The 72,089-nt window shown below is 36.4% G+C and overlaps 1 protein-coding gene across 1 annotated transcript; it reads left to right on the top strand.

Moving 5' to 3' along the window:
• The first annotated feature begins 30,039 nt into the window (after nt 1-30,039).
• LOC131066390 (eukaryotic translation initiation factor 5B-like) lies at nt 30,040-64,387 on the top strand. Its single transcript, XM_059217808.1, has 9 exons — nt 30,040-30,279; nt 42,337-42,447; nt 42,553-42,618; nt 61,495-61,554; nt 61,650-62,210; nt 62,305-62,424; nt 62,520-62,639; nt 63,140-63,207; nt 64,183-64,387. Exons 1-9 carry the CDS (start codon nt 30,040-30,042, stop codon nt 64,385-64,387), a joined length of 1,551 nt encoding a protein of 516 aa, XP_059073791.1.
• Nucleotides 64,388-72,089: the final 7,702 nt, after the last annotated feature.

The raw sequence follows: 72,089 nt of genomic DNA, 5'->3' as shown, positions 1-72,089 counted from the left end.
AAGATAAACAAGTTCAGCATTCCTATGTGTTCAATGTACTTATCATCTTTATACATTAGAACGCCATTGTTTAGTGTCCTCATGACGCTTTCTGTCTAGAAATGATTGGATAGAATATGGTTAACATAAAGTGACAATTCTTTGTCCCAATCCAACTCTGCTACTACTCGATTCTTCTCATCACTGAACTTTTGTTTCCAATGTTCCAACGATACTAACTCACCATTACTGTAAAAAGAGGGTACCCTAGGGGTATTCCCATCATCAAGCCTTTGAAGCTCTTTCCTTAATTGATTTGCCAATTCATCATGGGACTTCAAGTAAGCCTCGACTTCAATTTTCTCACCCAGATTCATCAGACTGTTGGCATTCATCATGCCTTCCAACCAAGATCTGAGCCTTTCATGCTCTTTCAAAGATTTGACTATTCCAGTGTATGTCTTCCAATAGATTTCTGCAACCTACACCATACTTTTGAATCTATGCTCAATGACCTCGAGAACTAACTTATCCATCTTTTGATGTTCCTTTTTTACTTGCCGAGATGTCTTTTCAACTTTGTTCCTCCAATACATAGCATCTGTCAAAGAATCCATGGCATCTCTATCAACACCGTATGTTATCCCTGTTTGATTGGTACTTGTATCAATCTGAAGCAATCTTGCTTGCAGCCTCTGTTTTTCTTCATTGGTTTTCTCATATAAGCTTTTGTATGTAGAATTTTCTCGGACCATAAACTCTATTTGATCTTGGTTCAATTTAGCGACATCCAAATTTAGTTTGGCAGTTGTTCTAGGGTCAGCCTTTCCAACCTGCTGCACCATCAAATGTCCAAAAGCTTCTTCTGTATCAACCCTTATAGGTCTTTTATCTTTGGGATAGATAGCCCACTGTAGAAGAGCCTTCTGATCTGGATCATATCTTGATCCTCTAAAGAGTTTATCAATCTCTTTTGGCATCATTTTCTCACTTAGGTCCTGTTTCTTGAGGAATCCATCAAACAACAAGGCAGAGTTCATGTCCCATCTAGAGTATAATAGCACACCAGCTTCCTTAAGCAACTGTATTCCCTTCTCAAGTGTCATTTCTCTCATCACAAGATCCATCTCCTCTTGTAACTTTTGAAGCCCCTTCTCTTCTTTACTATTTCTCATGTTATTCCTAATTTAAGATCCTTTATGTTGATAGAGGAATGCGGTGAACTCCTTGGAAGCAATGAAGTCACTATCAACAATGAAATCCTCATGCTCTAGGAATCTGATGTTAGCCACTTCTCGGACATTCAGTTGTCCTATTGCCAAGTCTATCGGTGTATCCTCTACATAACCAGGGGGTAATCCTCTTGAGGAGTGAATGGAACAATGCCAGATGTGGAAGCAGGAGACATATGAGCCAAAGGCTCTGTATTCCTAATAGTATCAATGTAATCCCTAAAAACATGAGATGGGACTCCCTCAAGTATTTCCAATTCATGCTCCATAAGTTTGTTGGCCAAATCCAAGGGGTCTTCAATCTTGTGTAGCATGTTCTCATCCATTTTCCTTCTAAAAATCTTCCATTTATAAGCTTCCATTTCTTTCTCAAACTTTATTCGCTTCACTCTGGCCTCTTCTCTGCCAATGTTCTTAATGAGGTCATTCGGTAGGTAAGATTTATGCTCTCCCACCTCCAGCTTTTGTGATGACCGGGCTATCCTTATGTATCCTTCAGGATCAAAATTGGGCCTTGGATCCCCCATAGCCATGCCATAATAATCCAATTTTTTCTACAGCAAGCCATAACTCTTTGAACTTTTCACAATAAAATTTGAAAATACTAACCCAGGTACAATTGATTGTTTCCCATGGCTTGTCCGATGTTCTGTACTCACTGTTAATAGTTGCCTCACAATTTCCAGACAAGCCACTCTATTAGGGACTGTAAGTGGTAGTAAGTATGGTCTCCCTTCGAACCTATATACCTTGACTTGTGTGCAGTCTGAAAAACAATACCAATCTCCCCAATTGTGTTCAATTGAGGGATCTTCAGTGAAATCTTTTGGTCTTAGGAATCTTTGAACCTCTGGTGCAAGAGCATGATTGCATGGGCATCCCAATAGTCTATATAATGGCTTGAAAAAGATTTCCTCAAAATGCCAATATTGATTATTCACATACCTCTGGTCCCATGAAGAAACCCATAGTTGCACTGGTTTTCTCATCCTAGCATTGTCATATGTCCTGACACATAACTCTTCTGGCCATAACCCTTCATCTTGGCCCACATACAATAGCATATGCATAAGTAAGGAATAATGCTTGAAATGAACATTGATGACATCCCCCTTTAACTTTTCTAACCCATGATTCAAAACCTCAACCAAATAAGCAGAAAAATCAAAGAAGTGGGGGTCCTTAGACTGCAAATCCGTACAAATGACCATGGCTGCAATATCCATCAAAGGATGGGCTTTTATCCCTAGCACTTGGGCAACACAGTAATAGGTATACTTGAAATATGGATGGAAAGAGTTGACATCACAGGGAGCTTTGTCATCCTGACCTAGTGGCACTAAGGACCCTGCATTCCTAGGTCTATGTATAGGGAGTCTCCACGTTTTGTAAATGTGCTCTAGGTTAAAATACTCACTTGTTAACTTCTTGAGGTCAATCAATTTTTCAAATCCCCAATCCAACTTGAACACAGTGTCAATAACCTCCTTTATGATTGCAATAATTTGCTCACCCATGTAGTTATATATGGTCCTGGTTTTAGGGTCATAATTGTTTTCCAATGCCTTCATGAGCTCCACATTCATGGATACATTAGCCACAACTAACCTTCCTAAGTTCAATCACCATAAATTGTTGATAGGTTGAGGGGAAACTCTTTTGTTGTACCCATATATGAATAATTCATACCCTCTCAATTCTATCCATATGTCTCCAAGGTCCTCAAACCGGTCCTTCAGGCCTTCCTCATCAGCTCTAATCTTCTTGGACCTCAAAATGGATGATGGCCACTGGTCAATTAGGTCCTAGGCCAAAGAACGCCCTTCCCTTTTTTGTCTTTTAGGTTTTTCTTCTGTAGCGATAGGTTCTTTTCCCTTTCTGGTCTTATTAGTTTTAGATGATGATTCCATTTGAATTTTAAAAAAGAGGCCTGTGTGCAAACAACTTACTTGGAATTACTAAGATTTATCTATGAATTTGACCAATTCCTACTTTCAGTTTGTTGCCTGTGAATTCCTTAATGTTGTGTCCTTTGATGTTGATCCACTACTTATGGTGTATTTAATTAGTTAGTAATGGTGGTTTGGACAATGGTCACTTGGGCACATGTTTGAATTTAACGACGATGTGACCTTCCCTAGGATTTGTTTCTGATTTTCATGGCAATCAATAATAATTTCAATGAGGATATGTCTTTCGATCATTTGTTTCTTTAGTCCATCGATCTCTTTATTTCTATCGACAATACTTTTGTTTCGAATATTACTTCGATCAAGTATTTTTTTGCTTCATCGAAATACTATATTCGGTTAGTATGGTTGTCTCCTCATCGAAACATATATGATATCCATCAGGTCTTATGTCAAAGAAACCTTGGGCTTTGGTGTCCTCCTTTATTTTTCCATCAAAATACTTCTTTCATCGATATCACTATGCCCCATCAATAAATGAGTCTATAATCTCATCAAAGCTTTTCTTTATTTTCCCTTATCGTTCTTTACTGATAAAGTTACATCGGCAAAACCACGCATATTGAGAACATTCCTTTTAACCTCCTCAAAACCTATATCCTCATTGATATCTTTTATCGATGTAGCTTCCTTTTATCTGATCGATATTATTCTTTTGATGAAAACGCTCCTTTCGGTGGGTCCTTTTTATGTTACACGGATAGTATTATTTCCTCAAGAAATTTTCTAGTCGATGAAGACCCTCTCTGCTTTCGATGGATAATAATAATTTTTTTTTGATAAAAATTATCATCATCGGAATTACGACAAATACCAAGCTTTCGACCGACAATGTAATCAGCAGACATACAACGTTCTTGTCGGTGAAATGTTCTAGAGTCGTCGCACTTCCAACTCAAATGACACAAACATTCAACAAGGATGCTGTATGTGCAACGACACTTCGTAGTCGGATGGTCATCGATGTCTCTGAATGGACCGATGACACAAGCGTCGGATAAAAAAACATCACCATCGGTGCGAAGTTCCAAATCATCATCGGCTTTGCGATGAAATCTACTGATTCCGACGACTTCTTTGACTGTCGACAAAGTCCATTGGATTGTCATATTTTTGATGGGTATGGCATCGTCAACCAATCCAATGCCAAGTTTTCGACGGTTGATTTTGTCGGCACTCTGATGAAAATTCATCGCAAATCCGACAAACGGCCGTCGAAAATCAGCTCTGAATGTACTAGTGATAGGACTCAAAGAATTGTTGAAAGAATCAATGTTAGAGTTGATGAAACCTCTGAGAAATCTAAGGAAACTGATAGTGAGAAAGTAGGAGTTGAACTAGTAGTAACTATCTTGGAACCGGTTGCAAAATAACCAAGCACCAATAACAATGCTCCTACACCGGTGGATATTGATGCTGATGAAGAAGAAAAGCAAGAGGAAACAACTAAGATCATTCTTAGGTATGTAAAGTTGAATCATGATCCAAAGCAGATCATAGGAGACAAGGATGTAGGAATTCTTACAAGAAGAAAGATCAGAGAAAACTCTTGCATGATCTCTGAATTTGAGCCTAAAACATTTAGAGAGGCACATAAAGATGAAGACTAGATCAAGGAAATGGAAGAGGAACTTGACTAGATAGAAAAGAATGGTACATGGTCTTTGGTACCCAAACTGAAGCATAAAAATGTCATTGGCATCAAATGGGTTTTCAAAAACAAGTTGAATGAAGATGGCTCAGTGGTTAGAAACAAAGCCAGATTGGTGTGTAAAGGATATGCCCAAGAAGATGGAGAAGACTATGGAGAAACCTTTACTCCAGTAGCTAGATTGGAAGGAGTTCGTATGCTTCTTGCATATGCAACATTCAAGGGATTCAAAGTATATAAAATGGATGTAAAGTCTGCATTCCTGAATGGGATACTAGAAGAGGAGGTGTATACAGAGCAACCAGATGGGTTTGCCCTATCAGAAGATAGTGACATGATGTGTAGGCTACATAAGGCCTTGTATGGACTAAAGCAAGCACCTAGAGCATGGTATGAATGCTTGCACTCCCATCTTGTGAAGATTGGATTTGAGAGAACAAGTGAGGATAGTAATATCTACTTGAAGTCAAAAGAAGATCGGATTCTGATCTGTGAGGTATTTGTTGATGACATAATATTTGGAGGAGATGACAAGATGAGTCATGATTTTGCAGATGAGATGAAAAAGGAGTTTGAGATGTCACATATAGGGGAGATCAAGTTCTTCATTGGACTACAGATTCAACAAATGAAAGATAGAATCTTTACACTAGTACATTTGGGTCAAAATTTCCACGGCAAATTGTTGGAATTTCGACACACTTTCGTCGCACTAATGACAAAAAAAGCTGTCGAAAACTTTGTGTCGGAAGTTCCGACTATCCTTGTGGTCATCGCAATTCCGACATCACCTCCAACCTTTCCGATGGCTGCCATGGATGTTCATACACCAAAATAATACCATCGCGATCTCGACCTATCGTCGGAATTCCGACAGAGGAGTGCCGTTGGATGCACAACATCCTCGTCGGAACTCTCCTGGAGGCCATCATTTATGATGGCCTCCAGGAGAGTTCCGACGAGGATGTTGTGCATCTGATAGCACTACTCTGTCAAAATTTTATCCTTTGGAGTCGGAATTCTGACGATAGGCCGATTTTTCAGAAATTTTATTTTATAGAAAAAGATTGACATTGGTATCTCTCTTCTATCTCTCTTCTCTATCCCTCTCTACTATCTCTCTTCTCTCTCCCCTCTCTAGGTCTCTTTCTCCATCCCTCTCTTCTTCTCTCTCTCTCTACTTCTCTTTCTCTACCCTCTTCAGGTCATTATCTCTTCCTCTCACCCTCTCTCTCTCTCACACCTCTATAGGTCTCACCTTCCATTCCTCCATCATTACCCTTGTTGTCAAGTTGCAAGATATTTCCCAAAGTACTTGGTTGCTAGGGTTGATTTTCTTAAGTGTTGGAGTCGGAGTTAGATGAGACCTTCATGATTAAGCTATATTAAGTGATCAAGTCACCAAGATCTGAATTTTAAACATGACTAGGTTATAGGGTTTTAGGGTATAGCATAGGTCAAGATTGAGGTATGGTGGTCAAGAATTACCTTCCAATGACAAAAGACATCCAAATGATGAAGAATGAAGGCGATGACCTCATAGAAGTTTGGAGGAGATAATTTGACTAAGTTAAAATTTTGTTTAAGTCATGGTCATTGTTAGTTAATAGATTGGATTTCCCAAAATTTATTAACAAATACTCATCTTCGCCTAGTAGAAAACCAATGAAAACCAACAGTTGGGTAAATAATGTTGATTTACCCTCTGCATAAGGGTACATCTCCCCATATGATATGCAATGAATTTTGACCAGATTTTATCATATAATTCACTTCTAACTGGAAAGCAAAGAAGGGTTTTGACATTCACTTGTCAACACAAAATGAACGTCTCACAACGATTATCAGAATGCACAACAAAACATTAAACTTCAAATAACGATCAACCTATATAAAGTGATCGAAATATTTGAACTCTAATTGATACTCGCTCATGCCTCACAGGACAAGGGGAATCAAAATATTCAAATGCTTTCAGTTAATTTCATTCATCAGATTGATTCACAGACTTGATATTAGATGAAAATTAGAGAAAGGAATCCAATACATGAACATATAAATATCCCAATAGAAATCTTTTATATATTCAAATGCACAGGTTTCAAAAGCTGTATCAGACATTCCATTCCATTCAAAGATGGAATATTTCACTGAAATTAACAAATAAAACAGTCTACGATCTCAATTTTTACAAAATTTTTATGGATCCATGCCAAAACATCCATTACTAATATTTATAGCCACCAGGATAACCTAATAGCTAAACACAAAGCTTCAAGAAACAACCATTCGTAACTCAAATTAACTAAAATGACCAAGAGCTGTAATTAGAGCTATAATTGCAGAACAGGAAATGGTTCTTGATTTGTCTTATTGGTGTGTTGTGCCATGTATATTTTGCCACTCCATATGAGTCGTTGAAAAGTTGTGAACAACCTAATAATGTGGGAGCTCAATGTGCAAGATGCATTGCTTCCAAACCTCTTTGTCCATACTCACTTCCATAACTTTAATTTTGTGCATTTCCAAGTGATCAGAACAGACAACCAACATAGATTCAATTCTGACAACTCTGGAGAAGTCATCTTTGGTTAAAGATTTTGATTCTTTAACTAGGTTCATCTTTCCTTTGAAATCCTCCACCATATCCACTGTTTGCTCGATGGTTTGTCTGTCTTCCTTGAGAAGCTATACATCAATGCACTTCAAATCTTTCTGCATTACAACAATGAGTTCTTTCAATTCTTTCAACAACTTAATGGATTCTTCATGGCCTTGCTTAGTGATTGAATTTCTCCATTCAATGTTTTCTTTTGCCACATACAATATCTTGTCATCTAAATCTTTTACCACCTTTTTAGTGAGAAAATTCATGACACCATATTTTTGCACATCTTTCATTTGAATCAACACTGCTACCCATTTTTTCCTTTCTTTTTCCCATGTTGTCACCTCTATTTCAAGCTCCTAAGTTATAGTTATAGCATCCTCATATACCCTGATCAGATTAGTAATATACCTTGCTCCCTATTGAATTATGGATTCAAGCCACTCATCGAAGGTTTCCGCCATCATATGATTCCTCTGAACCTTATCCAACAAATTTTGGTTCATTGGCGATTTAGGATCAAAACACAGAGAAATTTGCAATAGGGGTTGCAGACTGGGATGATGTATGGCATTGATGTATTCTGGCATCTATCTAACAACTTGTTTTAGTTCCCACTTGTCCTTCTCATCCTTCCATGTTATAGATAACATCCTTTTAGTGGAAGACTCTAAATGTTTTGCGTCAGTAGCCCTAGAAGCAGTTCCTAAATCAATCTTTTCAATGGAAAAGTCCTTCTCAGTAGCATTTTCTGGATCTTTGTCCGAAGTTGGCTTAGCCATTTCAGCTACCCAATGCCCTGTATTCTCATCCACCTCCAGCATGGCCTCTGCTTTTAGCCTCTTAGGCTTAGACATTTTTCCGAGGCACCTACTCACCATATCTTCTATTGGAATGCTGATAGGAACCACATTTCATTTCTTGCTGATTGAGGCTCCCAACCATCTGGAAACATTTGGAGATTCCTTTGCTGGCGGCATTTGATATTCTGATGAATCCATGATAGCTAAAGTGGTCACCTGATTGGGATTATCCTTAGGTTGTTCTTTTTGTTTATCTGCATCTTGAGTTGCCGGGATATCTGCTACTGGTTCACCCATAATTACTTGTGCTTCTTCAGTATCAAGTATTATGATATCTTCTTCTCTTGTAGGTTCTTTACTTTTCTTCTTACTTCTGGAATGGGTGACTTGAATTGATGAGGAGCCAAATAGTGATTCCTTGAACCTCATAGTTTGAACCTTCTCACTCTTCATATCAGTAGCACCTGCAATATCAACAACTATGTCAGAGGAAGAAATGAGTGTTTGTGCAACAGTATGGGGTTGCTCAACTAATTTCTCAACTGGGGTAGTGGTCAGTCTCATTCTAGATTTATGGTTTCTTAACCACTTTTCTATTCTCCTTATAACATTAAAGGTTCTAGACTGGATATTTTCTTCTTCTCTCCTGTCCCAGTCAACTTCAGGAATAGGTTGCTTATGAATTCTTTTATTGAACTTCAGGTCCAATACATCTTCACCTTCCTCTTCATGTAATCCTGCTATGTTCATTGATAATTTCATAGTAATGATTTGCCGTAAGGTGAACCTTGACCATAATCTTCTTCGGACTTCAAATTCATCACAACAATCTTCCCATTAGTCTTCCAACTGGGGTATATGTGAAAAGTTCACATCAACATTCAGATGTTTTATTGCATATCCTTTATTGTCAAACCCTGCCGAGCAACTTAAGGCTGCGGATTCATTTTCTTGAGTTCCACTTCTAAATTCAATGCATCAGAGGTAGTTTTGCAGCTGTAATATCCAAGTTCAATTGGGAAAATTGCTCCAAACTCACTTTTCATCCCTAATTTCTTATCAACATGAGCTAACTGTCGGGAGACTTCCAGGAGTACATAACTATCAAGAGTATATCTGGGCAATTTGAAAGGTTCATCTTCAAAGCCTCCAATTCTAATATAAGTGAACCTAGGAAATTGAATAAAACAACTCGCATAAGTACTAATAAATTTTAATGCTTTAGATGACATCCTCTTATTCATATTTCCCTGCAGTTCAAAAGTTAATCTTCCTACAAAGACATCATTCCATCTCAAGAAGTTTTCTGTATACCTCTGTCTCTGCAAGTGTGGATAGAAATCATAGACTTTCATTCCATCAACCCAAGGTTCTTGATATAATCCTGGCCATTCTTTGATGCAGGCTAAAATATAAAATAGGTAGGAAGACATATGAAAACTGGTTATTCCAACAAAATTACTCAAACCTTCATGCAATCTCTCTGCAATTACTTGCACCCAATCAAGGTATTTCTCGCTAGATAATAACAACTGAATGTAAAAATACATCCAGTCTTCCCAATAGAAAGCATGTGAATTCCCCTTAAGCCTATTCAAAAGAATTACAATATCCCTCACTTCTATAATAAAATGCTCCCTTGTCAAGGGTTTAGGTAACCTAGAACCTCCCTTCTGCATTTTAGGGAGCTAATTTCTAGCAATGACACTTCGATAAACACTTTTCTTCTTAGAGAAAAATGCATATGAGGTTCCTATGGACCAATCTTCATATGACTCTTTGTGAGGGATCCCAATCGCAGCCATTACTGTTTCTTTGTCAATCCGCACTAACATATCTCCATTATTGGCCCTAATACACCCGTTACTAGCATCATATTTGCTCATGCATGCATACACTAATTCTGGGCAAGGAGCAGTGATTGGGAAAGCAGCGGCTTCAACAAGACCGCTGTGAACTATCTTTTCTGTCATGGAATTGGCCTCTGGATTCTTAGCCCTTTCTAGAAAATTCTCTAACTCATCTTGAACTAAAGCTGTATCATCTAATTTTGGAAGGGTACTAATTAAGCATGATGTTCGATCCAAATTCAGAAGAGTTGGTCTCATGTTTACTTAAAATTGCATCAATCAGACAACATTCAACCCCCAGGCAAGGAATTACACTAACCAATTTCAGAGCTAAAACAGAGTAGGGGAGGTAAGTGATTAAACTCACCTGTCTTCACCAACAAACTATGTAACCCTCGGAAAAATTGAGCTAAATTACCTTTCGTGTCCTTACTCTTCGCCAGCAACAACAATAATTTTCTTACCTGAGAAGCATCATATTTAAGGATGAAAAACACTGAAAAATACCAAAGCATGCTTCACCCCAACTCATTTATCCGTGTAAAACTTCCCATGATTTGATATAGTTCTGACATGCTCATTAATTAAAAATCAATTCCGCACAGTCAACATGCTTTCTCATGATTGCTTTCCATAATTATAGTTTGAAGACACTGAAAACGAGGAATATTCTACTCCCATCGTGTCGCCTTTACCTCCTAAACACCATCGGACTGATTTGAAACAACGTTTTGAACCTTGAACTATTTCAAAAGAAGTTCATTGATTCAAAGTTAAAAGACAAAAGATCAACACTTGCGGCAAGGAAGAACGAAACAAAAGAAAATTTCAATGATGCAAAAATGAACCTTGAACCTTGAACCATTCCAAGAGTGGTTCAGTGGTTCAAGTTCAAGATGACCACAAGGACTGGCATTAAAGGGACAACTACAATACATAAGACAAAAGACCGATTGAACCTTGAACCTTGAACCGGAAAGGTTCAGAGTTCAAGTTCAATGACTATGCTAATGAAGACTTAGAACTTAATAGACCATATTTCCTTTGAACCATAATTTTGAACTTTATAAAGGGTTCAACAGATGAGTATGAAACTCAAATTAATGAAGACTAAAGCTTTGCAATACTTAATAAAATGATGACCCCTACTTGATAAGCTATAAGCAGACAAATAAGGGGGTAACAGTCATGATACTAGCTTTCTCATCAAGAGCAATTTGTGCGAATGAACCCTAGAAATGTGCCCATGCTAGAGAAGCAAGGATTCCAATAAAACCTAAGGCAATGCTAGTAAGGGGTCAAAATTAAAGAATTAGGGTACAAAAAACAAAATTTGGCTAAGTCAAGATGTTGCTCAAGGATGACCTAAATCATGGAGTGTAAATCAATCATGAAACATGAGAATGGATAGGTCTTGAACCAAGCAACGTAAGTCCTCATTGTGATTCCAACAGATATCACTTCACAATCATTGAGTCTATTTGCAATATAAAGTCAAGACCTGACTATTGGAATCTTGGAGTCATCCCATTTGATCACGTAGTTTAGCACTTGGGAGGATTTTGTTCAAGAGAGGATAGAATACTTAGTATTTTATTTTGTGTTGCATAGTGCATAAAAAATACATCAACATAAACATTGAAAGGTTTGGTTAAAGCCTTCGAATCACAATCTCTATGAGAAGCTATCAAGAGTGCCTAGAATTTGGAAACTTTAGTATCCAAGAACATAATTCATAAGGCACCACTTTTAGAGCAACCAAAGAAGCCTATCAATGTAATATTTTATTTACCTTGGATATGTTTTATCCTAAGTGTGATATTCCACTATTAAAAAGCTTAATTAGGTAATATTTTTACTTAAGTAGAATAAGATAATGAGTTGCACATTCTCCTTCTTTGATTGAGATTCTACTTTTTCCTTGTCACAAATTTGGAAACTTGGATAAGCAATTTCTTTTTTTGGTTTTCTACACAATTTCTTTTTTTGGTTTTCTTCCTCTTCATGATCCTCATGGATTTAAAATCTTGGAAGCTATATATTGTAGTTTTTTCCTCAATTAACATATCAAATGAAACTATTGTGAGCTTTCATATCTTAACATACCAAGGGCTTAAGTTTGGGGACGTCAGGGGGATGACGAAGGGGGCGGGGTGGGATGCAATTATATATACAACTTAAAAAATTAATTATAAAAGGATGTGTATAGAATAAGTATAACAACTGCAAATAAAACTTTGCCACACTATGTAAATTTTACAATAGACATTAAAAATATGTCAATGATTGCATTGAAATTTGAACCTTAACAATGGTGGTAGAGTTTTGGAACTTTGGGAACAAACTAAGAATAAGTATAAGAATTGCAGATGAAACTTTGGCATACTAAGTGTTTAAACTAGTCAACATAAAAAAAATGGAAACGATTGCATTAACAATAAGAATGGTGGGTAGAGGTTTGGGGTCAATGGGTAGTGCCCCTTGTGGGGGGTTTGGGGTAGAGCCCCCATCAAGGTTAGGGGGCATTGCCAAACCTTTAATACGGATGACATTTTCACAATAATTTCACCATTTTTGTTTAGAATTGGAGTTTCTAATTGGGGGCCATGGGAGACTCATAGGCATCCTCAAGATGGTCAAGAGACTCCTTGGAGTCCCTAGGACGTCCCTAAGTGGCGCGGCAAGGGGATATTTCCCCTAAGTATTGCATCCTAAAAAAATAGGGATTTTGGAGGGGTGGAAGGGGTCCCCATGTTTCAATGGTTTCAAAAGATTCTAAGTTTTTTTTTTATGTTGTCATAAAAAAATATACTCCTCTTGCATCCTTGGATGATTTGAAAATTGAAAACAATTTGACAAGAAAAAACTAACTTCTAAAGTTTAGACTTAGTTTTCTTTTTTTATCCAAGTCACTACAACATTTCAATGATCAAAGTAGCTTTTTTTTGGTGGTTTCTAAGCATCCAAAAGGCTTGAGAAATTCAATATTATCTTTCATTCCACCAAAATTGGAGATCAAGAAGCATGCTCACAAACAAGGATTTGTTTGTAACTTAAGGCAATCGACTAGTTTTTGGGGCATTTTCAGGTCTAAAGAACCTACCATTGTGTCAAAAAGGCCCATAAGACCCCATTTTCATCTAAAACTTGTCTCTTTTGGTCGTAGAAGCATTTAAGGAAAAAAAAAATCACACAACCAATGATATGCCTATACCATACATATTTGAGTTAAAATAAAAATAAAAAATTGACAAGGTTTGGAGACCATTGAACAATTTGGGAGATTGCTAATACATACACTCAATTTATAAAGTCTCAATTTGATGTACTTAATCTTTGAGAGGCCTATACAAAAGCATTTTGTAATTGCGAACTAAGATAAATTTCCATTTTTGGCAGTTTTCATCATGGATTATGGTATTAAATTCTGACATTCTATTGTCAAGATAAATTCAGAGAACCATTTGTACTCAAAAAAAGGGATAGTGAAAAATTACATTATGTAGGATCTCCTACCCTATCTCATTGAATTCATTCCTACACCAAGTGACTATGAACAAAAGCGTAGGTATTTAACAACAATGACATGGTCCATGGACTAGTGATCCTCCTCTTGATACTCCATCTACAAATGAGAACATCTCTTATACACGTTGCTACTTCAGAATTAAAAGTTGCTTCTTCTAGAACATTCCATGATTCTTTGCAATAGGATTATATGTCTTCTAGATTCACCCCACTAGGACACATTCCTATCAAGCATCTTTACTTTTTTGAAAAGTAGACCACATTTAAGATCTAGATGACACCATAATGACTTTGATTTCCTCTTGCAAGATATTCCTCCATCATGTATTGCTTCATCGAAGATTAAATTTGCTTCTTCAAGGGCTCTCAATGATTCTCTATATATGATTCTTCGTGTCTGTGAGATCCACTTCATTGGGAGGCCTACTTAAACATTTCACATCTGTTTGTGGACTCTCACCTTTCAAATATTGATGAAACAACAAGAGAATATTTGTCTTCTCATTGATGACAATGGCCATCGATTTACATTGTCTCCCATTGTAAATTCACTTGTTCTATCCCCACCATATCATGCAACATGACACATTCTATTTCACATTAATTAAGGTCTCACACTTCAATGATTGTTGTCCCTGAATCTTCTATGGAACAATCACAGCTTAACATCAACATCAACACATATGAGTCACTTCAAAAACCATACATCTGAATTCCTTTCTACATTCCACTTGAATGGGAATTCAACAATTTGACAACTCAAGATTTCCATATTATGAAAGGAAGGTGCATCATTTGTTGCAAATGAACCTACCACAACATTCACCATTCAACATTTTGCATTGTTTTTCTCTCTTCTTTGTGGAGGCACCAACTTTAGGGGATGGGGTGGGTCTATATTATCCTTCACATATGTCACTTGGGATGGAGGTTTGTCCTATGGATTTTTTAGTCTCTATTTCGAGAGGGTACACTCTCTTTATAATTTGGGGTTATTTCATATTTTACATGGATACCTAACCTTGTGACCCATTTCTTCTTACCTCAATTGCACTTAAGGGGGTGTGCCAATGTACCATTTTATTCACCAAGTGGATATGTTTTATCATAAGTATGATATTGCATTTGTTTGTTTAGTTTACTTAAGTAATTTCTTTTAACTTGAGATAATGACTTGCACATTCTCCTTCTTTCATAGGATTATGTTTTTTTCCTTATCCTCAAAAATTTGGAAACTTGGATAAACAATTCCTTGTCATTTGGTTTTATATCTCATCCTCATCTTCATCATCATGGATTAAAAATCTTGGATATCGAGTGAAGATATTGTGAACTTTTTCATTTTCTCTCTTATGAAATCAACTATGTTATGCTATTTTGATTTTATTATCATTTATATTTAACAATTTTAAAAATGTTATCACTTACATTAATTTCTAGGTTAATATTTATTTTGTAGATTCTAATAGAATTGAATACCATACCCAAACAATATCTAGTATGAACTAGTTAGTTATAGGCTAGGTTCCAAGCATACTTGGTAACACAATTTTTGAGCTTGTGTTTGTTTATGATTTAACAATTGATGCATCTAGCTTTGCTACACATCTACTTTGAATACAATGAGAGGGTGATTTTGTCTAAGCCAAGAGACCTTGCTATCTAATATCACCTAAGAAAGATGCTGATATTTTACCTTGGAAATATAAGCCTTTTGTAAGTATAATTCAATGAATTGTGATAATAACTTAAAATGAAGTGAATTAAAATTTGATTGAGTTCCCCATTGTATTTTAACAAATCACCTAGGAAGATGTTCATTCCTAACAATTCCAATTCTCTTTCCAAAAGGATGAAAAAGAAGAGAAAGGAACTAATTAATGTTGTGACATAATTTAGAAGACCTATGTTTTGTGTCTGAAAGTTACTAGCCTAGAGAGCACGGAAACAATCTAAAGTCATGGGAAAGAGTTTTAGTTCTATCTCTAGAAATTATGTCCAGTACTCTTGTATTGAATTTTTAAATCCTTCTAAGTTTAAATGTTCACGAGGAAACTCTAAAATTTTAGTAAAATACATAAATGAAAACCAATTTTGTTTTCATCAGAATACTTTTAAAAATTACATCACCTCAGTAATTGACCTGTAACAATAAGATTGCATACAAAGTGCAGGGTTTTCTATGAAACATGTTAAAAGGGTTAAACTGTTTCAATTAATACAAACACTAGAACTATTAAACAACAATAGCTTGTTGGTAATCAAGATTCTGGACTATACCCACATTTTACACAATTTCATATAGTTACAAAGAGCATAGAAAACATGTACGTGGAACTACAAAATCCAACATATGTAAAAATACAACAGTCTAAATAAGAATGGGAAGCATGTGGAGAATGGTTAAGACATGCATAAATAAAAGGAAAACAAAAATCTCTCAATGTGTATCACAAACAAATCAAGGAAAAAAGCTTTTAGGCAGGGGACCGATATGATCATAAAAATCTCAAAACTTCCAAAGTATAGAGCATTTGAGATTTTACAGAGAATGCGCTAATTCAGCTTTATTCATGATGAGGCATATTCACAACTTTTGCAGTCGCACCATGGTGTTGTTCGTGCTGGCTCTATTGGACCCTGCAATTAAGATTCAATATACATACATTATTCAATAATATTAACTGTGCAACATAATGAAATATTGAAAAGTGTGTTATCTTATTGAGCTTTGCTTTGTTTCGAGAATAGTTTAATATTCTCTACTTAACAGGGCCAACCACGTGAAGGTGGAAGCTCATTTGGCCCCTCCCCCCCCCAACATCACTCTAAATTCCCCATTAACATCTAACATTCATTCATTCTTTCATCCATTATTAAAATATAACATTCATTCATTATCACATAACGTTCATTAACACATAAAATTTATTAACTTTCATTAACATGCAACATTCATCAATAATCATTAACACATATCATTCATGAACATTCATTAGCACATAATTACATTCATTAAGACATAAAAATCAGTCATTATCAAATAAGGTAGATTACAATCATTTCTTTCTTTGTTTTTTGTTTGAAGCTATGTAAAGTCTAAGTGGAGCATCGTCTTCTTCATCATTTTCCCCATCTTCGGATGTTCTACCCTCTTCTCGTGCTCTTGATGTATGCCTAGTCCTATACAAAGGACGAGGATGCTGAACCAAAGGGGGGTCCTCTGCAATAACAAAGAATTGGGTTAAATTCAAAACATTTTTTTATTATTGTTACAAGTATTTCATTAATTTAAAGAACACAACCGTTACACTCTTTACTTGATGGGTCCACATCATCTTCTACATCATTTTGTCTAGCCTCAACCTCGACATGTTGAACACCCTCTAGATCCTCTGGAGTTGAAATACGAAATGTTACATTAATCAATACACCAATTGCAATTAAATTTGTTTAAAGGAATAACAGTGGTCCTCTTTACCTGATTGGGGAACATCATGTTCCTGATGTTGTCTACTCGGATCATGCTCCACTTGGTCACCACCGACTACGTGCTCTAAAATATTAACAATAAAGGTTACATTAATTACTACACTAATTTTCAATTTAAGATGTTTAATTGTATTAATAATTACATAAAAAAATTTGAATAGAAAATGAATACCTCCACTACTGGGATGTACATCCGGACCTTCATGTACAGGTTCTGTTACACGATTATCATGTTGCATTGCAATGTCATGCACAGTGTTATCATTTCTTGCTTATTTAAGAAAAATATTGTCACTTTATGTTGAAACTTAACATCAAATAGATTATTGGTTAAGTATTCAATTTGAAATAATTTTCATTTAGCTTATTTACCATTGTGACAGATGCATCAGAATCTCGTGTTTGCCCACTCAATTCTTGTAGCCATTCAACCACGACTATATAGTCTTGCTAGTAGCCAATTCTCTTGTCATCTTCTGTGGGCGCTCTATTGAATTTAGAGCCCTGCATTTTTGCTTAGTATTGTGAATTTTGCTTGTATTGTTTGATAAAAAAAAAATTGTTTACAATTTATAAATATTTTGATGTGATACTTAATTTACTGATTCTTACAATTCATGCAGCAAGTTTCATATAACCACCAGAGCTGAGTTTGTGTTGCCCATGCTTTTCTTATCTTGCCTTGGTTGCCTTTGACGTGTCACTCAATCTATGAAAAGTTTGAAATATGTTAGATTATATAAATGTAATGAATAATTAGTACATATTCACATTCTTAATAGTATCACATACCTTCTTCTGGCGTCTGGTGGTGTATTTCCTTTTTTCCTTTCAATTCTCTCATTTGCATCCAAAATCAGGTCCTTCCACTCCCTCTCTGGAATCATGGGGGGACGCTCATACTTTACGTTCTTCTCTAAATGTGTCCTATATTGGTCCCTCACATACTTTAGATATGTGCCAGCTTTTTCTAGGAGCTTAGTCTTGTCGAATGTGTCATTTCCAAACAACCCTACCATATGGTTTGTGAGTTCATCTTTTAACTTTTTTTCTTTGTCATTCCACCTTTAAAGCAAAAACAAACCTGTTAGATTTAGAAAGAAACTGAAGCTACCTTTGATATAGTTCAAGAAATGGATAAAAGGAAAACTATTCTAGCAATGATATGAAATCAAAATAGTGGATAAGGGTTAGTTCACGTATGATGTTCCACCTTTTACGTACGGTGGGCCCAAATATCTGCATTGTAATGTCATTAGGATTTTTATAAAAAATATCATTTCCAGCAAAAAAAAACATGGGATCATTAGTCCAAAATGAGTGATCAGTAAGTAAATTACAATTAGACTATATATAATAATAATTTTAAAGTACCTGGAACCTTTTGTATCTTCAAGGGAATCAATTCTTCATCGCTCACCACCAATGTGGCCTGCAATGTTCCCGTACTAGCAATATGGGAAGATTGAGGAAATGATGGTATGTTATCACCAGTAGTCGCCTTTGGCGCATCCTCATGTGCATCTCCTACCACAGTAAATGAATCCACTATGAAATGCCTCCAAGAAAGAACACTTCAAGGGTAATAAACACATAATGAAAGAGAGAGAAAAAGAGGGATCTACCACCAGTGGGCGGGTCAACACGAGCCGGTGCAACAGATGATTTCTGCATGCTATGTGTTGCTGACATTGCAGTCGGCAATACAGCTGGGGTTGACCTCAGACCCATGTCAGCACCTGAAGAGTAATACATTAAATATATAAAACATTAAAAAAGAAAGTTCACAAGTCCAAAGGAGTGGTTTTAATATATAGAACATGGTCATCACCTGAACTACCCACAATACCTTGATCATCACCACCAGGATGATGAGGCCTTATAAATTTTTGTAAAAACAACACATACATATTTTAGTTAATGACATAAAAGAGAAAAAAATATAAACCATTATTGAACTTTTATTATGATTAAAGCTTTCATTGCTGCTTACTTGCAAGTTTTCCACTGTTTGCAACAATAGTTGCACCCTCTCTATTATCTCATCAGTTTGAGGGCTTATGGTTCCCAAATCAACAATCTCTTGACTAATTTTTCTAATATTCTTTTGTACCAATTGTATAGGGTTTGTGCTAAGTGTGATGTCATCAGCGCATAACATTGTCGAGCGCCCCACATCCCTATTGAGGTGCTGAGGTACTGCAGGTTCCTTTCCCTTATCCCGAACATCTGTCTGTGACAAGAATATAATTAACACTATCAAAATTACTTCAAAACAGTCAAGAAAAAATCGTAATGTAACAGTTTGCTTCTATCTAATTTGTACAATTACAATGAGGTTTACTTGGTCCGTAGAAGTGTGGCCCTGTGAAAAAGAAAAAATATAAAAACATTAGCAAAATGAAACCAATAGACTTAGCAAAAAAACTTAATAATACAATGGTTTATTGGATTCAATAATTGGAAGTTGGCTTAAATGGTATATATATAGTACATACCACCCCCATGATAGTAACTTTGTTTGTATCTATACGATTCAAATTGTAATCGATTAGCAGCTCTTCCCTTGCACTTATTGATTTTATTGCACATACAAACACACAATTTCCCTCACGTGCCTCAATATGCAATTGGGTTGCTTATTAGTTGACCCAGGTCATGTACTATTTATAAAACCTACAATATTCCCTATTTCTTTTGGCCTTCCATCAATGTATACAGCCACTCATTTACTTTGATCATTATCTTTTTGTTGTATATAATTGGTTGACAATGCATACCTATGCATACTTTTTTTATATCGAACAATCTGCATCCAATCATTATAATTGTAACAAGGTCCAACAAACTCCATCAATTTAGCAACTTTGTTGTAACAGACCTTTATGCTATCCATGGAAAATAGGCCCAAACCATGTAATGACGAAGGTGCTATGTGATATATCCTCTCATTAACACAAAAATCAGTGTTTATTGGAGGAAGTTCCTTGGGTACACATTGTTTCAGTAGATGTTTGTACCTCAAGGGCACCTTAATGGCGCCTTTGGTCTCATCATCATAAGAACATGACCCCCCTTGAGAAAGAAAAAATTCCATGCGTTTATTGAATTTTCTTCTAATCTTTTGACCTCTAGCCGATCTCCCTATTTGAGATCTACTACATGTCTCACTTTCCTCTTCTATTCCTGCATTTCCCTCACTCGAGGAAGACACATCTGACAAATACCTATTTGTTGATACCTGTGCACCATCAAATGAGAGAGTTAGTTGGTAATGAGAGAGATATTTTGCAAATGAGGGTAATATTGATGAAGAAGTTGGCCATAAAGTTGATGTTGAGATTAAAATTTGAGTAAGTCCAACTGGGGCCTCAAGTGTTGATAACTGTATTAGATTTGCTGCTAATGTTGAGGTTTGAAAAACTGAGGAAGTTTGTTTTTCTTGTAAATTTTTCAAAATATATTATTTCTATAAGGTGTATTGACTTATACCTGTTGATCCATGAGACTGTACAGGATCCTCGTCAAAGGGGTTAAGGTTCCTGCACCAACAATTGAGCATCATAAGCATTACATTTGTAATTTGATAAACAATAAATATTGCAGTATCATAAGCATCATAAGAATCACATATGTATCATCATATATGTAATTGAGTATCATAAGAATCACATATGTATCATCATAAACATGTAATCCATCACATACGTATCATAAATCACCATCCATCACATAGCTAATAAGTAGTCCACATTCCATAAAGAAACACAAAGTTCAAAAAATGTCACATGTATCATCATAAGCATGTAATCCATCACATATGTATTTTAAATCACCATCTATCACATAGCTAGAGGTGCATCATGAATTAATTAAGTAATGGCATTAGAATTCAAAACATATGAATTATTTATGCAACCATATAAGTCAAATCAATTTCTATCAAGATATCAATATTAAATAGATAATATAATAATCTCATCTCATACATTTCATTCATGTCATTGATCTTCTTCTTCATCCAACTCATCATCATCATCATCATCATCATCATCATCATCATCATCATCATCATCATCATCATCATCATCATCATCATAATCATCATCATCATCATCCTCGTCATCGTCATCGTTGTCGTCATCGTCGTCATTGTGTTCGTCATCATCATCGTCATCACCATCATCGTCACCATCAACATCACCGTCATCGTCACCATCACCATCACCATCACCATCATCATCAGCAATAGCAACATCATCATCATCAGCTTCTTCTTCGTGTACATTTCCTTCAGGAACATCATCGACTAATTGTCGATCGTGATAATCATCTATATCATCTTCTACTTCTTTGGTATCTTCTTCTTCCATCACATTATACATTATCGGCCTTCCTCTTGGATCATGTCTAACAATAAATGACCAACCCGGTTTATGTGGAACCTCCGAGTAAAATACCTGCTCAAATTGACTTGGAAGAACATAGGGCTCATCCCCAACTCGTTCAAACAACCTTGTATTAACCATTGTAAATCCATTATCATGTTTGATAATAGTTCTATCAGGATCATTTTTATTCAGTCGTAGCCTATACCATTTGACGACAAATAAAACTAATTTGAAGGAATTAAAGTCACACTCAAGTATATCATCCAAAATGCCATAGTATCGATTTTGAGACTCTTGAGGATGTATGTCGTTTCTAGATGAAATATTGGTCACCTCAAAGACTGCAGTTATCCCAGAATCACAAGTTTTCTTCGTGTCATCCAACTGTTTGATGTGAAATTTATGACCATTGCAGCACATAGCCTTGTGGTGTTTGACCTGCAATATGTCTAACATATTAAAATTATTGCATCATGAGTTGATAAACATACAGGTGATTAATAAAATTATATGTACCTGTTGATCTCTTAAACCATATGCTAAATCAATTTCCCTTTGTGTAACATTGGAATCTCCATTACGATGAGCTTCTTTAACTAATGAAGCGACACCATCCCATGTTAATGTGCGACTAGAATGTTGACATTGTTCAATCCACACTGTCATCCAATCAAGATTGTTTGCAATATACAAATGTAGTGCATCCCACTCCTGACCAACTGTACAAATAATTAAGAGACCGCTTACAACTGATTTATTTAGAAGATGAAGAATTAATTTACTACAATAACATCTTATAATTACCTCTCACTTTCTTCAATCTACCTTTCCCCATCAAGTGCTCCCCTTTGAATTTATTAATGGGATTGGGATTCCAAATGCGATCTACGTGGATTTTTGCTGCAAACTTAGGAAGATATTTAGTAATGTACACCATAGTTTGGTATTCCATATATCCCTCCACCATAGAACCCTCAGGATGTGCTCTTTGTCGAACCAAAGCCTTCAAAAATTTCAAGTGCCTCTCAACCATCCACATTGACCTAGTGTGTACAGGTCCACACAATTTGATCTCCTCAACTTGGTGTATGAGGTAGTGTTCTTGTGCATTGAAAAAAGTTGAAGGTAGACACTTTTGCATTTCACACATTAGATGAGGGATTTTTCTCTTCCAATATTTTATATCTTCCTTGTGGATTTCTTTAGATGACAACCACCTAAAAGAGATTGAAGACACAAAAATATATAAACGAGACTTTACAAAATAATATACAATATATTGCATAACAAGTAAAACAAATGGAAAATATAATATCTATACAACAAATTTAACAAACATCACTACTTACCTCATGTATTTTCCAAGATCATATATGACTTGCTTGATATTATTGTCGAAGTGGTCTGGGAGAGATAGAGGTAGAACGTACTGCAACAATTATAAAATGATCTTTTCATTGTTTTCTGACATAATACAATGAAAAGTACATGTGCAATATACAAATATATATTAAATACACAAGAACACGAATTACCTTAATGAAGGTATGCCAATCATGCATTTTCATCCCTGGCCCAAATTCACTCTTCTTTGATATGAGATTGTTTATGTTCACAGCAAATCCTGTGGGAAATCGAATTTTTCGTATGACTTCTTTTATAGAATTTCTTTGCCGCTCCGTTAATAACCAAGGAAGAGCACTTATATTAATCTGATCTCCATTGCTATTTGATTGAATGACATTTTTCATTGCATGATTGGATTCCACAATGTCACTACAAATTTTGACAATTTTTTCTTTGTCATGCCTTCCATCCAATATTTTCCATAATGTCTCTGTTATATTCTTTCCAATATGCATTGTATCAAACAAATGCACAATTTGTAGCTGCTCGTAGTAAGGCAACCTATTAAATTGTCTGGGATAAATTTTTAGTCCCTTTGGAAGGTGGTCATCCATGCCTTGATGAACTTCAGTATCATCAATTACATCATCAGTAAATAAAACACGATAGAAAAATTCAAATTCCAAACATAAACCATTAGATGGAATGACATTACCTTGACGATTAATTCTATTATATTCCAACTTCCATAAGTGAGGAGTCATTCTTTGTGGCTTTGATGTAGTCTCTTCTTTCCCATTGAAAAGATGTTTTTCAGTATCCCGGCACTTATGATTTTTGTGAAGGAAGTGCCTATACTCATCAAACACCTGCTTTCCTAAACTTTTTGAATGACGGGATTTCATCTTTGGACCACAAACTGGACATGCAAATTTTCCCTTTGTTCGAAGACCTACAAGATAATGTATAATTCTATTAAATTTGTTAATTTTTATAATTATAATTATCATGTGCAACTTGAGCACTATAAGGTACCACAAAAATGTGTTAGCCCTGGGGCATCATGTATTGTCCATTAAAAGCATTGCATGGAATTGAAATTGTCTTTGTCCTATTGGTCTAGAGATGTTGTACATGGTCACACCATTCCATAACTCCAGCAACTCCTCGATAAGAGGCTCAATATATACATTCATATCTTTAACTTGGTACTTGCCTAATGGAATGAACAAAAACATTACATAATTATTATGACCATTTTACTGCAATATTTATAATTAAATGTAGATGACTATTAAATGATAAAATACCTAGAACAATCATTGCCAACATTATGTGCTCCCTCTTTATTGACATCCATGGAGGAATATTATTGTTGATAACAAAAATAGGCCACACCAACTAAACAGATCTCAACTCTCCAAATGGATTGACACAGTCCACTGCCAATGAAAGCCTGAGATTACGAGGTTCTTCTTTAAAGTGTGGCCACTTTTCCTCTATGTCCATAAATGCTAAACAATCCGCAAGCATTCAAATAATGTCATCTTGACTTCTATTGCGTGCATGGTAATCCATAAATTGTGCCAAGCTAGTGTACCTGAATAATTGTTGCATACGTGGAATAATGGGAATATAACGAAGAACCTTGCGAGGCACCTTTTTTGTTATTTGACCTGTTTGATATCTACTGATATGACATTCAGGGCATTTTGTTCCAAATTCATGTTGTTTATGATATATAATATGATCATTGGGACAAGCATCTATTGTTTGATACTCCATTCCAATATCTTTCATAATGGCAGATAATTCTTGGTATGAGCGAGGTAGAATATTTGATGGTGGTAAGAAAAAATCACCTATCAATCTACAACAAAAAAAAAAGTTTGAGGTGTTAATATAAAGAATATTAATGGTACATGACTCACCATTTATTAACTGTAATGACATGTATGACACACCTTAACATACGTGAGATTGTTATGTTGGATAAACCATTCATAACCTTCAAGTTCACCAACAACAATACAACAAAGAGAAGAGTTGTTTGGGAGCCTTTGTAAAGGGGCTTATATGCCTTCTCAAGAAGAGGTAAATCATGAACATCAAGGTCATCCTGATCATCATGATCAGCTGTGCCAGTACTAAATGTGTCATGGATCAATGTATTTGTACCATCATCTTCAATTGAGTTTTCTGGTGCATGATCGTCATCTTCCATGGGATCATTATCTTCAGCTTCGATATTCACACCTCCATGTTCCTCCACTTTGAAAACCATATTCTTCGGGTTGTGTTGGTCCATATCATGTGCCTTGGGGTGCTCAACCTATATAAAAATGATCAACATAAATAAACCATGATCATGATCTCATTATCAAGTGATTTCTTATGTATATAAATTGTTAAAATGATATAATGAACAACTTACCAATGGATGATAATCATGTCCCCCTTCGATGTGACCATGCTGCCTACAATGTTTCTTAGCTGTTTTGATTAGAAGTCTTCTAGTCTTTAAGCCCTTACAAATTTTGTAGGGACAATAAAATTTCCCATCACCTTTTCTTTTCAAGTTAGACCATAATCTAGCAATTGTCTCCTTATTTTGTTCTTCGCTGATATTATCTGACATGGTCTTTCTTCACAGGCAAAAAAACCAGGCTATGGAAACTTCAGTGCAAAAGCTTCACAAAAATTGCAAATTGAACCAAAACCATTTAACTCTTCTTTTTCATCTTAAAACATTGAACTTAATAGAGAATGTATTTAATGTAGCTGATTGTGTGAATTTCTGAGCATTGTGTTTGCAAATTCTTACTAAAAGTTTGCCTATTGCAGACTTTCTGAGAGACATTTTTGAGTATTCTAAGCCTTGGTTCTTGTATTTTCACTGGTGATAAGTTGGAAACTTTATGGCAGACTTGTAGCTAATCGATCTAATTTTGACAAGTTATACACCAAGCAAATAGGCATCTAGAACTAGCATTGTTTGCAGGTCACCCCTACCCTATGCCATGGGTATATGACTACCCAGAACTCCAGTTTAAGCATCAATCTTGGAAATGATCAGTATATGACTACCCAAAACTCTAGTTTAAGCATTAAGTTACATCATTATTGACCTTACTTTAGGATGCTATGTATGAGATTGGAACCTTTTGTAAGGTGTGATCAATGTGCTATCATAAATGCAAAGCCAAAACCATTTTGATGAGATCATGATCCCACTAATACTATTTTGCCTTGTTAATTTTGCACCCACAAAAATGATAGAACCAGATATAATATGCCATCAATGCCCATATACCGACAATGCTCAAGATGAGCCACTTAGAGGTAGAGTTTAACCACTTTCCATATAGGTAGATTATCTCTAACCTCATTTTCCCTATAGGTAACTGATTAGGTTCATTTTAGAGTCTTATTTCCAAATATGTACCTCTATGTTAGCTTTTTTCTTTATTATTTGCCTGTTTATGCTTAATCTTGTCAATTTTGCATAATTTTACTTAGTTCTTGCATCTTCAATGAAATTATATCTAATCATATCCAATCACATCAAAATGGAACAATTAATCATATTGCTGGTCTCTCCTAGAGGAATTAAATTGAACCAAATTGACTATTCCCCAATAAAATATTTTGAAATGGTGAATGTAGTTTGTAGTTTACTTTCCTAGACTAGGACCCCATTTCGTGAAAATTTCACTATGAAAGCATAAATATTTTTTCTTGAAGAGAACATCTTACAGATTATGCTTCAATGTATAACACATTTTCATAATCAATCATTCGACTTCACATGGATAAAAGAATTCACATATTCTAAATCATGATATGATGATGTGAACAACTCATATGCAACTATATGGCATGCAAAGCATTTATTTTAACATACACTTATTCATCCACATTGCAGGGATAACAATACAAGGCTCACATATTGGTCTAAGAGGACGCCATGGTCTCACAAAGTAACCAAGAACCATATGAAATGATGGTCTTGAATCCACACACAACTAGGGAGGATCCATACGATTATGTATGACTTCCCCCTTGTTCGTTTAATGGGATTAGCCTCCAAGACATAGCCGTCAATAATCACTAAGAATGTACAAGTGGATCGTACCTACCCATACAACAAACACTTACCCCTATCCTCAAAATTTCCCAATGTTTGATTCCTTATATACACTCATCCAAGGTTATCTACATAGATCTTGGTGAGGAATCACATCACAACAAAGAAGGCAACATTTAAAAATAGCAAGAGTTTCACTAAACTACCAAAGATCATAAATATTGAAAGAAAGAAAAAATAGTACCAATAATAAGTCAAATACATGTGTTCAATTCCAATAGCAAATCAAACATAGCCACAATAATTACACAATAGAGAAAACTCACAATAGTGATTAAACTAATTCAAACAAGATAAAATAAAATTGTTGGCCCATGCAACAAAGATGAGAGATCATCAATAACTGAAGGAAACTTCACAATCCTTAAAAGTGCACATTACATAACTATACGACTAGAAATTGTGGCTAAATAGAGTGAAGATTCATCATGACTCCAATAATAGTCCCTCATGTGTGCATTTGTGGCATGAACACAAAAACTCCCACATGGCATGGCCATGTACCTAATGGAGAAGACATGCCTAGGCTACATGCCCAAAAAACATGACTATAATAATAGTCCCTCATGCATGCATTTGTGGCCTGCACACTACAAATCCTAATATATCATGGCAATACACCTCATATAGAAGACACACCTAGGGCCACATTGCACATAGCAACGTGCCTCACAAAGAAGACATGCATAGGGCACATGCCACATAGCAATGTGTCTTATGGAAAAATGTGCATGCATGTCACACACCAAAGCTATATGTAAACATCATGAGGCACATTCATATGTTATCAAACACAACCTATTGTATCTAACATGAGTTCCTCTCTACATGTGTGCAAATCTCCCAACACTAATCGCCACTAAGAAGGAATAATATAAAATGCATCTTCAAATATTTGTGTGTGTGTGTGTGTGGAATTGTGTCTTTGAATCCAAATCGCTACCATCAACAACATGTAACCATCACCTACACTATATCAAAACATAAGTATGGTGTGACATCATATCTATTTGCATAATGTCAAAACACATGCAAACATGAAAATCATCATAGCATGACAAAAATTAATCTCCACATGTTGGGACAAAGATATAAATAAGATAATAGGGTAAGAGGAAACCCGTACCAAGAACCACATACCAACTATCGACAATGCCATCAAGATAAATGTAGGATAGGATACCACTATGAGCCATCCAATGGTCCATTCTATGAGGAGAACTAGGGGATACTGTCTTTGAAAGGTGTGGTCAATAGAGATAATCCCTACTAATGCCACAATATGTCACCATAGCTTCTTGAGTTTTCCACTCTTCTACTTAACACCACATTTATTGAGTTCCTCAACAACGAGGTTGGTTCTCAATAGGATGCACAAACATGTAAACACACAAGCATGGTTTCATCATACTTGTACAACAATACAAATTCATTTTTCTAGTTAATTACTTAGTGTAAAAATAAATCCATTACATAACATAGGGCAATAATCACCATAAGTTTTCAAATAAACTGCCCAAACATCAATTGGAGTTACCCTTTCTAAGGTACAAACATAATTTATTTATAACTTCAAAATTAAAATAATCACAATACATCAAAATAAGTTCAATAGTGCATGGAAATAGACAACGTGATCCATAATTAAACCCATAAATTACCCTAATTGGATATGTTAATAAAATGGTGTCTCAAATAATAGAGATTATGTTGGACCTATAATAGAGATCTGGACTTTGTTTCATCATACTTGTATCCAAATACACCATCCATAGATAGGTACTCAAAACCACAATCTCATGGGTACCCTTTTAGCTGAGTTTACCCTATATTTAGGTGAATCTACCCTTGTATCATTCCTTGATCTAGTATGTCATTCCACCAATCAATAATTTTTCCATATTCCTGGGAGAATACATTATTCCTTAGGTGAATATGCCATATCCTTAAATGAATCCTCCTTTTCATCATCCTAAGTCCTCTTTTTGTTAAGTCTTATCCCTTCATCTTTAGGAAAATCCACCTATCCTTATGTGAATCTACTTTCTCTTAGGTGAATCTATTTCACATAAATCATTTATCTTATCCATCTTTCTTATGCAAATGGTGAATTTTTCCTATCCTTAGATTACTGCACTCCCATTTAGGTGAATCTATCTAGTTCTAGTCTCCTTCCATTATTTTGTCCAAATTTGTATCTTCTAGTTTACATGAATCTACTTGTTCTTAGGAAAATCAACCCTATCATTCTAAGGAAAATTCACCTTGTCATCATCCTTAATCATCTACCTTTCAAGTGTATAGTCCATCCATCCTTGGGAGAATCTAACATATTATTGAGTTCAAATCCTCATGAAATACAATCATGTTTATCTCAATGATGGCTCCAAGTGCATCTACTTATTGCTTGATCTTCATGGTGATGGGATTCACTTTCATGAATATGATAGGGTGTTCAACAGAATAGCATGTGGTGGGGGATGACATAGATGGGATCCTACCTCAGATTTCAAAGGATGGGCTTCCCGCAAGATCTTCCATGTTGGAGATAATCTCTGTAATATTGCCCTTCCCTTGTTATAAATTTGTTCAGAAATTTTAGTAAGCCCTTTGATTAGGGTTTATAGGTTATATATGTATGGATGCTATTGGTTCTTTCATATCTATTTAAATCCCATCTGTAGATATTAGATTGGATCTTTCACCATTCCCTACACCATGGTGAGTGCCTGCTTTTAGATCTTGTCAATCTCTTTTGAGTAGCTCTTTTAATCGACTTATGGCCGTCAAAATTGGGTTTGTGGAGAACTTAAAGAATAGATCTTTCTTCTAATGAAAATTTTAGGTTAGATAAAGTTTGGCCTTTGTTCCTAGAAAAATGATGGCAAACAACTACATTTTGACATTTGATAGGGTTTGCTTATGCTTCCTATCAACAAAGTGTATTGGAGCTGAAGAGCCGAGAAGAGTTTGAGAATTGTGATGTGAGCAATCCAATCAAGCTATATGATGGAGGGCTTGATGCAGTCCCACTCATTGAAATGGGTGACATATATTTTACCAGTGGAAATGCAGAAGACTGTCAACGTGGAATGAAAGTGCACATTAATGTTTTATTTGATGGACTTGACAATGGCCAATTTGACAATTTCGATGTAGTTTTAGATGGGCTTGACAATGTGGCCAAAGATTTGGGTTTAGATTTATTATTAGATGGAATGGAGCATTATATTGCTACTTCTACTGGTGATGATTCGATGGAGGAGGGGGCAATAAAGGAGGTAATTGCTGAAGGGCCCACATCATCATGAAGGCAATTATCTGATTGCCCTCCATCAATTCTCATAAACCTCACACTCTCCATTTGTGGCACTGTTATCACCATGCTTATCTATGCCATGCTTTAGCTTATCAACTCTTTGTTTGATTAAGAACATATATATATATATATATATATATATATATATATATATATATATATATATATATATATATATATATATATATATATATATATATATATATATATATATATATATATATATATATATATGTATCTTGTACAACATTTGCCAGCATCCTCCCTGCGTGTGCCAAAATAGGAGCTTTGGAACAAGGTATGGACATACATCAAAGCATAATTGAAGGGGGTTTTTTGTTAGAAATTAGTTGCAAATGCTCCAATAACAAAAATCGCAAAATGGGGTAGCATACACACGACATGTGAACTGCATGACGAAATACCTCAAAGAGATGTCATTTCATGGAATTTTAAGATCGCAGGATATGCACAAAATGGATTAATTCCCCCAAAAAAACCAGTTGCCCTTGATTGCGAAAAAAAATTAGTTGCCCTTCATTGAAAAACAAAGAGTTCCTTTGATTGCAAAAAGAACCTTAGCTTGCTTGTGCAGAGATCGCTCCGGTGGGGGGGGGGCAGGGAGGCAAGACGGTCGCTGCTTGCTTTGGCCGGTTTGCTTTCAAAATGAAAATGCGTTGTGTTTTTTTTTTAAAATAAAATGCCCGAGGTCGTCGGAATTCTGACGAACACGGACATTTTAAAAAAAAAAAATCAAATTTTCACACAATGCTCCTTGTCCATGGGAAACCTCCGTCGGAAATTGACCCCAAATGTATTAGTGTTATCAGTCAGTCCAAATATGTCAAAGAGGTGTTGAAGACCTTTGGTATGGAAGACAACAAACTAGTTGGTACACCAATGGTGACTGGTCGTAAATTATCCAAAGAGGATGACTCAGGGTTGGTAAGTGAGAAGGAATACTGATCAATGATTGGTAAATTGCACTATGTAGTACATAGCAGATCGAACATTGCACTTGTAGTGGGCATTGCTACATGGTTTAAGAAAAGCCCAAGAGAATCCCACTTGGTAGTAGTCAAGTGGATTCTGAGATATCTAAATGAAACTATTGACTATGGATTATGGTATCCATACAGTAATGATTTCAACTTGAAAGTGTTTACAGATGCTGACTGGGCTGGTAATATGGACAATTGGAAGAGCACAACCGATGGTGCATTCTTTCTTGGTGGAAGACTAGTCTCATGGATGAGTAAGAAACAAAGTTGTATCTCTCAGACTATAGCAGAAGCGGAGTATGTTGCAGCATTTATGAACTGCACCCAAACAATTTGGATGAAGCATGTATTAAATGGCTTCAAAGTTCCTGTATCTGAATCGGTAAGTATATTTTGTGACAACACAAGTGCGATTAACATGTCCAAGAATCTAGTTTTACATTCTAGAACCAAGCACTTTGAGCTTAAGTATCATTTCTTAAGGGAAAAGGTTCAGAACAAAGAAGTTGTACTGGAACATGTTTCCAGTAAGGAGCAGTTAGCAGACATATTCACCAAGCCTCTACCGAAGGCTACCTTTACCTATTTCAGAGGTAAATTAGGGGTGCTGCCCCTTCAAGAGGTGAACTAAAGGTGTGTACTCCACATCAGTCAGGACTTACATTGATATATTTTTCTCAGGATTGGTGTGTTGAAGGATGCTACTCCTTAGGGGGAGCAACATAGTAGAACATAGATGTTTATGCCTTCACTTTGGCATTGTTGTAAAAGGGGGAGAAGATGTGAAGTGGAGAAGATCTCTGTAGTATTGGGGGAGAAGATGTGATGCTCAAAGATATCTCTGTATATTGCCATCAATGCCAAAGGGGGAGATTGTTGGCATATGTGCATAGTATGTTGACATGATGATATTGTATGTTGTCATTGATGTCAATATGATGAAGAGTGAACTGGTATATTGAAGTAAGCACTTGCAAGAGAACCAGTATATGTGAAAAAGTGAAGCAGTATGGCTATCCAAGTGAACCGGTATGTTGAAATGTGAACCAGTATATGTGAAAAAGTGAAGCAATATGTTTGTCCAAGTGAAACGATATGTTGGAATGTGAATCGGTATATGGAATGTTTTGTATCAAGGTTTCATATGGTATGACTACCTGTTGGTAGTCTTAGCTTCAGGGTTTCTGGTTGAAGTGTTCTATGCCTATGTGATTCAACTGATGACATCGAGTGATGAGTTAGCATTGTAATGAAGAACAGATTGTGTTGCCACATTAGCCTTGTGCGCGTGAAGGATCTTGCATGAAGGAGATTGATCCTATCTACCTTGGGAATGTGCGAAGTCTCTATAAACGGTGGAGAACACGTGATGGGTTATCAGCCTCCAAGAAGTGGTGAAGAACAAATGATGGAGAACATCTTGAGATCTGTTCAAGACTATTGTAATCAATGCAATATGATCAACGGTTAGGACTGAACCGACTGAATTTCTTAACCTAAATGTTTGGGGTTTAGGGTTTATGCTACTGACCTATCTGTTTCCTATAAGGTCGATGTTGTTTTTCATGTTGAGTTTGTTGGCAAATGTTGTGTGTGTATCTAAGTGCAAAGATACGTGATTCTTGCCAAACCAGGTAAGAGAATTGATACCTGCAGAGTGTGTGTGCAGAAGGAAGGAACTAAAGCGGATCTACATTGGCATTGAGTGCTATTACTAGATCATGGTAATACCTGTTGATCTCTAACCACTTCAACAGTTGGAAAATCCCTTAACAGGGTAGCTTTAACCAGCTTGCTGTAAATCCTTTAACAGGGTGACTCAAAACTATTGAGTTCATAAAATCCTCTAACAAGGTAACCTCTAACAGGGTTTAACCCTTAACCGGGTATTCTAGCCATCCCTTAACAGGGTGATCCCTAGTAGGATTGGTTCTTAACAGAACCTATTGTAACAGTCTTTAACCAGACTAGGCTCCTAACATAGTGGACTTCTAAAGAGTTCAAGAACAGCTTGTGGGTATTCATCCCCATCGTGGTTTTTCCTAGTTGGGTTTCCATGTGAAAAATATATGTGTTATGTGTGATGCTTTTCATGTGATGCTTTGTTATTCTCTGTTAAGCGGTAAAGCATGTTGAACAAGTAAGTCTTTACATTTCTGTTGTAGTATTACTAGTGTATGCATATGGGTGAAGTGGACATAAGATGTTAGATTGTGTGGAAAGCTGAGTTACCGGTTTATGTCTCGCACTGTGCTTAACCGGTAGTAATTTGGTTTAGACCGGTGTTATTGCTTGCCAGTCAAAGTGTAGGGTTCTCGGTCAAACCGGTTCAAGGAAAAGTATTTTTATCAGTACTGATTCACCCCCCCCCTCTCAGTACCGGTTTGGTACTAACTATTTATCATTGATTTATCAATGAATATGTATATATGTATGTATGTATGTAAACATCTATATGTATATATATACATCTATATATATACATACATATATGTGTGTATGTATACACACACATATTCAAGAAAAAATATATGAGAAACCTATTTTCAAGTAAGGCACACATCATCTACCACTTCTATAAAATACTAACTTTTGAGCACTTATAAAACTCCTATATTTACTCAAATGATCAAATAGTAATTTAGAATTCAATCTTCACGCACCAATAATTTAAACCTATAGTGCTAATTAATAGCTATCTTAAGACTCAATTTTAATACATGAATATAATTTTCTCAATCAAGTCCAATAAAAGAAGAGAAATGGTGTTTGTCAATGGATAGGGAGATAGATGCAATGGAAAGAAGTAGAACATGTGAGCAAACTAAATTACCTATGGGTGAATAAGTGATTGGAGTTAAGTGGATTGTGGGGAATAATTTTAAAGAAAGAATGGAAAATAAAAAAAGTAAGTATAATAATAGAATAATACAAATAAAAATCTAGAAGAGATTGTAATGAGACATGCACTCTCATACCAAGAATTAAAACTATGAAGGTAGTCTTACTGATAGAATCTCAACACAAGTGAAAGGTGTACCAACTAAATATAAAATTTACCTTTATAAATGATGTGATGAAGGAACATATTTATGTTGAACAATCCCTTTCCTAAGAAAAAATTAAACTATATAGATTTAAGAAAGCACTTTATGACTAAAATAAGCACCTCCAACATAGTTTAAAAAAGAACTCATATTTGCTGACAAATGGATTCAATAAAAGTAGTTGTGTATCCACACCCTATATAAAGGCAATGCATGGTGAGATTTTAATTATTATCTTGTACATATATGATTTAATTTTTATAATAAATAAAAACTTTCTCATTGTCAAGTTTAATGAAGCCATGAAAATGGAGCTTAAAATGATAGATTGTGGTCTACTAAAATATTTATTTGATATTAAGGTAAAATAAACAGATATCGAATGTTTATTTCTCAAATAAAGTGTATTACAATTTTTTTAGAAAAGGTTTAAAGTGTTGAATGACAAGCCTACATCAACACAAATAGTCATAGATTTAAAATTAAATAACAAATATTTCATGAGGGTAAATAATATATTAAAAAAAAATTCATTTTTTTTTAAAATAACAAATATAAATTTCGTGAATATTTCTACATTTCATTATTTTACATCATTTTAAGATTTACAATAAAAATGTTGTTTTTATGTGATCGAAGTTGAAACATTCTGGTTGTGTTGACCATTTCCTTACAATAAAAATACCACTTTTATTATAGTTATTGAAAATAAAGATTGAGTCATTTTTAATCTTCTTATCATATGGATTAATTCATTAACTTTCTAAACTTTTCAAATTTACACTAGAATCTTTTTAATCTACTTTTTTAGGATTGTTATTTTTGTTATGGAAGAAGTTAATTAATTAGAGATTAACTTGAATTGGGTCATATCTTTAAAGAAAGCTAAATTTGAAAGTATATTGAAATGAACATGATCTCTTGCTTAACAATCTTCTTTATGTTTATATGTTTCAAATTTTAATCTGGTGTCAATATAACAAATTCTTACCCATTTTTTTTTCTTTCAAATATATATACTATTATATTATAAATTATAACATAGATATTTAGTTAAGAAGAAATTGTCAACATGTTGACTATTCAATTTGATGATTTGTAATTCACATTCTAATATTACTTTCATCTACCCTACCTTCTCTATATACTTATCTATGTCTTTCTTTTTATCTTTATCTCTCCTTTTATTTCTTCCTTTCAATCTATCTATCCCTTTATCTCTATTTTTCTATTTTTATCTCTCCCTCTACCTCCACCCATTTCTCTATCTATTTATCTCCATCTCTACTTCTACAAACCACTTCTACTAACCATTGCATCTCTCTTTTAAAAAGAAATGCTACAAAGTGCTGACAAATTGTCAACATGCCGACTATTCAATAGTCACGATTTTTGGTGAATCCTTTGTGATGCGGCACTACTTTCCAACTAAAACGACAATAAAACTAGAAAACAGAGTTTAACGAGGAAAAGTGAAAGGCGTTCACACAAATTTGAGGGCTACTCTAAAATTGATGAATATTTGTGTCGATCTTTAAAGCTGTCCAAAATGGACCGGGGATTTACAGGTTATAACATAGTCGGCTGTCGATATCATAGATATAATTAACTATGTTTCTGTTTCAAGAGCGGACAATGGAAAAGGCAAAAATGTCATTAGCGAAGTGGAAATATACAAAATTATTAACGCCTGTCGATGTAACACATGAAATATAGTTCTCTTGCAAATATATATAAGATAGTGAGTGAGTGGTCATCATATAACAAGGACTAGGGGTTTCGAGAATGGAGAAGAGAATGGGGGGATTGAAATGGGTGTTGTTGGTATGCTGTGTAATGATGATGACAATGTGTACAAGTGCGAGTGAAAGGCGGGGAAGAATGACGGTGAACAGCTTCGAGAAAGGAGGAGATGGAGGCGGACCTTCCGCTTGTGATGGGCACTTCCATTCCAACAAAGAGCACTGGGTGGCTCTTCCTCCTCCCACCTTTCATCACAACTTCAACTGTTTTCGCAAAGTGAAAATCAGTGCGCAAGGGAAGTCTACGGTGGCCACCGTCATCGATGAATGCGCGAAGCCGTGTAAGGATGACATCGTGGACGCCTCTGAAAGTGTTTGGAAAGCCCTGGGCGTGCACCCCGGCAGTAATGACTTCGGCCTCATGCCCATCACCTGGCATTTCATCTCCTAGTTATCATCCTCATCTTCATCCTCAGGCATAATAATAAGCTCAATCCACTTTATCACCTATTCTGCTTTGTCTTAGCTCTCTTTTCTTTTTCTTGCACACGCTTCACGCCGTGGATTACATCTCTTGTTCTCTGCTTTTAGGTTTTTGTTTGTGTTCAAAGGTGCATACCTTTATTGCTCATTCGATCTAGTGCACTTAGTGACAATAGATTCCTTATCAATTGGTATAATCATCGTGGCATTAAAAATATTTTCTAAGATAGGTGGTTAATTGTCTTCAACCAACCTCTTCAAAATAATTGTGAAGTTGAGGATATCAAAATGAATGGAAGAACATGTTAGATATTTATCTTGGAAGGATCTTAGCAATTGTGAAAGAAAAATAAGACGGTACAATCATATATTGTGGTAATGCATCATTAATAATCTTCATAAGGAATTTAATTTTTCATGGATGAAGTAAGTCATATTGAGATCGACTATTATTTCATATAAGAGCTTATAGAATATTGAGAATTCAAAGTTCAGTTTTGTAGATCTAAGAAACAACTCATAAATAGTTTCACCTAAGATAATTTTAAATTTCTAAGAAGTATTCTGAGTATCATGAATATAAAGACAACAACTTTAAGCCTTTGTAGTCATCTTCATATGCAGTTAGTTTCAAAGATCTTTACATTATAAAGAATAGTCAATTTTAGAAAGCTTTGAAAGTTAGCTCTAGATACAGTTCCCTAATATGGAAACTAGATAGATTTGACTAACTTGGATACCTAGACTAAGTATCTGATGTTGATATTGAGTTGATAATGTGAAACTTGTGATCACTAGTTTGATACTCCTCTAATCTATTGGAAGAAATCTGTCTGAGATAATTGAAAGTGAAAGTCCTCCTAAATGGGTACTTGAATTAGTTGAGGAATTTTTGAAAACTTGCTCGGATAAGGCTCTATCACAAATGCGCTATAGAATTGATCAAATGTGCTAAGAGATTCAATGTATGCACCATATATGCACCTCTGTTTTGTTCATATGCCCTACATGATATGTTGTGTGCGCCTCAGGGTTGATTAAATACACTATAGGATGAATCAGATGTGCCTGAGACATGCTCAAATGTGCCACAAGAATAAGCATATGCACTATTTTGTGGATTTCCTAAATGTGACTAGTTGAAAACTGATTATGATATTTGATATATCTTGCAAGATGTTTTAAGAACTTTGACAAAATACACAACAAACAAGTGTGAAGACAATGGTCATTTTGCTCCTAAATCTAAACATTGAGTGTATGTTCTGTTGAGGATGTGTTCAAATCCCCAATGTTTTCATTGGTTTGGATACAAATAAGACATATCAAGTAGACTCTTTATTCAAGGGTCATTGATAATATCGTAACCCACACTCGATACTCCTTCAGCTCAAACAACCGTGCCACCCCCTAAAGGGTGCCCGTTTTTTTGCCTTTGTCCAAAAATTAACCCAAAGAGGATTGCTCCTCAATTGAGTAGTTCTCTTGGGAGATGTATGGTGAGTAATCTTAGGGGTGGATTCTTCCCCACCCTTACACTATGATATTGCCAATGTATGGCAACTGACTCGGCTCAAAGTTTCTACTTCTATAGTTTGTAATAAAGGTTCTATTTGGCGCGCAGGGATAACTTTAAGAAACCACCCCCTGAGCAACTGTGTAAAATCCTGGCGAATCAGACATTATTTTCGGGGGGAAATTTTCATATTGATGGAGAATTTTTTTTTTCAAAAATAGAGAAAAAAATTATTTTGTATTGGCAATTTTTTTCTAGGGTATGAAAATTCCATAATTTTTTGGCAAATAATTTTTGTTAAAAGGAACAAATATTTAATTGTATGGGCGAAAAATTTTACTTTGAAGGAAAAATTATTTAAATGTATTGGCGATTTTTATCCACCACTTGAAAATTAATTTATTTGTTTTGGTGAATATTTTGTTATTTATGGAAAAATATATAATTTATTGGTGATTTTATGAATTCATTGCCATTAATAGACAAGGCACATCACATCACATAAGTACATCACATTGAATCTGGACTCTGCACGATGTATCAATAAGCATGGCCTCTTTGACACGTGAAGGGTGACACATACCTAAAATCCATCAATGATTTTAAACCATTTGATGATCGTAGATCAATGACTGAAGTTTTATTTCAATTGGATTTTCTGAAGAGAACATAGCTCACCAGAAAGTGCCCAGAATGGAATTAGATTCAATAGACACGTATCAAATGTCATGAATCACGATTGATAATTCCGGTCATTTAATTTATATCTATTCACTAAGTACAATCCACTCTGTCCCCATGACTTCCAATGTGGTACTGGTTTGTAACTGATTCCAATTTCGCACACTAGTGCATTTATGGGAAAGATTTGCAGAGATACGAAAGATTTTAAAAAAATTAAGGCAATTAATATGGTTAGAGAAGTAATTATTACAATCAAGAGTTTCAACTATTTATATATGATCTTTGCTTCTTTCATCTTCAATTAGCCTTTTCCATTTGGTAGATAAATCATCGAAGCTCACAGTATTTAAATTCTTCCTCTTGTTTAGGTTTATAGGCTCAGGTAGTTTAATTTGTTAATCTAATTTATCAAGATGGACACTCCCATTCGCTTGAGAAGCATTTATACAAAGGATCAGAGGGCCTTTCTAGGCTCTGTTAGAGACCCAACCCTCCAATCAGTCTACAAGGAGGTTGGGTCATTCACCAATGAGGTTGTGTGGATGGTGTTGGGCAGAGAGTTTCTACGAAACAAAAATAGACATCATGTTAACACGGACATTACATCCCGGTTCTTGGCGGCTCTTCTGGACATTAGAGGAGACAAGGTGGATATGCTGATGCTGTTGAGGAAGGTTTTTAAGAAAGACTTCCTTGGAGATGACATTACTGTTGTTGTCCTTGCAGAAGTAGGGGTGGGGGTCCCTTGGGCGAGTGAATTATCCAAGCTTCTCCTCCTTGACCAAACAGTGCTAGTGGCCAGGCAACTATTTCTCATGAACCAGAATGCAGAGCACTTGATGCATCACAGGAAATGGGTGTGGATTGGTAGGGACTTCCTCCGGAAATGGTTGCTCCTGGATGACTTTCCAAACTACATGTGGCTTGAAGAATTCTCTCAGCTTATGCTATGTGAAGATTTCTACATGGAAGGAGGGCCAAATTCTTAGGGCAAAGTTGTAAACCATCCACTACCTGTGTGCTAGCCCCAACCCCCTACTAGTTTTTTTTTGCCTATGTCCTCGAAACCTCACAGGCTCAATGGCTCACTCATTTTGGCTTTTAAGTTTTTGAGGGACTCAAGTCTCAAACGTAAAAATTGTAAAGTTCCATAGCATAAATATTAATGATAATTTTTCAAATTCCAGTTTGTTTCAATTTGCCTCTTGGAGTCTTATGGATATAAAAAATGCCTTCTATAATTCTATTTCCTTTTTATTAATGAAAGTTTTTCAAATCCTTTTTGTCTATGAGCTACGTTATTTTAATATTTTGTTAAACAATGGAAATAAATTTAATACTGTAATCTTTTTTATGTAATGCTTCTTCCTCTATATTTAATATACAAAAAAAAAATTTTAGTTCATTCCATTAATTATTTGTACATTGATTATGGTTGATTATAATTTAATAAATATATATAAAAAAGAAGTTTATCTCGCGAAAAACAAGTGAATTAAAACTAAAAGTCCAACTTACTTGTTGAAGTTTTGAACTAGTGCATCTGTGGGTTGGTACTGGGTACATGCTATGATTTATAGTTAAGATTTTGTCATAATGAATAAATTTGAGACATTTATGAAGGGTAGATGGGATCACTTTCATGGAATAGAATCAAGGGAAAGGATGTCCCAACTTCACACAAAATTGATCTGAAGTAGGATTTAGGAATGATAGCAAAAATGACATCTAAGCACTTAGTACCAACCTTAACGGAAAGAGTAATAGAACCTATAGTAGGACAAAAGATCTTAACCACTAAATCAAATTTATCATATCAATATGTTACTTCATGCAATTGTAAAGTATAAAGATATTCTTAACTTATTACATTCACCATACATGTTGGATCAATCATCAATAAGAACCCCTCGTGAGAGTATGTCTTTGATCTTTGTAGGTGATATATAGACTTATAGTGGGCCATTAGGTGTTTCAAATTTCAATAGTCTCACTAGGATCAAAGGTACTGCATATTGCATAGGTCCTTAGGAGGTGCAGGTTTATCAATAAGATTCACCACATTATTATCACTAAAATTATATTAAATTAAAATTTATATTAAACTAAATTTATGTTGAACTTTTATATATATATTTTTAATCTTTATTTATTTATTAAACTAAATTAAATTAAAATTTATATTACACTAAATTTATGTTGAACTTTTATATATATTTTAAAACTATTTTTAAAAATTATATATCGTAAACATATTTTTAAAGAATTTTGTTAAACTTTAAATTAATATTTTAGATTTAATATTGAATGTTTTCTTTTAGATCAAAGTTGCATGGACATGGATATGGATACAAATACGGTATTGGATACAGATACAACCATTTTTCAGACCCCCAATATGGATACATGTGGATACGACATTCATAAAAAACACATACACATATATTTAACAAAATTTTGTAAGTTATTAGAGGAGATTTTTATTATTTCAAAAACAATATAGCCACGTGATTGCTACATAAACAATTATAAGTTGATGTAAAAAAATTACAATATGCAAAAATAGTAGAGTTGCATTGGAAGATAACCCAAACAAATGGGTTGCTAAAATAGAAAAACATTTCATTTGTCTTTCATATTTGGCATAAATGTAAAAAATTTACAATATGCAAAAATAGTAAAGTTGCATTGGAAGATAACCCAAACAAATGGGTTGCTAAAATAGAAAAAACATTTCATTTGTCTTTCATATTTGGCATAAGTTTTGTTTTATCAATTTTTTTTATTTTTTAAATTACATGAATGAAATTTTTTAAAATTAAATTTAAGAAGATTTATGTCAAATTTTGAAAAGGTCGAATCACATAGTATTCGACATGGTTGGAAATCAAGGTTTCCCGGTTCTATCTGATACGTATACGGGGATACGCGTGCACAAGGAGGGACACGAGTTTCTAGCTACTCTGTTGCGGATAGATGCTTATACTAATTAGTGTGTGATCGTTATTGTTAGATTATTCATTCGAAATGAAGAGTAGCGCTTTGTTGATTTGGTGAATGAATTCATTTGTATGTGATACTTCATTGTGGTCATTGCTCTTCACTATTCAAAATAATAATTTAATAGATAATTAAATTTCTCTATGTGCTATGCATGGGAGAAGCCTTGTATTGTATGTATTTGCTTTTCTGTTCAGAGGATATTGTTCTTGATTTTTGGGTACTTTCGCTTTCATTACCAATATAAAGTACACTTCAAAATTGAAGCTTACTAAATATTTAGAGCAATATTGGGACAGAAAAGCCAATTTGTGAAGTGACTTAGGCAACACATTGATCACTTAAGATTGATGTAGTCATCCAAAGACTCATTTTAATGCCCTTGACCTGAAAATATTTTGTATTGTTTTATATTCATTTGCAACACTTGTGGGATACTTTGTTCTAGTTAAATTTCAGCTTCTCATAAAATTTAGGGTTTGAAAATTTAATTTCATTAGTCCTTTATATTTTGTCAGTTCTAATGGATTTGAATTGCTACTTCAGTGTACCGCCTTGGAGGTGAAGGTTATAGAAGGATTGGGAACTACAATTGATGTTATATTGATAAATGGTGTGCTTCATGAAGGCGATCAGATTGTGGTCTGTGGAATGCAGGTGAGAAAGTCTAGTAAATACTTGCCATGTTAAGAGTAGGAGTTAGCATAAGAATTTGTTGTTTGAGTGGTTATCTGACCTTTGTTATAAATGCATTATTATTAGGGTCCCATTGTAACAACTATTCGTGCTTTATTGACTCCACATCCAATGAAGGAGCTTCGAGTGAAGGTAAGTGACAAACTATTGCATTTCATATTAAAAGGTGTTTAAGGATGAAGTTATTTCTATGGAGTGATTTAAATATTTCTTATGAGATGTCCATTGTGGTAACCTATATAGTTGTATGTCTTCTTGGAAGCTTTATTATGGTGCCATATTATTTAATATATCCTGTGGCATTGAAGAGTCTGAAAAGTTTTTTATAATAAAAGAGAATGGGAGGTGTATGCGAGAAAAGTGGTCCAATAAAACTAAATATGTGAAAAATACGAGAAATACCAATCCACACACACACACAGGACTTCTTGATGCAAGCTATGGAGTAACTAGGTGTTACTCAGCTTCCCAAGGAGGGTCCCATGGTTCTCTATCTCACAATGTCCCTCAAACCAACATTTTTGCTCTCAGATCACTGAGCAAAATGGTTTAGGGATGGCAAATATGAGAACGAGAGATGCTTTTGATTGATTTTAGTATGAAATAGATATGAAGCTATGTATGATGCTTAAAAATGCAATAAACTAAATGATAAGATGACAAGATTAGTATGAATACTATCCTAACATGATATATTTAATCTATGATCGAGCTAAATGATAAAGAAGGTAATCTAAACATGCATATTTGATCTAAAAGAGGCTAAATGAAGAGCATAAAGATGAAAAGCTTGAAAGTATTTGAGCATAAGTATAATGCTTCAAATTTGAAAGAGGATTGTTAAGAATGGAGGAATGAGAGCTCTATTTATAGCACAAACAGGGCAATGGATGGTCAGGATTGAAAGGTTTAATCAAGGGCCAAGTTTGAAAGTTGGGGATCCATGTGCACAATTTGTACCAATGAAATGGTGACAAGTGTCAACATAGGGTTGGGTTGAAAGAAGAGGTTGGAGGCATTAAAGGCCTGAGAAGACCTCATGGTTATCTAAAGGCTAAGGGTCAAGTCTAAGTTAGGATTACCCACTGGATTAGGAGTTAATCCAAGGATAAACCTTTGTGCAAATGATTAAGAGATAATCATGGTCAAAGCATTAATGCCCTGATGAGACCCTTGGGTTGGGTAGAGGTTGAGTCAAAACAAATGTTTTAACCATGTGGGAGGGTTTGAAATAACCATTAATGGTTATTGGAGACTTTGGGGATTAAGTGGTTGAAGGTTGGAAGCCTTCAATGGTTTTCAAAGACTTTAAGGGTTTTGGTCGTTGAAGGTTGAAAACCTTCAATGGTTATCCAAGACTTTGGGGCATTTGAGAAGTGACCTCCCTTTGCTTAGGGATGTGACAAAGTTTAGAGGGGGTTTAGGTTAATTAGAATTGGTTAGAATATTCTAGAAGGGGTTAGGAAGGGGTTTGGGATTTTGCAAGTGGATGAGGGGATAATAGGATTTAATTTAATTCATTCGATTTGGTTGTAATTAAATAAATTTGATTTATTCAATTTAGGATAACTATTTAATTAAATTTGAATTTAATTAAAAGTGGCTAGGGGATTTTAATTGAATAGAATGATTTATTCATTAAATGGCATAGTGAATTTTATTTAAATAAATTGAATAATTTACTTAATAAAATAGAAGAATGTGGATAATTTAATTAAATTGGATTTAATTAAATAGGGAAATGAACATAAAATATTCATTTAGGAATGTGGTCATTTTTATACGTCTACATTTTGCCCCTCTTTGAAGTGACGTGTGTGCACATGTTATTTCAAAGAAAATGATGTGTGATCAAATGCAATTTTTTGTTGTGTCACTCTTTTGATTTGCCAGTCGTGTCTCAGTTTTGATGTGATGCCCCAAATTGATATTTGATGTGATGCCCCCTCGGGAGATGAATCAATATTTATTTATTTTTTTGTTGGAAAATTTTGGATTTAAATTGATGAAGTTCGTATGATGTGTAGGATTTCGTGCGTGTAGAAAGTGTGTAAATTGATTCATCTCCCGATAAATTACAAATGTTTTGGAATAGGGGAGACCGCGACCATATTACAGGTCCAGTTAGCTAACCCTAATTTGATTTTCCTCCTATAAAAGGGGAAAAGGGCTTGATTTAAACTCATTTGTGCTTTGTTGACTTTGAAGAAAAGAGAATTTGCTCTGGAGAGAAAATGCCTATTCCCTATCACAGACACCGTTTTGAGCGTGTTCGGAGGTACCGAAGACCAGTAGCACGTGGACCACCAGTAAGTCAACCCTTTTGACCCCTTTTTGATTTTTGATTTTGTCATTTTTAGCTATGTTTTGAATTTTAAAGTTTGGACAAATCGTTTTAGCGCATCTAAGGTCTAATGTAGCGCATACGAAGTATACAGTAGCGCGTAGAAGTCAATTTAGGGGTTGCATCCGAAATCATTTTGATAGCGCATAGGCCACTTATGTTAGCGCGTATACGTAGAATAGCGTAGGTATTGCGTCTAGTAGCGCGTAGGAGGAACAGGGTAGCGCGTAAGACTAACCTAGTGCATAGGAGTCGCAGAAGTTCGCATGAAGCAGGGGATTTAGCGCGTAGGTATAACCTAGCGCATAGGGCTGAAAGGGTAGCGCTTAGGAAGATTAGATTAGCGCGTAGGACTGACCTAGCACATAGGATGAAAAGGGGAGCACTTGGGGAGGGTAGATTAGCGCGTAGACATAGTCTAGCACATAGGTGAGATTGGGTAGCGCAATGGAAGAAAACATTAGCACGTAGACAGAGTCTAGCGCATAAGACAAATTAGATAGCGCAAAGGAAGAAAATATTAGCGCATAGATAGAATCTAACGCATAGGGCAGATAAGCTAGCGTGTAGGACAAGCAGTCTAGCGCGTGGGATTGTTTTAGCGCATTGGAGGTCTGTTTGTAGTTTTGGCAGATTTTGAAAAGTTGTGTGTGTTCGCGTGCCTGTCATGTTTTTGATGCATTTATCCAAGATGAGTATTTGTAGAACTTGTTTTGATGTGCAATTTTCCAAGTGATGTATAGATATCAAACTATTTTGCTAATCAGAATATGATGTATTTGCGTTATTTATTTTAAGTTCAAAGGTGTATGAAAGCTTGAGTTGTTTTACAAGCCGATATGGGTTGGAAACTTGAGTTGTTTTACAAGCTGATATGGGTGGGAAACTTGAGGTGTTTTACAAGTTTATGTGATTTTGGTACTTGAGTTGTTTTACAAGTTTTGATATGGTTTTTGAAGAACTTGAGTTGTGTTACAAGTCGATATGAAATGATAGGATTTTGAACTTTGATTGTAGATGAGCAAATTTGTTTCATGTTGTTGATGTAAGTTTTATTTTGATATCTTTGTGTTGATGTGGAAACTGATATTGGATATGTTTTGTTTGTTGACAGGAGCGATTGGGTATTGTGCAGTCGAGGGAGAGATTTTCGAGACCATGGACGCTGATACCACGTCTGTCACAGGCAGACTTGGATATTATTGAGAGATGCAGATTGACCTCTCTTCTGGATATGCCTCGGTTTACTGTGAACCGGGGACTGTTGACAACATTGGCAGAGAGGTGGCATAGTGATACGAACACCTTTCATTTTGCCACTGGAGAGATGACAGTGACACCGGAGGATTGCTACCGGATTTTGCGCATTCCTGTGGTAGGGGCACTGCTACCCTACGAGCAGACAGAGGAGGGCGGCACAGAGGCACTGCGCCGTATATTTCATGATGAGAGTGTCTGTGGCTATGAGATCCCTTGGCAGGAGTTTTTGGATCTAGATTATGCACCGCTGCCATCTGTATTGGTAGAATTCATTGGAGGATTCCTTTGTCCTGATCGCAGGTCAAAGGGATTTTTCGTAGGATGGGGGCTGGTCTTGGAGCAGATGGTGACACAGGGGCAGAGATTTGCATGGGGGTCAGCGATGTTGGCCCATCTTTTCAGGAGCCTGCATGAGGTCGTATACCTCGGTTATGAGAGTTTATCAGTAGGTGTTACCCTATTACAGGTATGGTGCTGGGAGCACATCCCAGTAGCGAGGCCATTGGCAGATAGAGATAGGCCCGTAGGCGCAGCATACACCTATGGATATAGAGGCCTAGTTGTCCAGCGTAAGCTGGGCAAACTAGAGCACTGGAGGAGAGTGTTTGATGACATAGATACGGTCATTTGGAGACCGTATACAGGTTGTGAGGTGTGGGCAGAGGATGGGATAGAGATGTCATTCATTTTTATGACAAGGTATCTGATTGGGAGGACTCCGTTCGTTATTGAGCGGTTTGTGGTTACCCGAGTTTTGCGGCAGTTCGGGAGGCAGCAGGGGATTCCATAGGGGGCGTGCTTGTATGCACGGCGGCAGCAGGATGTGGCCGATTGGGGGCCGACTATTGACACTGCCGTGGCCATAGAGGAGTTTATAGGGTTAGCTGGACAGGTCTGGGACTATGCCCCAGAGATACAGGATGCCAGGATGACAGAGGAGTTCGCTCGTTTGTTTACTGCGCGGGCAGTGGCGAGGATCTCAGATCCCGAGGAGATGAGGCCAGCATTTGATTCGGATGGAGAGGAGGGGGGAGATGATGGAGATGACGGAGACGATGGAGATGATGGAGGAGGTAGAGGAGCCAGGGGGAGGCAGGGTGGCAGAGGTGTGCAGCAGGCGGTACGACAGGGTAGGATTGAGAGGGGGAGAGGAGGTTTGGCCATTGGAGCCGGGAGAGAGGGGGGAGTGACAGAGGTTTTGGCAGCGGTGGGGGCTGAGGAGGAGATGGTGAGACCAGCTCAGAGGAGGAGGATAGATATACTCCCACCTCCAGTACCGAGGACAGGGCGAGTGGGAGGGGTTCCTCCAGCACAGGGACCATTGCGGGTTCGAGTGCCGGGTCATGTAGAGGATGCACAGATCCGGACCCTACAGATTACTGTGCAGCAGCTGTAGGCACAGATTTTGACCTATCAGCAGTAGATTTCACAGTTGACCGTTGAGAGAGATACGGAGATAGAGCGGCGGGGTCGAGCGGAGGAGGCCTTGGCGAGTGTACAGAGAGCAGCGGCGGGTGGTCCATTGAGAGACACCCTGAGAGAGCTGACATGGAGAGTACAGGAGGTCGAGTATTATAGGCAGCATTATGAGGATGCAGTACCCAGAGAGCGACGTGTAGCGAGTTTCACACAGTCGAGATCGAGTCGATCTCAAACTGCTGGGACATGATCTGAGAGCCGAGGAGTGACAGGGCCAGCGAGACAGGACCCTCCTGCAGATCCGGGGGTGAGTGTATCTGGAGCTAGGCAGGATCCTCCTGGAGATCCAGGGGCAGGTGCATCCAGAGCGAGACCATCCCCATCAGGGGATAGTCACACTTGAGAGACATGGCCTCCATTGTATTTTTGGATTTTTGCATACTTTGTACTGGACATATTTTTGAGACACATTTTGTAGATTTTGATAATTTTTTGAGAGATATATATACGGAGCACCATTTTTGATCGATGTGATGTGTTTATGGATGCATTTTATGTGTGCTTCTTCCTTTCATATGATGATCTAATGTTTACATATATGATGTAATGTGTGATGCAGGATGTATGTTTTTATATGCTATGAGATGTATCTTGAAAATGAGATGTATGATTTAATATGCTGTTACATGTAATATGAAATGATGTAATAATGATATGGGATAATAGTGTAAAATGATGTGCGACTAATTGTAAAATGATATACAACTAATTGTAACATGATATGCAACTAATTGTAAAATGAAATGCAACTAATTGTTTTTGGAGCATCTCTCATTCTGTATTTGCCATCCGATATAACCATTTATTTGCTTTCTTTGTAAATATCATCATGGAGCATTTATCGATTTTTGGATATGTTGAAAATTTATACAAGCATAATGGTATAATTGAACCATAATGACCTGAGTAAAATTTACATGATATTTGATTTTGAAAGATAGCACAAGCGTCAAGGTATAATTGAACCAAGACGACCTGAGTGCGTATTGCATAAAACATACAAGATTAGATCATTTATATGTGTGAAATGGAATCAGGCCTTCAGTGATATGGATCACGTCTCGAGGCAAATATTCACATAGTACAAGTGATCGCCTCCCAGACAGAAGACTAAGAAAATTTTTGAAAATTCCTCATGATCTCTGGCTGTGAAGCTTTTTATGAGATAAAGAGAAGATTCCAATCAAATTAAAAAGTTCAAAATGCAAAATAATCAAGACCTTAATGCGATAATGCAACATTTAGTACTTCAGAAAATCATCCATCCTTGAGTTTCTTGTGTATTTGTTTGTGTTTTGGTTGTTGTGATGTAGTGTAGTTGTGTGTTGGATGTCATATGTCTGAGTTTTGCAATAGTTGGCATGTCTTGAATGTTTGTAAGTTTGAACAGTTTAATGCCTCTAGATGAGTGTTCTTCTGGATATGATTATGTACAGTGATTTCCAAGCCATGGTGAAATGCGGTAGATGAATAACTCAGGATAGTGACTATGCTAAGTATGTCCTGAATGGATATATGCTAAGTGTCGGGCGATGGCCGATAGTGTGTTGATGGATAAAATGACATGGATATAGATAAAGGAGCCGTTCTTTCACAAGGGCGCCTGTTTACCAGGTTTTCACCATTTGTTTTTATTGTACTTTGTATTTTTGCTTTTTCTGGATTTTTTTTTTTTTTTTTTGGCTTTTTCCGTGCACTAGGCTACCTTAAGTATAGTACTTCTTCAGATGAATGCTGTTAGTTGGATCATCAAGCACATCTCCTTCAGAATTTGTGAGCTAATAGGCACCTGATCCATAAACTGAAATGATGACATAGGGACCCAACCAGTTAGGTTCAAATTTCCCTTTCTTTTCTCTATCTTGCTGATTTCTTGGATTTTCTTTTAAGACTAGATCACCAATTTTGAAGTTACGAGGAATGACCTTATGATTGTAGCTCCTGCACATGCGTTGCTGATATGCTTTGAGATGAGTATAAACATGTTGGCGTCTTTCATCTAATAGTTCCAGCTCTTGCAGTCGGTTAACTCGATACTCTTCATCTGGGATCAAACCTTTCAAAGAGACTCTAAGAGATGGAATTTCTACCTCCAAGGGTAAAATAGCCTCTGATCCATATACCAATGAATATGGTGTTGCCCCTGTAGGTGTGCGAATGCTAGTCCTGTAGGCCCAAAGTGCTGGATTGAGTTGTATGTGCCAATCTTTGCCTGCATCATTCACTGTTTTCTTGAGGATTTTTAAGATCGTTTTGTTAGATGCTTCTGCCTGACCATTTCCTTGTGGATAGTATGGTGTAGAAAACCGATGTTGGATTTTGAATTTTTCACATAGTTCCTGCACATCTTGGTTTTTGAAAGGTCATCCATTATCTGTGACGATTGAACTTGGAATACCATATCTGTAGATCAGATAATTTAGGATAAAAGAGGCAATTTGTTTCCCAGTCACTGTGGTCATGGGAACTGCTTCGATCCATTTGGTAAAGTATTCTGTTGCAGTTATAATGAACTTGTGTCTATTTGAGGATGAAGGATGTATTTTGCCAACTAGGTCCAGTCCCCACTGACAAAAGGGCCATGATGTTGTAAAGGGCTGCAGTTCCTGTGCTGGTGCATGTATCAGATTGCCATGGATCTGGCATTTAGGACATTTCTTGGCAAAGTGATATGAATCTCTCTCCATTGTAGGCCAGTAGTATCCCATCCATAGAAGCTTTTTAGCAAGAGTAGTGCCACTTGAATGTGTGCCACAAATACCTTCATGAAGCTCGTGTAAAGCTGAATCAGAATCATTACGATCAAGACAACGAAGAAGAGTACCATCTAGACCTCGACGATATAAGGTATCAGCGGTAAGGGTGTAACGGGTAGCTTGTTGGATAAAGTTACATTTTTGGTTACGGGATTGGTCAATGGGTAAGATATTATGCTTGAGGTAGTCGTATATCGGTCCATATAGCGGAGAATCGGAACCAGTCAAGGCATAGATAACATGGGATTCGGAGTGGTCATAGGCAGGGGAGAACAGTTGCTCTACCAGGGACTCATAACGACTCTGTTGCTCAGGAATTTGTAGTAGCAAAGCGATTGTAGCCATTGCATCAGCTGCTTTGTTGTTCAACCTTGGTATTTGCTCAAAGGTGATGTGCACAAAATACTGTTTGAAGTCATCCACCATTCGTTTGTAAGGTAGTAGCTTGTCGTCCTTTGTCTGATAGTTGTTATTAATTTGATTAATGACCAGTTGTGAGTCTCCATAGACTTTTAATTCTGTGATTTTCCATTCGACAACCATTTTGATGCCTATGACCAATGCTTCATATTCAGCCACATTATTTGTGCATGGAAACATAAGTCTGTATGATTTCAGCATAGTGTGTCCTTCAGGGGTGATGAATAGAATGCCGGCCCCTGAACCATGTTGTGTATAGGATCCATCAAAGTATAGGGTCCATTGTTTGGAGGAAAGAGCAAAAACGTCCCTGTCTGGAAATTCAATGTTCATGGTTTGTTTTCCTGGTAGCGGTGCTTCAGCCAGCTGATCTGCAATTGCTTGTCCTTCGATGGCTCGTCTTTCTGTGTAGTGGATGTCGAATTCACTAAGAATCATAACCCATTTAGCCAATCAGCCTGTGAGAGCTGCCTTGCTGAGTAGATACTTGAGAGGATCAATTTTGGCTACTAGCTTGGTAGTGTGTGCTAGCATATAATGTCAGAATTTTTGAGACGAAAAAACAACTGTTAGGCAAGCCTTTTCAATGAATGTATAATTGAGTTCATAACCATTCAATGTTCTACTAATGTAATATATGGTGCGTTCCTTTCCTTGTTGATCTTCTTGTGCCAATAGTGCCCCCAGTGAAATATCTGTTGTTGAGATATATAGAATAAGTGGCTTTCCTGCAATTGGTGGTACTAGAACTAGTGGATTCATCAGGTACTGTTTAATTTGGTAAAAAGATTCTTCACACTTAGCCTCCCATTTGAAGGGTACATTTTTGTGTAGCAAATGGTTAAATGGTAGACTTTTATCTGCTAGCTGAGCAATGAATCGCCTGATTGATTGAAGTCATCTTTGGAGAGATTGAAGTTGACTGATATTCTTTGGTGGTGGCATATCCATGATGGCTTGTACCTTTGCTGGATCAACTTCAATACCTTTAGCTGAGACGATGTAACCTAGTAACTTGCCTGATGTAACCCCGAAGACACACTTCTTAGGGTTGAGTCGGACCTTGAATTTCTGCAACCGATCAAAGATCTTTGTTAGGATGCCAAGATGTTCAACTCTGGTGAAAGATTTTGCTAGTAAATCATCCACATAGTCTTCCATAAATGTGTGCATCATATCATGGAATATGGTTGTCATTGCTCTTTGATAAGTGGCTCCAGCATTCTTTAAGCCAAAAGGCATAACATTCCAACAGTAAGTTCCCCAAGGACAGGTGAATGCTGTTTTGTCTTGATCTTCAGGAGTTATTTTGATTTGATTATAGCCTGAGAAACCGTCCATTAATGAGAGCATTGCATGGCCTGCTGTGAGATCTACAATTATATCAATACTTGGCAGAGGAAAGTCATCCTTTGGGCAAGCTTTATTGACATCTCTGAAGTCAGTACATATTCTTATACTACCATCTGGTTTTGAGACTGGAACAATGTTGGAAATCCATTCTGCATAGTCAATAGGTCGGATGAATCCGACATCTAATAATTTCTTTAATTCCGTTTTGACCATGAGTGGTATCTGTGGATTCATTTTTCGTAGTTTCTGCTTGACTGGCTTGACTCCTACAGAGATGGACAAGTGATGCATGATTAGGTGTGGATCTACTCTGGGCATATTAGCATATGACCAGGCAAAGTTAATTTGTTGTCCTTTAAAGAAGATGATGAATGCCGATCTTTCCTCCTCTATCAAAGAGTCTGCAAGGTGAATGTTTCTAGCTGCTTCGGTGGTACCAATGTTGATTGATTGAGTGGGCTCAATCAATATGGGTGATCGTTCATGAAAATGTTCAGGAAGAGTGTCAAGTCTCCCATCATTAGGTGCCTTAAAAAGGTTTTCACCCTCGGATGCGTCCTTTATTTTTACTTTTTTGTGATCTATAGCTGCCATTGACTGGTTTTCAGCATTAGATTCATTATTTGATTTATTTTTGTGACTGAGAGACTTGGCACTCCCTGAAGAACAAGCATCGTTATTCGTTTCACTGGTAGAGCCTGTTTCGGGATTGACGGTGCATAAGTAATGGATAATAGATTCATCATCTGGAAAAATTGGGATATCATGAGTCTCAGGTTCATTCCAGTCGATGAGATCAGGGAAGACAAGCGGTAAGGAATCGTTGGGTGGATCAAGTTCGGCTACCGTAAGTGTTAGGATAGAGTTTTCATCGTGTTGGGTTTTTGGTTTAAAGAAATTTAGGATTGCGTCGAGGTCCTCGATGGTATCATCTTCCACATAGATTTGTTCATAATGTTTCTGTTCACTTTCCGGAGCATCATAGATATGTTGTGGTCCAAATTCAAGAGGTCTATCCTCTGCGTTATGTTCTTCCTGAGAAAGGGATATAGAATCAGTATCATCCAGGATATCAGTAGTAGCATTGGAGTAGGTACCCCATTCATATTCATTGGAATCTGTTTCATAGGCATCATCCCAGATTCTATCTGTGCTGTAAACAGTGGTGTTGTACGGTGAAAACAAATCTTTGATGATGGATACTATTTTGATATTTTGTTTTGATTCTGTATCAGATCCATCCTCTACTTGCTGGATTTGTTCATAGACTGTGCTTCTTCGGGGAGTAATAACAGTATTTGAAGATGTCCTGATTTGTTCTTGAGATATTGGTGTTTGAGTATGAGCTACTGCTGCAGATAGGGCCTTCTTATGACTTAGAAGTTTTTCCTGATGTAACTTCTGATCTTGACATTCCCGTGCCTTGCGGATTGTTTCTGCTAATTCAAAAAGTGCTTCCTGCCAGGAGTCTTCTTTGTACTTCTTCTTTTCCTTCCATTGAGGTTTGATAGGTAGGTGAGGCGGCTGCTTTAATAGGAACGTGAGTTTAGAGCCCAATCCTGCTTTGTTTCTGCTAGGTTGTGAAGGAAGATTGATAGGTTCAGTAACTCCCTCTTTGCGTTTGCCAATAGGTCCTTTACCGTCATATCCCATTTGCTTCATGATTAAGTAGCCTTTTCCATACATGTGTGTTGGTAGCACAATGTCCAGAGCAGCTGCTCTATGATTTTCTTCTTCATCTTTGTATAACTAGCTAAGAATATCTTTGTCTTCTGATTCATGTGCTAGAGTACCCAATTGGATGAAAATACCATCAAATTTAGTGATGGGCTGAGTAGCCAGTTGTGTTGATGTAGTAGGCAAACCATGCGATCTAGGTGAGGTGGGCAATTTTGCCAAACATAAAGGTTCCAAAGAGTATTCTCCCATGCCTTGGTCTTTGATTTGCGTTTTCTGCTTGAAGTCTCCCCATAAGGAGTTGGATTTTATTGTATATGGATCTGATGTTGAAGATTGCTGCTTTTCTCTATTATAAGGAACCAAACTGTCCTGGGCTGCCCCCATTGCATTGCAATGTTGAAATGGATTATGATCAGCAGATATGGAGATTTCTTGTCCATCATAAGGAAAATTGACACACTGGTGATATGTAGAAGGGACTGCTTGCATTTCATGTATCCAGGGTCGTCCTAACAAAATATTGTAGGTTAAATCGATATCTAAGACTTGACAAATAGTATCCTTTTGTACTGGGCCCACTTGAATAGGTAATATGACTGTGCCTTTAGAGGACCGTTCCTCATCATCATATGCTTTTATGGTAATCTTTTTGCAAGGATCAATAGATTCTTCTGAGAAGCCTAATGCACGGATAAGCTTTAAAGTACAGATATTAAGGCCGGCTCCTCCATCTATTAGGACTCTCTTGACTCGGTGTTTGCAAATAATGACTTCAATATGGAGAGGGGTATTATGCGGATGACTCAATGAGGTATTGTCGTACTCTGAGAAGGTGAGGTTGTGAGATCCTGTCATATGGGTGACCATGGCTTGAAATCTGTCTGTATTCAGATTTTGAGGTACATTTGTTCCCAATAATGCTTGCTCCAATATGTCTTTGTGCTTGGGTGATAGTTTTAATAATTCCAGGATAGATATCTGAGCTGGAGTCTTGCGTAGTTGGTTAACCAAGTCATATTGGATTTTAGGTGTGGTAGTTGTAGGTGCAGTATGTCCCTTTAAGACATATTTCTGAGTGCGGGTTGTTACATTGACAGATTCATGATCACGCTGATCTCGGATGATGATGACATTTACTTGATGATCTTCAGCTGATATGTGATTGATAGTGTTATCGTAAATGTGATTAATACGAGCTCCGCGTGTATCATTTGAAGTTGATGCTCCATTTTTGTTGTAATTTGGGAGAGGATCTTTGAAGGCTTTGTGATCATGATTTGTTTTGCGACCGTCTACCGTTAAGTCACCTCGATCAATCATGTCTTGGATTATGTGTTTCAATCTCATGCACTCGTTTGTTTTATGACCTTTGTTGCGATGAAAATCACAATAGTGTGAATCATTCCACCAAGGTGGTTTGATTGGGGGTTCATAATTGTTGATTGGAGGCAAAGAAAGAATCTTGTTTGCCAATAGTTCTTTGAATGCGGACTCTAATGATTGGCCCAATGGTGTGAAGATATGTTTCTAGAAATTGTTGGTGTTGGTGCGTGAATTGTTGTTAGGCTTTGGATTCAGGTTTTTGTTTTGATTATCGTTAGCGTTATTGGTATTGAGTTGTCCTTGAGCATTGTTTGGTGCATATGTGTTAGCACTGGGAGTAGCATTTTTAGGATTTTGAGTATTTCCTGATAAGGCAAGCACTGGCTGTTTAGATTTGGGATCATATGATTCATTATTGCCCTCGTTTTTGTTTCGTGTCCAAAATCGAGTTTTGTCTAGATTGGTGTTGTTTTGGTTATTGTAGTTTGATGAGTTGGTGCCTTCTTTGTAGAACTTGAGTGTTCCCTTTTTGACACAAGCTTCCTCTACTTGGATGCCATTTTCGATCAATTTGTCAAAGGATGGGATGCATTGGAGTTTGAGTCTGTAACTCATTTCACCATTCAAGTTATCAATGAAGATTTCCATTTTCTCTTTTTCAGGAATATCTCAAGGATATCTTGATACAATGCGTCGCCAACGTTGAAGGAATAACATGAATGTTTCATTGTTCTTTTGTTTGGTGTTGCAAATATCTAGCATGGTTATGGCATGTTGGATGTTGTAAGAATAATGGGTGATGAATTTGTTAACCAATTCGTCAAATGATCTAACAGGTGGTGTAATCTTAGATAACCATTCCATCGTTTGTCCTCCCAGGCTTCTTGGGAATAACCTCATCAGATAAGTGTCATTATAAGCAAATTCAAGACTCATAGTACAAAATTCTCGCACATGATCTCGAGGATCACCTTTCCCATCATATTTATCAAATTTGGGAATGTCTGAGTTTGGAGGAAAAGGTATCATGTTTAAGCTTCTGTCAAATGGATAAGGACAGATTTCATTTATAGAATACCGCACTGTTGTCCCTTGTTGCATATCGTGTATTTGTCTTTGCAACATTTGCATTTGTTGAGTAAGAGCAACCAAGGGCGCATTATCTTGTCGAGGGAAGAGTTCTTCCCTCGTATTTGTTCTCAACTGAAAAGGTGTAGTAAATGGTATGTGTTGTTCTGGGGTTTCGAACGTGGGTACTCGCATTTCTGGTATATGTTGCTCTGGAATATGTTGTTCAGGTATGCGAGTTTCTTCTTCTCGTTGTCGTTCTTGATATGTATATTGTTGAGACCCAGTTTGAAAGACATTTGCGTCGAAATCTTCAGGAAGTTTGACGCCTTTGCTTGTAAGCATGAGTAGATATTTTTCTTTGTCATTTTCCATGAGCTTTTCGACAAGTTTTTGGAAGGAAGGATTTTCTTGACATTCCCGGAGAAGTGCGTCAGTAATTTTAGGTTCTTCTACGGGTGGAATTTCAAAAGGATTTGATAATCTACGATTCATACTTGATTCTGTGGGTGTCTCGCTTTGTTTGTTTTGTTGAGAGCGAGTGATAGGCATTTCAATAGAAGCTTTCAGTGATGAAAGGTACAAAGTCCTCATTGATGTTTTACTCTGGCGTTGGTGGTTCTGGTCGAGATGTGTTATATGTGATGCACTCGTCGGGTAGGAATGCTGGATTGATCTTTCCTCCGCGGTTTATCTTTTGATTAAAAGCAGACTTTTGACAGTATGCTCTTGTTTTCAGGGGTTCTTTGTCAAATTCGCTGGATTTGTTTTGGATATAACGTTTGATGTGATGAAGAAATACCCGAAGGGATCTGAAGAGTTGACGATTGATGTATAAAAATTTATTTCTCTTGATGAATTTGGAAAAGCTAGGTTGTTATTTCTTCAACGTGATGTTACGATAGAGGTTCTTTCTTCTCAGAATGAGGGGATTTAGTCATGAGTGATCAATGATTTCCTTTGATTTGTTTGGATTTAGTTGATTCCTATTTGAGAAATTTCAAATCTTACTTTATCAGAGTGAAGGTTTAGCTGTCCCTTCACGACAAAGTGTGTCAAATGATATGGATAAGAAGTTTCCCGATCTGGAAACTGGATTTTGACAATTTGAAAAATTTTAGACAAGTGTTTGTGAGATAAAATCCGTAAGATGTTAAAGGATTTGATTGATACTAATGATGAAAATGTTCCGGATTATGATAGGAAAGACGTCCTCTATTGCTCGATTCGTTTTCGGATTCTGACAACTTTGTTTGACACAAATTTGACTTGAGAAATAGTTTTAATGATTTGTTTTTGTCACTCTGGTTTGATAAAAGATGTGTTTTGATGAAAAACTATTTTCAAAATATTTTTGAAATTTTCAAAATTTTTGGTTTTTCAACTCTCTGTTTTTCTACCTTTTCTTACGTGCTAAAGTAGAGGTTTGATGCGCTACCTAATTTTCCTGATGCGCTAAAATGTTTCTCACATGCGCTAGTCTGCCCCCGGTTACGTGCTAAAGTATTGATTCTGGAAAAAAATTGTTCTTTGACTGTGAAAGATGTACGCGCTAGACTGGGCTTCAGAAGCGCTAACTGTTTAGGCCAATGCGCTAAAATAGGCTTTCTACGCGCTAAGATGTTTGCTTCACGCGCTAAGACAGGCTTTTTGAAATTTGCTGTGAAGTTTGTTTGGAAAACAACGCGCTACACTGTGCCTCCTACGTGCTATCTGTTTTGGTTAATGCGCTAAAGTAGGCTTTCTACGCGCTAAGATGTTTGCTTCACGCGCTAAGACAGGCTTTTTGAAATTTGCTGTGAAGTTTGTTTGGAAAACAACGCGCTACACTGTGCCTCCTATGCGCTATCTGTTTTGGTTAATGCGCTAACTTTGGTTACCTACGCGCTAATATTTTCCTGATACGCGCTAGAATCTGTTTTGCACGCGCTAAAGGATTATTCTCTATTTTGCTTTGCAGTTGAAACGCTACTGTTTTTGTTGTACACGCTATTTTGTTCTATGGATGCACTAAAATAACTATTTAACGTGCTAAGATGTTGCTCTTACGCGCTAAACTGCCCTGATTTTTCCTTTTTGGTGTTTTTGTGAGGATTTTGATTTTTGTTGAGAAAATTTTTAAGTGTGATGGATGATTTTCTGAAATACAAAATGTAAGCACGACACATAAAGTACAATCATTTCACTTAATCTAACATAAAGTGTATGTTTTGTCGAGGATGTGTTCAAATCCCCAATGTTTTAACAGGTTGGATACAAGATAAACACTTCAGAAGGACTCTTTATTCAAGGGTCATAAGTAACATCATAGCCCACTAGTCTCGATACTCCGTCAGCTCAAACAGCCGTGTCACCCCCTAGAGGGCGCCCATTTTTTTACCTTTTGCCAGAAGTTAACCCAAAGTGAATTGCTTCACAGTTGAGTAGTTATCTTGGGAGATATATGGTGAGTAATCTTGGGGGCGGATTCTTCCCCACCCTTGCACTATGATGTTACAAATGTTTGGATACTGACTCAGCTCAAAGTTTCTAATGCTAAGGTTGTTAATCAGGCTTCCTGTTCAGCCATCAGTGATAAACTCCCTCAGGAGGCTTCCCAACCTTTAGAGCAAAGGCTTTACGTATCTCGAGGATACTGGGGGAAGGCTAATCACTGCGCGCAACCGTTGAAAAGGACTTTCGTCACTTTCCACATTTGATTATAGTGGGTTGGAATTCTTGGCATCAAAGCCGTTCCCCACTTAGGTCGTTCCCTTCACATCGGCCATAAACGGTTTTAAGAGTTGATTGCAACTTCTCAGGAAGGCAGGCCTGCTAAAGGTTTTAACTACTTGAAATACTGAAAGCGTAAGAGTGGTTTGGCTTTTTGATCACCCAGTTAAGGGGAGAACATATACCTTCCACTTTCGAGACAAGGCAAATAAGTTTGTTCTTTTTAAACTCCAAGACAATAATTTGCTAACTTCTATTTGGAGATGTTGCTCCAAAAAGCATGGTGTTCTTTTTAATCCTTCATAGCAATAATTGTCTAATCTATGGAAAATAAATCGTCAACAAATCAAATTCGATTTTGGAGGTCAACAAAAGAAAAACGTTTTTGCTGTAAAAACAAACTTCCTCGCTTTACCTGCAAGAAATTGTTAAAATCCTGCAAATAAACAGAACGAGAAGACGGTTAGTTTGTTTCGGGGGACTTCCACAAGTCTAAAATTTTGAAATCGGTTACAAATTTTTTTTTTGTTTGTTTTGATTGTGATGCGCTACAGAATAAACTGTACGCACTACAATACTTGTCGGATGCGCTACAGTTTCTTTTCCATGCGCTATTCTATTGCCCTGATGCGCTACTCTGTCTATCGTACGCGCTAATTCTGTGTTTTGATTTTTCCCGCGATCCATTATGTAGGAAAAATTTGAATCTTATGCGCTAACTGTTGGTTTCAACGCGCTGTAATATGTATGGAAAGTGCTAAAAGGTTAGGTGGATGCGCTAATCTGTTAAGTCAATGCGCTAATCTGTGTTTCGCCGGCGTCGACACCTATAGGAAAATTTGTCAAATAGTGTCATGCGCTGAGGAACTGTGTTTACGCGCTAAGACAGAAAGTACACACGCTAAATAGTAGGCTAGAAGCGCTAAACTGTTGGGCGGATGCGCTAAAATGTCTTTTTGACGTGCTAATTCTGGTTTCCCACATACCTCCAAAAGTCATCAAATTCAAAAAATGATGTGTTATTGGGGGTCGTGCCCCACGGTGGGCGCCAGAAATGTATGCAGGAAAAGTGGTCCAATAAAACTAAATATGTGAAAAATACGAGAAATACCAATCCACACACACACAGAGGACTTCTTGATGCAAGCTATGGAGTAACTAGGTGTTACTCAGCTTCCCAAGGAGGGTCCCATGGTTCTCTATCTCACAATGTCCCTCAAACCAACATTTTTGCTCTCAGATCACTGAGCAAAATGGTTTAGGGATGGCAAATATGAGAACGAGAGATGCTTTTGATTGATTTTAGTATGAAATAGATATGAAGCTATGTATGATGCTTAAAAATGCAATAAACTAAATGATAAGATGACAAGATTAGTATGAATACTATCCTAACATGATATATTTAATCTATGATCGAGCTAAATGATAAAGAAGGTAATCTAAACATGCATATTTGATCTAAAAGAGGCTAAATGAAGAGCATAAAGATGAAAAGCTTGAAAGTATTTGAGCATAAGTATAATGCTTCAAATTTGAAAGAGGATTGTTAAGAATGGAGGAATGAGAGCTCTATTTATAGCACAAACAGGGCAATGGATGGTCAGCATTGAAAGGTTTAATCAAGGGCCAAGTTTGAAAGTTGGGGATCCATGTGCACAATTTGTACCAATGAAATGGTGACAAGTGTCAACATAGGGTTGGGTTGAAAGAAGAGATTGGAGGCATTAAAGGCCTGAGAAGACCTCGTGGTTATCTAAAGGCTAAGGGTCAAGTCTAAGTTAGGATTACCCACTGGATTAGGAGTTAATCCAAGGATAAACCTTTGTGCAAATGATTAAGAGATAATCATGGTCAAAGCATTAATGGCCTGATGAGACCCTTGGGTTGGGTAGAGGTTGAGTCAAAACAAATGTTTTAACCATGTGGGAGGGTTTGAAATAACCATTAATGGTTATTGGAGACTTTGGGGATTAAGTGGTTGAAGGTTGGAAGCCTTCAATGGTTTTCAAAGACTTTAAGGGTTTTGGTCGTTGAAGGTTGAAAACATTCAATGGTTATCCAAGACTTTGGGGCATTTGAGAAGTGACCTCCCTTTGCTTAGGGATGTGACAAAGTTTAGAGGGGGTTTAGGTTAATTAGAATTGGTTAGAATATTCTAGAAGGGGTTAGGAAGGGGTTTGGGATTTTGCAAGTGGATGAGGGGATAATAGGATTTAATTTAATTCATTCGATTTGGTTGTAATTAAATAAATTTGATTTATTCAATTTAGGATAACTATTTAATTAAATTTGAATTTAATTAAAAGTGGCTAGGGGATTTTAATTGAATAGAATGATTTATTCATTAAATGGCATAGTGAATTTTATTTAAATAAATTGAATAATTTACTTAATAAAATAGAAGAATGTGGATAATTTAATTAAATTGGATTTAATTAAATAGGGAAATGAACATAAAATATTCATTTAGGAATGTGATCATTTTTATACGTCTACAGGAGGTATTTATGATCTACTACATTTTAATATAAAAATCCACACACAACGTTGATCATAGTGTTTAAATATAATATAATATATTCAATAGCGTAAGATATCCTTTGGTTTCAGGGATCTTATCAACATCACAAGGAGTTAAAGGCAGCACAGGGAATCAAGATAACCGCTCAGGTATCAATTTCAGGCTAATAAATTAATGTACATGAGTGTAAATTTTCAAATTAATGTGGACAAAATAAAATTTAGTTGCAATTTCTTGATTTCAGGGTCTTGAGCATGCCATAGCAGGAACTCAGTTATATGTTGTTGGACCTGATGATGATTTAGATGATGTTAAGGAAGAAGCAATGCAAGATATAAACAATGTAATGTCTCGGATTGACAAGAGTGGGGAAGGAGTTTATGTTCAAGCTTCAACTCTTGGATCTTTGGAGGCTTTACTTGAGTTCTTGAAGACCCCAGCTGTGAGCATCCCGGTTAGTGCAATTGGTATTGGGCCTGTGCATAAAAAAGATGTCATGCGTGCGAGTGTAATGCTTGAGAAAAAGAAGAAAGAGTACGCTGCAATTTTGGCATTTGATGTCAAAATTACTCCTGAAGCTCGGGAGCTTGCAGATGAAGTTGGTGTCAAAATATTTGCAGCGGACATTATTTATCATCTGTTTGACCAGTTTAAAGCATATATGGACAATCTTAAGGAGGAAAGGAAAAAGGAGGCTGCAGAAGATGCTGTTTTCCCCTGTGTCCTGGGCCTTTTGCCAAATTGTATTTTTAACAAGAAGGATCCTATAATTGTTGGTGTTGATATTCTTGAAGGCATTGCAAGGGTTAGTATCTAAAATTAGTCTCTTTGGTATGACTTATGCATGTAAATTTTGTTGTATTTTTCCATAATGCCATGTGTGGTGATTACATCTACAGATTGGCACGCCATTATGTGTTCCCACAAAAGATTTCATAGATATTGGCAAAATAGCTTCAATTGAGATCAATCATAAAACAGTTGACATGGCTAAGAAGGGTGAAAAAGTGGCCATGAAGGTACTTTGTCTTTGTTGTTGTTAATTGTTTTATATGATTTTGGATACTATATTTGGAAATGTATTTGTTAATCAATTATCATACGAACTTTACAGATTGTTGGGAGCAACGCTGATGAAGCACAGAAAATGTTTGGAAGGCATTTTGAAATGGAGGATGAATTTGTGAGTCATCTCACTAGAAGATCCATAGATATATTGAAAGAAAACTACAGGGTAAGGTTATTGGATATCCACATTAACATAGTGTTCCAGTGATATCAACTATGCGTTTTATGATTGTAAAACATTGGGTTTTTTTGTTTTTGGCTGATAAAACAACTTTTCAATGTCTAAACTGGAAATTTTTCTTTTTGTTTCAGGAAAACTTGTGGTGAAATTGAAAAAGCTGTTAAAAATTCCTTAAGCCACTACTAATGATGCATTGTGGGATGGAACTTTCGATTGGAGCAAAACTCTGATGAAAATGGGAAGATGCACCCTGCAACATTACAAACACCACATTCAGGATTACAAATGGTGAACTTTGTTGATGCCAGAACAGGAGCTTCTGCTTCCTAAGTGTCTGCATCCTAAGCTTCTTCTATATGTTTTGCTATGTGGTCTATGTGCTACCTATCTGGCTACAATAAGACAGTAATGAATTTCAGATCCTCTCTATGCAGGAGGGCATTTGAATTTCTCTGCTGTTTAGCTCGTTTTCTGAAATTTAATAGTCTGAAGGGGTGAGCAGTCTTGCCACGCGAGAAATGGAAGAGATTGATCCCGAGAGTATAGATTTTCTGTAATGATCTGTTTTATGAACTCTTCATGTAATGAGGAAAATATCATGAAAATGTTGTTTTAAATAAAATCATGTTTTACCGCAATTGTATGAAACCAAAAATATTTCCATGTTGATGATGCCATACCATATTGTCTAAGTATTTTTTGTCACTTTGCTTTGTCTTGTTTCATTTACCTATTGGCCGATTCTCAAATAGAATTTGTTGGCCTGAATTTATCAATCTTTACTTGGCAGCAACATTTAAAAATATAGTTTTTCAAATATATTCATTTGTATACCATAAATTATTTGTTCTAAAGGAATTTATGGTTTCCTATATTTGGTGGCACAAATAAATTATTGTAGCAATGTTCGGGTGCTGGTCTTGTGCTTGTTGCATAATATTTGGAAATAGAAGAGTAGAATGGATAATTATGCTGCCACCCATTTTTAAGAGACACAGAAATGTGATGGAATGGATGTGGATAAGCAAAGAGGGCACATGGAGGTGGTTGTAAAGCATCTGTGGCTGAAATAGAGAACTCTCCTCATTTATTCACTCAGCCTCTATAATTTAAGGACCTCACTGCTCTCCATCCAGCACACATTACAAGGCTTTGTGTGATTGCTTTATTGCAGTTCTGTTGAGAACTTTGAGGATTCCATAGTATATCGCTATTAGCAATTAGGATTTCATTTTAGTTTCTCATTTGTGCATGCCTGCACATTCTTCTTCCTCCAAAGCCAGATCTATAAATGTTTCACCTTTTGGTGATTGAGAATGGAGAAGTTCTAGGTTCTCTTGCCTTATGCTTTAATACTTAATAAAGGAAAATGAAAAAGCTTCTTTTTCTGTTTCAAATGCAAGTTGAGACATACGAAACTAGGCGAATCGCTAATCTAACGTAGTCTTTCATTTGATGTTCCTCACTTGAAATATATCACACCACAGACCTTGACTGCTAAAGTTCAGATTTACTATATATTTTTCAGTCTAGTTGACCTATTCTGGGCTGAGCTACTGGGTTCGGCTGTTTCAGGCCCCATGCCTGGACCGGGTCCAGGTTTGGTGGATTCGGGTATGCACCTGGTGCATCCCGGGGCAGGGCAGATCTACAGGGAACCTGGCCCCCTGGAGTGCCCCGGGCCGCACCCGGGCGAACATGGGTGCGAACCCAAGAGCCTTGCCGGCAAGTGACTTGAAAAACATTAAACACTTCAAAACATGACTTAGAATTCATCTTATATTCGAACAGGTATAGGGAACCTTTTTTTTTTTTTTCAGTAAAATGCATTCAAAAAACTTTTTTTTCCAACCCTGATTCAGTTTTTTCTCCGTTCCGCAAGTTCCAAGCACATGAAAATCCCTATGGCAGGGATACAATGGGCGAGATGAACAAATTATTAACGGCTGTCATATTCAGGCAAGGCCCAGTTTGCGCATAGGTGGAGCTGCAGAGCATAAACAAATGAATTTTTTGTCCGTCAAAGCATGTTTGTAGGTCTCAACTCCGTGTTTTTTATATATATTTTAAAATCTTTAATGTAAAAGTCATATTAGAGTCTCCGTATGTTAAGATATGTAAATCGAAGTCCTATTAAATTCATATGTAAATTAATATATATGCTAGATATATCAAAATATTAGACTATTAAATACAAACGATGAATTTTAAAAGCATGAACATAAAATAAATTAACACATTTTAAGACTCGCGAGTCAGGCCAAGTCGATTCGTCAAGGACTCGCGAGCCGAGTCTTAGTGAGTCCAAGTGAAAGACTTGTGAGGTTTTTTAATTGGCTCACGCAGTTTTTTCCTCGGACTTGCGAGTTTTTTAGGTGGAGTGGCGTTGCCCAACATAAGAGATAAGAACACATCAAAAAATTATCTAAATCTTTTTTTTTTTCCATTTTAGTTTCATTCTCTTCATCATATTATATACATGAAATATTATACTTTAAGTTATATTTCATGTATATATTGGCAAGATGTTTGAGAGTGGTTTTAGGTCTTTAGGAGTTATAATGTAAATTCTAGGTTTTAGAAGATCTTTTAAATTTTCAGACTTAGTCAAATTTCAGTAATCAGTAGGCTCCTTTTAGCATTCTCTCGCTCTCTTTATCTCACTCACTTTATAAACTTATGTAGCTATATTTTAAAACTATATGAGTATGAATGATGAAATTTTAAATATTGAGTGTTTGGAGATCATATGACGTGTAATGTTTCAATTATGACTTTTATGTTCTCTAAATGCATTATTTTTTTGGCCGAGTCCTTGCCGAGTCCTTTCATGAGTCTTTCATGAGTCCAAGTTCGAGTCCAAGTTTTTGGTTTGGTGAGGTGAGTAAACTTTGTGTAAATTAATATATATGTTAAAATATGTAACATATGTTAAATATTTGTTCCTACTATGCATATCTAATATAGTTATTGAACTATACAAATATATATATATATATATATATATATATATATATATATATATATATATATATATATATATATACAATCTATACAGTAATAATAATTAAATTAAAATTTTAAACTTATTTATTTTATAATATTTAAAAAATTATTATAATATATAATATATTCAAATTTAATATAATATATATATATATATATTTTTTGATAGGTAATAGGCCAAGGGCTGAAATTTTTATTGATTTAAAATATTTTACATCTCGGTTCAGTGTGGGCACTGGTAGGAAAGAACCGAGGCAAGAAAACCTCCAGTCTAGCCCAAGGAAGATTAACTTCCTAGAAAGAGTACAAAATCTTATGATGGTATTTCTACCTTACATTGCTTGGCAATATTGCCATTGAAATATAAACGTGAAAATTATATAAATGTTGTGGAATTTATGAAAGTTTTGGAAGCTTTATATTTTCTCTCAGATCTAGATCTTGGGTTGAGGCTTGAAAGATACTATCATTCCCTCTTGGTATCCTTGCGCTGCAAAATAGACCAACCATCCCAAAAAAAACCACACAACACCATGCACTTGAAAAGTCTGCAAACATCTTGAATTACCATGTCAGCATATGTTAGTCCGAAATCAAGAAACACATTGAAATGGACCGCCATATTATAGCGGATGTCATGATGATAATAAGAAAATGCTCCAGTCAGGTCACATAATTCCAAAGATTTATCCCAGGACTAGGAGAATTATATAATTTTAGCTATGATTCATAGACCATTCATCCACAAGTGACCAATATAGAGCATATAACTTCATATAAATATAATTCTTGTATTTCATCTTTCATAAAAACCCCATTCTATACAATTTTTAGTCTTAATCCAATGGGATATAATTCCTACCAAAAAAACATAGTTCGATTAATTATCAAGGTCTGGCTGCCATAGATGTCTTTATTGCCTAATCAAAATTGAAAATGTAGCAGACACAACAAAAAAAAAGAGCTAACGAACCATATCTTGCCCATATTACTTAGTGGAGGCTAATAGGATAGAGAGCTATCTTTGGTCAACATCTTTTGTGCCTCTTCTATACGCTCTCTTCCTCGAAATAGCTTTGTCGATAAAATATCCATTGGTTCCTTTGATATCATTCTTTCGGCCAAACTTCTTCCCTCGGCAAGCTGTTCACATGTCTCATCGATACTGTAGTTTCATCGAAACTCTTTCTTTCATTAGTGGGACCACTCCTGATTTCCTCGATGTATTTTGTGTTGATGGAACTAATACTTTCAATGAATCCTTTTGGAAGTAAACCGTGGCCAAGATTTGTTCGATATGTCACTTTATCAATAGGATAATGGTAAGCTTCTTCGATAGAGTCATTTCGGTCAGACTAGGCATTTCAATGAAGATTAGTATGTACATCTAATGGCCTTTGTTTGAGCGATAATTTTTAGGAATCTGATTTTGATGGAAATGCCAAGGGTTCGATCAAAATTCTTTAGGGCATGCTTGATTTCATTTTTTTAAGAAAACTTCTGTAGCTTCAATTGAAACCACAAAATTCTATTTATTTAAATTCAATGCTCAACAGTGGCTTTGACTGGGGATGGGGGTATACTATGGATGCCTTCAATAATCTTAATTACTAGAATATAATTAATCGTATGATTTGTGTGTTAGGCATTTTCGATTAAAGGGGAGGGGAACTCCAAGTTAATCCACTAGGATAAGGCTAACTTTGAAGAGTTAATGAGGATGATGCTCCAAACCCCTTCTAAGTTTGAAAAGGAAAATTAAGTTTAAAGGTTTTAATTCTAGCTAAAATTTGAATATGATGGATACCTCAGGGGTAATCAGGGTGTCTCGACTTGATGTTGATGGAGGAGAAACCATCCGCACCTTTATTTGCTAGCTGATCCGCTTTGGAATTGCCTTCTCTATAAATATGGTTAAAGGTGATTTCATCCAAGGATTGAATATCAATCATGATGTTTGACAGGATAGATTTGAGTTTCCAATTAGGCATATTTTCTTTTCTGAGGGCATTAATAATGGTAGCCGAGTCCCCCTCTATGTTGATTTTTCTTAATTTTAGGATTTTGCATAATTTTATACCTTCATGAAGTGCTCTTAGCTCTGCCTCATTGTTGGAGCTTATACCTCTGGTGAGGCTAGGGTTGCAATTTCCTCCCCTTTCAAATTGTGTATACAACATCTAATACCCGAAATACCAGGATTCCCTCTGGAAGCCCAATCAAAGTTTAGCTTAAACCAACCATCTTTAGGGGGGGACCACTTGCACTCCTTTCGCTTTTGTGGGTTGATGGATGGCCCATCTCCAACATATGGGTGAATTTTCAAACCAATCCATTTTAGTATCATTTCCCCATCCCATTCAGTCATCTCCAAATTTTTCTGACCCTTCATAGATTGACAATTGATTAATTCAATTATAGAAGCCTCAACCTTGTTTGTAAGTTGAGGCCAGTCCATCTTGAAATCTTTAAAGATCCTCCTATTTATTTCTTTCTAGATCTCCCAAATTAATAGTGAAGGAGCTGAAACCCATAAACCCTTATATAAGCATCTTTTGTCTTTGATCGACCATGCTTGGAACATGGCTAGGATTGAGTCTGGGATGGGGGCGTACCAATTCATCTTTAATTTAAGCCAACCCCAACAATTGTGGGAGTATTCATAGGTCAGCAATAGATGATCGGTTGTTTCCTCCATCTTCTCACAGAGAGGGCATCTACTAGGTCCTTGAAAACCCATTCTCTTGAATGTGGAAGTTGTCAGGATTCTATCCTGAAGTGCCAGCCAGGCAAATAACCCATCTTTGGGAAGACATATTTTATCCCAGCATAGTTTTAGTGGGATGTCTGTATCTTTGATTTGTCCTTTTCTGATGAGATCATTGTATCCTTCTCTAGTGCTATATTTACCTTTCTTAGATCCATTCCATGCTAAACCATCCTCCTTTTGACTAAAGGAGATTATTCTTGAAGCCAATGTGTCTTCTAGAACTTTTAACTCATTAGGTGGGAGATCTAAGTTTCCTAAGGATTTCCACTTCCATCTTTTAAAGCCATCGACCGAGATTTCCCCTATATAGTCTGAAACCTTCTCTCCCCATTGACTCTCTAAAAATGATATGATAGTATCAAATTTATGTTCTCTACTAATAGCAGGGTAGCCTCCCCAAGAATCCTTCCAAAATAACACTTTCTCTCCATTCCCTAGATTCCAAGTCAGCTCACTAGATATTATTTCCTTGCAGTTGATCATGAAATTCCAAATCCTTGATCCCTTAGGGGGGGAAGAGATTCTAAAGATGTTGATTGGATCAAAATTTTGGAGGTATTTATTATAAAGTAATTTCACCCACTTTAAATGGGGGTTATTATACACTCTCCATACCAGCTTTGCCCCTAGAGCTTTACTTTGGAGAAATATGTCTTTTATTCCCAACCCCCCTTTTTCTTTTGGTTTATAGATTTTATCCCATGCTACCAGGGGCATTCTGAATTTATTATTAGCTCCTTGCCAAAAGAAGGTCCTCAGATGTTTGTTCAGTTCCTTCTTTTTGATACAGGTAGGTCAATACAGGAGAGTTGGTATATGGGCCTGCCTAATAAAACTAATTTTATCATAGTTGCCTTGCCCTCTGAGGACAACCATCTTCCCTTCCAAGTATCTATTCTTTTTATAATTTTTGTTAGAGTTTAGTCCCATAAATTCGAGGATCTACAACCCTTATCCAAGGGTATACCTAGGTATTTACAAGGTAGGTTGCCTTTGTTAAATTTGAGGATATTGCTTATTTTATTTGCTAGAATTCTTTTGTGTTGAAGAAGAATATATTTGATTTCAGGGTATTGATTTCTTGGCTAGAAGCCATTGAGTAGGTGTCAAGAGTTTGCTTGATAGACTTGGCTTCTAGCATATCACTATGTCAAAAGAGCATAGTGTCATCAACAAATTGTTGGTGCGTGGTGGCTTCAAGTCCACTAGTAGTTTTGATGCCCTGGATAGATGACTGCTCACTGGCCCTATTAAACAATCTTCCTAGGGATTCTGCCATTAGAATGAAGAGAAAGGGAGATATAGCGTCCCCTTGCCTAAGCCCTCTAGAGATAGAAAAAAAACCCGCAGGAGATCCATTAACAAGAATTGACATTCTGGGTGTGGAAATGCATTCGTAAATAAGGTTGATCTTGTATGCGGAAAAAGCGGGTCGATAGAACTCAATATGTGAAAAATGGAGCTCTATGGAGCCTTGCTCACACACTCACAAGACTTCTTGGTGCAAGCTATGGAGTAATGAAGTATCACTCAGCTTCCCAAGGTGGGTCCCATGGTTCTCTATTTTACGCGGTCCCTCAAACAAACGTTTTTGCTCTCAGATCACTGAGAAAAATGGTTTAGGGATGACAAATGCAAGAATGAGGGATGCTTTGATAGATTTTAGAATGAAATGCATCCTAAGCTGTGCATGATCTTAAAATGCAATAAACTAGATTATAAGATGACAAGGTTAGTATAAATACTATCCTAACATGATATATTAGTCTATGATTGAGCTAAATGATAAAGAAAGTATTCTAAACATGCATATTTAGACTAATTCCTAGTTAAAAGAGAGGCTAAATGATGAGCATAAATGGTATGTGAAAGCTTGAATGTATTTGAGCATAAGTATGATACTACAAACTTGGATTGATTTCTAAATGGAGGAATGAGAGCTCTATTTATAGCAAAAATAGGGCAATGGATGGCCAAGATTGAAAGATTTAATCAAGGGTTGAGTTTGAAAGTTGGAAATCCATGTTTCCAATTTGCACCAATGAAATGGTGACAAATGTCAACATAGGGTTGGGTTGAGAGAAGGGGTTGGAGGCATTAAATGCTTGAGAAGACCTTATGGTTATCTAGAGGGTAAGGGTCAAGCCTAAGTTAGGATTACCCATTGGCTTAAGAGTTAATCCAAGGACAAACTCTTGTGCAAATGATTAAGAAATAATCATGGTCAAAACATTTAAGGCTTGATGAGACCCTTGGGTTGGATGAAGGTTAAGTTAGGTAGAAAGTCTCTAACCATGTAAGAGGGTTGAATTAACCATTAATGGTTTGGGAGACTTTGGAAAATTAAGTGGTTGAAGACTTGAAGCCTTTAATGGTTATCAAAGACTTTAAGGGTTTGAGAAGTGACTTCCCTTTGCTTAGGGATGTGACAAAGTTTATAAGATGGGTTAGGCTAATTAGAAGTGATTAGAAGAGTCTAGAAGAAATTAGGAAGGAGTTTAGGAAGGCAAGTGGGAGATGTAGGATTTTGCAAGTGGATGGAGGGATAATAGGATTTTATTGAAATAAAGTTAATTTAATTCAATTTGGTTGTTATTTGGGGAAATTAAATAAATTAGATTTATTCAATTTAGGATAACTATTTAATTAAATTCAAATTTAATTAAAAGTGGATAGGGGGGATTTAATTGAATAAAATGATTTATTCATTAAATGGGTATATTGAATTTAATTGAGTAATTTACTTAATTAAATAGAGGAATACGGGTAATTTAATTAAATTGAATTTAATCAAATAGAGAAATAAACATAAAATATTCATTAAGGAATATGGTCATTTTTATACGTCTACATTTTGCCCCTCTTTGAAATGACGTGTGTGCACATGTTATTTCAAACAAAATGATGTGTTATCGTGATTTATGATCAAATGAAATTTTTGTGTTGCTCTTATGATTTGCAAGTCGTGCCCTAGATTTGATTTGATGTGTGATTCTCGCTCGGGAGATGAATCAATATTTTGAAAATTTTGATTGGATTTGATGATTTGTGTGTGGTATGTATGATTTTGTCTATGTGAAATGTTGAAATTGATTCATCTCCCGATAATGTACATTGTGTAGGGTATAAGGGAGACCGCAACCACATGACATGTCCGATTTGCCAACCCTAATTTCATTTTCCTCCTATAAAAGGGGAAAAGTGTTTTAATTTGATTCATTTGTGCATTGTTGACTTTGGAGAAAGAGAATTTGGAGAGAAGAAAAAAATGCCTATTCCGTATTCCAGGCATCGTTTTGAGCGCGTTCAAAGGTATCGGAGACCTATCGCATATGGACCACCAGTAAGTCAACACTTTTGACCCCTTTTTGATTTTTGATTTTGTTGTTTTTGGTCATTTTTTGATTTTTGAAATTCGGTTTTAGCGTTTTAGCACGTCAAAGTCGTAAATTAGTGCATACGAAAATTTAGGTAGCGCATGAAGCTGAATTTTAGGGCTGCGTCCAAAATAAAATAGTGTAGTGCATAGAAAGTCTAGGTTAGGGTAGGGAGTGAAAATAGCACATGCCGAATGTAGGGTAGTGCACTAGGTCAACAGGGTAGCGCGTAGGGTATACCTAGCGCATAGGGGTCACAGGGGTTCACATGGGTAAGGGGTT

This window comes from Cryptomeria japonica, chromosome 3, assembly GCF_030272615.1.
Source record: "Cryptomeria japonica chromosome 3, Sugi_1.0, whole genome shotgun sequence".
Lineage (NCBI taxonomy): Eukaryota > Viridiplantae > Streptophyta > Pinopsida > Cupressales > Cupressaceae > Cryptomeria > Cryptomeria japonica.
Note: the sequence above shows the minus strand (reverse complement) of the source record. Positions and strands in the feature narration are given on the sequence as shown.

What these genes read in the sequence shown, in the direction of transcription:
- LOC131066390 (XM_059217808.1), top strand. Translation starts at nt 30,040, where the DNA reads ATGGGTGACATATATTTTACCAGTGGAAATGCAGAAGACTGTCAACGT. An exon ending in TGAAGGAGCTTCGAGTGAAG is followed by an intron (nt 42,619 to 61,494) that starts GTAAGTGACAAA and finishes CTTTGGTTTCAG; the next exon opens with GGATCTTATCAACATCACAA. An exon ending in TATTGAAAGAAAACTACAGG is followed by an intron (nt 62,640 to 63,139) that starts GTAAGGTTATTG and finishes GAAATTTAATAG; the next exon opens with TCTGAAGGGGTGAGCAGTCT.